This window comes from Physeter macrocephalus, chromosome 20 (assembly GCF_002837175.3).
Source record: "Physeter macrocephalus isolate SW-GA chromosome 20, ASM283717v5, whole genome shotgun sequence".
NCBI lineage: Eukaryota > Metazoa > Chordata > Mammalia > Artiodactyla > Physeteridae > Physeter > Physeter macrocephalus.
In genome coordinates this window covers 109,255,987-109,327,685 of record NC_041233.1, presented here as the reverse complement: position 1 = coordinate 109,327,685, position 71,699 = coordinate 109,255,987, and the positions used below count along the sequence as shown (strand labels likewise).

The 71,699-nt window shown below is 47.8% G+C and overlaps 2 protein-coding genes across 10 annotated transcripts in view; one reads left to right on the top strand and one right to left on the bottom strand.

Annotated features, from left to right (window-relative positions):
* TDRP (testis development related protein) overlaps positions 1-6,607 on the top strand; it is a 57,221-nt gene extending 50,614 nt beyond the window's left edge. Inside the window, exons 2-3 of the mRNA XM_007106094.3 lie at positions 1,942-2,045; positions 3,761-6,607. Of these exons, the coding sequence (XP_007106156.1) occupies positions 1,942-2,045; positions 3,761-4,106 (450 nt within the window). The 3' untranslated portion in view covers positions 4,107-6,607. The remainder of the gene's footprint in view (positions 1-1,941; positions 2,046-3,760) is intronic.
* A 10,526-nt stretch (positions 6,608-17,133) lies between these two features.
* FBXO25 (F-box protein 25) lies at positions 17,134-68,951 on the bottom strand. Of its 9 annotated transcripts, none has more exons than XR_008616052.1 (14): positions 68,865-68,951; positions 61,940-62,080; positions 44,807-44,910; positions 43,812-43,861; positions 43,587-43,721; positions 39,957-40,049; positions 26,208-26,301; positions 24,566-24,772; positions 24,085-24,119; positions 23,338-23,520; positions 21,965-22,108; positions 19,537-19,945; positions 18,528-18,554; positions 17,872-17,932 (listed from the first exon to the last, which is right to left on the bottom strand). XR_008616052.1 is itself a non-coding variant. In XM_028480873.2 (13 exons), exons 2-13 carry the CDS (start codon positions 62,071-62,073, stop codon positions 17,843-17,845), a joined length of 1,296 nt encoding a protein of 431 aa, XP_028336674.1. In that variant the 5' UTR covers positions 62,074-62,080; positions 68,865-68,951; the 3' UTR covers positions 17,134-17,842. The 9 variants fall into 9 exon arrangements, 3 of the variants coding, with proteins under 3 accessions (XP_028336674.1, XP_023971539.1, XP_028336673.1); XR_008616055.1 differs by having other exon boundaries at positions 19,537-19,887; XR_008616053.1 differs by having other exon boundaries at positions 23,338-23,517.
* Between the last annotated feature and the right edge of the window lie 2,748 nt (positions 68,952-71,699).

Genomic DNA, 71,699 nt, shown 5'->3' with positions numbered 1-71,699 from the left:
AGCAGAGAGAGGTTTTCGCACCTGGTCTCTGATTTCTTCCAGGTGCTGTGTCAACTGTGACCTGGGACGTCTGCTTGTTGGGGACGTGGAGCCTCGCTCTTACGTCACCTGGCAGGTATTGCCATCCCTTGAGTGACGTGTGGCAGTGGGACAGGTGTCCTGAGTCCCCACAACCAGAGGCCTGCATTCACATGCCAGGGACAGATGTGGCATCGAGGGGGTGGGGTCACCTACAGGTTCTGAGCCCAGCCCATGGAGGGAGAGGCGGGAAGAAGGCTGCCTTCCTCGAGGGGCAGCGAGGTGGAGGCAAGCCTGGTGGGCAGTGTCCAGTGGGAGCTGTGGGTGAGGTTTGTTAGAGCTCAGGGTCTGACACGGGCCCTTATGCTCTCCACGGAAAGGTGGTGGGTGACACCCAGAGAGCTCTTCGCCTCACGTGCATCCGTGCACCTGCCGAGGGCGAGTGCAACTGTGTTTCCCAATTACAGGTGAGAAGAAGCTGGGAGGGGAGGGTTTAGAGGCAAAGGAGAGGGGAGAAGGGGGAGAATGCCCTAAGCCGGTGATACGTTCCCGCAGTGTGGGCCTCCCGGACTGAAGGGCACAGGTGGTTTGTGTTGGTTTTTATTATTTTAAACGTTTTTAGATGCTTCTATTGGTGGTGGTTTTACCTCTAGTTTCCCCCAAGCTCTGGGGCCCACATCTAAGACTTACCATCTCATTTAGATCATCTCAGCGATTTGTAGTAAGTTTCTCCTGTAGGCTACAGAGTGGTTGCCCTAGAACTCTTTTTTTTCCCCCAGTTTTATTGAGAAGTAACTGACACGCCTCACTGTATAAATTCCACACATGTAGTATGATGCTGTGGCTGACATACGTCAGGAAGTGATGACCACGCTAGGGTTAGTTACCACCCATCGTCTTGTGTAGATACAGGAAAAAGAAGGAAATAGGTTTTTCTCCTGTGATGACAACGTAGGATGTACTCTCTTAACAACCTTGCTGCACAGGCAGAGAGTGGGTTCCGTCCAGATCACTGCAATAAAGCAAGTCATGCCAAGTTTTTTATTTCCCGGCGTGTATAAAAGTTGTGTTTACGCTAGATCGTAGTCTGTTAAATGTGCAGTAGTATTATGTCTTTAAAAACATAGACACCTTAATTAAAAAATGCTTAATTGCTAAAAACCATGCCAGCCATCATCTGCGCCCTCAGCGAGACATAATCAGCCCTGGAGGGGCGAGCGCGGCAGGGCCACAAGCTGTTTGTTTCCTGTTCTGCAGACGGTCTCACACCAGTGCTCGCTCGCGGCCTCCTGGTTCAGGTTTCAGTGCTGCTGCATGTGTAATACTTCAGAGCATTTAAAGCCAGGTCTTCCCTATGGGAGATGCCCTCCTCCATGCCCTTCAAAGAAAACCAGCTGCAGTTGGTGTGATTTGGGGCTCCAGGGACATCAGAGTGGCTCACGGTAAAGGCCCTTGACACGAGACTTCTGGAGATGTACTTCCTTTTCTCCATTCCTCCCTTATTACTGTATCTCTTTGAATCTAATAAGATGCCAGGCGTTCATTACATCCTGATTTCAGAAATGAAAAAGTACAAAATCATTTGTCTTAGAATAAACAGAAATGCGTGGTTTCCTCTCAAAGTCTACCTGGAGGTTGGTGCAGCCCCCCACCTCGTGTCAGGAGCCCCACCATCCCGACCTGGTTTGGCTGAAGTGTGGTCACTGGTCATCCGTTATTAAACGTGGGTGGGTTTACCCACTGTCCTCACTGGGTGACGGAGATTACCTGCAACTGATGGGAAAAGTCGCTGTGCGGATACGGCAGGTAAGGAAATCGGTGCCAGCTTCTGTGCTGAATGTCAGCCCCGCAGCTACTGCATAATACAGTTGTGACCTGTTTATTTACTATGTCAGATGTGATCTTTTCTTAACCTTTTATTAGGTTCAGGGAGCGAGTTTCCGAGGCTGGAAAGAAGTGACTTCTCTGTTTAACAAGGATGACGAGCAGCACCTGCTGGAAAGATGTAAATCCCCCAAGTCCAGAGGGTGAGTAGCTGCTGTCTGGATGGCGGCCGTTCCAGAGGCGGTGGAGAGCAGGGCCATGTGCGGGGACGCTGAGGGCTTCCTTCCCCGTGTGAGGAGACAGAAATGAGTTGTATTAATGTTGACAGTAAGCACTTAGATTATGGAAAAGTGGAAAAAAAGCTTCTCTGACCAGCTCTCAAACTTAACAGTAAATAGAACTTACGAGCCTTAAAGCAGCTTGTAGCCATGCTTCAGGTGTGTAGTAGTTTCAGAAAATCAAGAAAAAAACCCAGTTAAAAATGCAAAGATTGATTGTAAACTGTAAAAGATTTTAGAAAATTGGGGCTTCCCTGGTGGCGCAGTGGTTAAGAATCCGCCTGCCAAGGTAGGGGACACGGGTTCAAGCCCTGGTCCGGTAAGATCCCACATGGTGCAGAGCAACTAAGCCCGTGCACCACAACTACTGAGCCTGCGCTCTAGAGCCCGCGAGCCACAACTACTGAGCCCATGTGCCACAACTACTGAAGCCCGCGCACCTAGAGCCCGTGCTCTGCAACAAGAGAAGCCACCATAATGAGAAGACTGCGCGCCACAACGAGAGAAAGCCTGCGCACGGCAACAAAAACCCAACACGGCCAAAAATAAATTAAAAAAAAAAAGATTTTAGAAAATTGAATATATTTAAGCTGACAGTGCTGCTAGTTTATTATAAATATTTTGAAAGTTTAAAAAACGCATTTAGGGAGTTCCCTGGCGGTCCACTGGTTAGGACTCTGTGCTTTCACTGCCGTGGGCCCGGGTTCGATCCCTGGTTGGGTAACTAAGATCCCACAAGCCATGCGGCATGGCCAACAAGAACAAAAACATGTTTTTAAAGATGAAAATATAAATTCAGTGACGACCTGGTGGAATTGCCAGCGGCAGGTGACTCCTGGTGAGCCTGACCGTAGAGAGGCTTCTCCTCCGAGGACCGGGTCCCTCGGCAGCACTCATGACCCGCCAGCGCTGTCTGGCCCTCCCCTGCCTCTGACCCCGTGGTCGTGACCTCATGCGCCCTCTCTGCAGGGACTGTGTAAGTCGGTCCTCTTGGATGTCAGGGTGGCAGCTCACGGGGGGGCCTGAAAACACGCCTGTGTCCTGGCCCCTCGGTCCAATTAAATGAGACTCTGAAGGGGTCAGGCCTGGATGCCGGCATTTTTACCCGTGTCCTGGGGATGCTCCCGGCAGCCAGGCTGGGGGACCGCGGCCAGAGCCCTGAGTCATGTGTGAGCATCCGCCTCCACAGTCGGCCGTGTTTTCCTCAGAGCACACAGCGCCCTGAGCTCTGAACGTCTGAGGCTGCAGCTCCGAATAAACCTGTGGAAAACTGACGTGGCAAATGGAGTAACCCCCCGTTTCTGAATCTGGACCTGGGGCTTCTTTTCTCAGGCTGGTTCAGAGACGAGCTCCGCCTTCCGTGTGGCCTTGAGACAGTCCGCTTTTTTCTCTTCTGTCTGAGAGTGACTTTGCATTTTGCCAAGTGTGGTACCTTAAATACAGCATTCACAAGTTTTCCTAATCATGTGTAGTGACTGATTTTTCCTTATTAATATAAATATTTCAAGTTTTACATCAAATCTGTGTCAGTTTTCCAAACAAAACTTTTTTTTAAAAGAACCTTTTATTTGATAAAATAAACTCGACTTGAGGCTCTGAGATGATTGATCACCAACACTTGACTCTTTCGTCTCCTGTAGAACTAACTTACGATTAAAAGAAGACTTGAAGACGGAGAAGAAGTCTGGATTTTGGGACAATTTGGTTTTGAAACAGAATACACAGTCTAAGAAACCAGATGAGATCGAAGGTTGGGAACCTCCAAAACTTGCTTTTGAAGACGTGGCAGCCGACTCAGGCGACCCCATGAGTGACCGTCTGTCCGGGCCGGGCTGGGAGGAGGACGCCAGGGGCTCCACCAAGTACACCAGCCTGGCCGGCGCCGGGAACAGCTCGCGCTGGAGCCTCAGGTCAGCGGGGAAGCTGGTCAGCATCCGTCGGCAGAGCAGAGGCCACCTGACGGACGACTGGGAGGAGCTGGAGTGACAGACCCACTCCTGCGAGTTCACAAACCAAGATCTGCCTGATTTTGCACCTTTGTATCTCATTTCATTCAGATGCCTAGAGTTTGCTGTATCATGGTGTTTTTTCAGTAGAGTACCAAGTTTGGTCTTTCCCAGATGAAAAGTGCAGAGAATCTGCCCTGTGCCGTTTTATTTGGACTCTCCTCTTCAAATGCTTACTTAGGAAATTCCTTGGTGGACACGAACAGGGACCGCACATCGACTGCCTTCTGTGGAAACGTCTTCCTGTCGTCCACGTGTTGCTGAGGCTGGAGACGTGAGGTTTGCTGCTGTCCGGGAGGAGCGCGGTGGTAACCTGCTTTTTGCCACAAAACCGTCTTCCTGTATATCCTCCGTTGCAGTTCTTTGTTCCGTGACTTGATCCCTTTCTCTGCATGTAGCACATACGTGTAGTCTATGACACAAGAATGTAGCAGCTGCGCAGTTCTCTTCTGTTGCCAGAAACCTGCAATCCAGGTGTAAAATGAACCTTCCAAAGGTCGTGTTACATTGTGTTAACTCTTCTTTTGTACTAAATTTTTAAATATGCAAGCAGAATAAACCCTGGAGAAGCGAAGGCTGTATCTGATCAGCGTGAATGCACTGTCTGCAAACGCGTCTTCATCTCCAGCCTCCCGTAAGCGCATTAGATGGTGACAGTGGTTCTTACCTTGAGGTTTTGTTTTTACTTCTCCTGAACTTTTAAATATTGATCTTATTTTCTTCTAAAACTTTGTTGTTTTTGATTGCAGATTAAAGAATGCTATAAAGCATGGATCAGTTTTAGTAACGACAGTTTTGTTTGGAAACTAATAACTCGCTCGTTAAGAGTTAAAACTGTATGTAAAATGATGAAAGTGCCTCTCTTCTCTAACACCCAGGGTTTTGTTTTTCCAAACGAGAGACTGGCTGGTTTGGGCACGTCACTGAGGCGTCTCGTGTGTCTCCAGACTTGCTTTCTGCCTCCCTGATAGACTGGCCCCTTGGTCGGGTACCCGTGCACGTGTGTCCTCAGCAGGACAGCTCTGATCCACAGGAGTACGTGTCTATCTCAGGTCACGGTGGCTTCACAGAGAAGGTATAGGGGTTTTTTGGTTAAAAACAAAAACCTCCAGTTACACTGTGCATTCCTCTCTTTAAAAGCCACTGTCCTCAGTGTTCAGTTCTGTGCTGTTCCACGTAAGGGGGTGTCATTTAGCATTTCTGTGGACTCTGGGGGGTGACAGTGTCTGCCTGTCATCTGTCATTTCTCAGTCATCTGTCTACACTCTTGTCATCTCCAGCCATCTATGTACAATGTATACCTGTCCTCTAACCCTCTCTCTCTATCTACGTAGCATCCACCAGTCATCTATGTCCATCTTTTTCTAAGAGACAAGAAGTTTACTTCACTGAGCCTTGAAAGGGGGACGTGTAAGTGGTGGTAAAATCCAGTTTGCGTTAGAACCTTGAAGTGGTTAATACCAGAACTGAAAACCGTGTTTCCTCAGGTAAACAGTTCAGTACATAGACTGTAGTCCTTCTCCCTAAAGAGACGCTTGCTGGGGCTGCAGACGAGCTCCAGACCGTCATTTACGCGAGGATTTTAAAGCAGGGGCCGCGGGCTTGTCTTGGGCTAATCCTGTGTTGAGGTGCAGGGACACAGACCTCGTGTCCAAGGCTCTAGGCAGGGAGCTCAGCGCGGGGGTGGGGACAGCGTCCTCACCGTGGGGAGCCTGTGCCCGTGTGCTGTGACACTCAGTGCCTGTGACACACCCGTGGTGCACAGCCGGCAGAACAGCTCTTCATACCGTTGTCCCCCAAAACCAGACTGGGGTTGGAATACGCACATAAATCACACTTACCTACAAAGATTAACGTAAAAATGAATTTTTCTTCTGCTGTATCTGATTAAACGAAAGTATATGTGGGTTTTAATATAAATATTTATTGGTATGCTTTGGGGGAAAGATATTTTTTTCTTGATAGAATTTACCGAAGCATCTTTGTTTTTTTCACTGGCTGATGAGAGAACAGGTTTGTTTGAATTCTGTAAAAACATGGCTTCTCTGTGTGAAGAGTGAAGTGTCTGCTCTTTCGACTGTCGTTTTTAACAGGAAAGTGATTGGCTTCAAAGAAGGTTGAATTCTTAATGCTGAGGTTTTTAAAAATAAAACATGCTTTATATACTCTGACTGTTAGTTTGCACGGTTACTGGCATCTGCTTCTGGTGACTCAGTCACTCAGAGCTGATGGTACCTGTCTCAACACCTTCAACCTCATTTAAGATGCCAACAAAATATGTACACTCATAAATAAACGACCAACTTCAACCTCAGCTGTCGGGATGTATCTTTTGTGCATTTTGAACGGACGCTGTTTGGGAACAGCAGGCGCTGCGCCTGCCCTGGGCCCCGCTTCCGATTTTACCGCAGTGACTTCACGAGTTAGAGCCTGAAGCAAGCCTCCCCTCAGCACCCAGCTGATAGGAGTACATTCTTTACTTAATCATCTTCATCTTGTAAAAAGGTTTCCATCTGTTTTTCCCAAACAGTGGCCTCTTTTGGAGAGGAACCCTGACCTCCCTTAGGGACTGGATGACCGGGATACCGTCTCAAGCCAGGTGACACGTCCGAGTCCCACCACCTTCCTTTCCCCTGGTGTGCGTTTCTGCCTTTCCCCGGCTGGTCTCCTGGCCTGTCCGTGCCCTCATCCCCTCTTCCTCCCCTCCCCGCCCCACCTCACCCACTCCTGCTCCCGTCCTGCTCTACACCTGCCTCTGGGGGCGTGTGGTTCCACCGGTGGTTTCAGACGCTGAACCTCAGCTGCTCACTCACGGATGTACGTCACCAGATATTTTCCGACTGTTGTCACAGGCCGGTGGACTTTCTCTTCTTTCTCCCCATTTACTTCTAGCCGTTTATCTACTTTCTAGTTTTTATGGTTCTCAGTTGATATTTGATTGAACCAAAGAAGGGCAGAACACTATTTAATAAGCTTTAAAGAAATGAACTGGCTAAACATTTTTTAACTTTGTGATCAAATAGTCCAAAGGGGGTACAGATGGTGCTGAACGACTAACCAAGGGGCCTGCTGCGGCCACGGCTGTCTTTCGGCAGAAGAGCGGTTCTGGGTGAGGGATGCGGGGCAGGAGCGCCCTCCGAGGGGGTTTCCCAGCGCCTGTGCCCTGAGGACGGGCACCGTCCCTTCCTCGTGGTTGCCGCTTTACCACAAGGGTCTGAGGGGCTGTGACCCGCACGTGACGCTGTCGTGGTGAGCGCGTGTCCTCACGGCTGTGTTCTGTAGTTTGTAATCGTGGATACAGGGCCCAGCCTGGTCCAGAACTGTCTGCAGGGCACCTCCTGGGTCGCCGGGTCCCTCGGGGCTCCTGGGGCAGGGGGTGGGGTAGGGTGGTGGACGGCCACATCCTGTCCCAGCCTGGTCCGCTCGGTGCCGGCCAGCTGTTACGTTCAGCCAGCTGAATGCACCTGTTTTCAGAAAAAGCACTACTTTGTAACCTAAATGGCTTTCGATTCATGTTGTGAAGTCACGGTGCAATGAAAAATTACCAATCTTCACTAATAGCAGAACAAAGTGATGAACTATTGATAGATTTTGCCCGCTGTTGAAAAATGTAAAATTTCTACTGAAAGAAGCCGTCTCGGGATTTGGAAAATATTTGAGCTGTGTCTTTTAGTAACAGGGTGACGAACGCAAAGGTGACCCCCAGGGTGTGAGATGTCGCAGTGGGTCTCGAAGGAAAGCCCCGCATAGCTGGGTAGCACCCCGGATTTGGTGCCCCTGACGAGGTCATCGTGTTACCCCGGAGACAGTGGCCCAGCACCCGACTTTCCTCAAACCCACGGGGAGAATGATGTGGCAGATGAGACCTTTTAACGGTTGCGTTCGGATGAGGGATTACAGGTGACTTTCACCTCTATGTTTTTCACGCCTTCTGGGGTATTTTGAAAAATCAGTTAGACAAGCATACAGACCATATTAACAAGCAAACCAGCTCCGCCCTGGGTTTTTCTAACCATGTCGTCTCCCCGCTGTGTTCGCACAAGGACAGGTCAGGGCGCTGCGGCTGGTCCTGAGGCCGTGGGAAGGTGAGGTGTGGCCGGGCCAGCCCCGCGGGGGGCCCTGACCCGCTCGGTTGTTGGGGCCGCACCCAAGGTTACCATGACCCGGGCACGGCTCCCAAGTCCTCCCGAGAGTGGGGATGTGGCCTGGAGGGACGCCCGCCCGAGTCCCCTCACCTGCACAGATGAGACGGGGACTTGGCAGTGAAGCCATGGGGGGAATAAACCGAAAATCGGCTTCTTCCCCGTGAGGAAGAGGCCGTCTTTTCTGACCGAGTGCCTGTGTTCCAGTTCCCAAGTGGCGACTCCAGCCTTCAGGCAGAAATTCTGAATTTAGAAATGGTGGCTTTAAACAGAACAGCAAGGGAGAGACGGCACGTGGCTGTGGTGCGTGCGTCTGCCTCGCAGAGGGAGGACAGGGAGGAGACCTCAGACCCTGGCGTCGGGCAGGGGTCTCGGGCGCCGTCCACTCCACTCCCTGTTGCCGCCCAGCCGCCTGCAGGGCACCTGGCCCATCGGGGCTCCCGGAGGCGGTGCCGCTGCGCCCGTTTCGCAGATGATCAGTGAGGCTCCGAGGCTGTTTGTGCCCAGGCGCTCGTTGGACCAGGAGCTGAGATCCAGGTGGGGAAGCCGGAGGCACCTGCTGTTCCTAGGAGTCTGACGTGTCCCCAGGACTGGTTGGGGGTGCGGGGCCTGGCTTCAGACTCACAGGGACGGGGTCTAAATGCTGGCTTAGATCCCGGGAGGCCACAGTTTGTCCCTCGTCGCAGAAGGCGTGGCTGGACAGGGCGTGGCTGGCGTGGGATGCGGTGGTGAGGGCCAGGCGAGGCCGCGGGGTGTCTGGGCAGGTGTCCCCCCCACCTGGCAGTCCCTCCCGGACGGGTGAAGCCCCCTGCCCGTATGCACAGGGCAAACGTTTTCATGAAGCAGACGGAAAATGGGATTCAGTGGGGTGAGGAGGCCGTGTTGCTGGCGGACGGGAAGCTGAGAGGCTGGCGGAGTTTGGGAGACGTTCCTGGGGCAGCAGGGGAGCCAGGGCCTCGGAGCGGGAAGTTACTCCAGATCTACAGGCTCTGCGAGGCTGGTTCAAGGAAAGGGGCTCCTCCTGGACTATGCTTTTCGCACCTGTCAGCCACCCAGGGTCCCGAGGAAGCCAGCGCCCAGCTTCCGTGCATTCACAGCTCATCCAGGAGAAGAACCGTCCCCAGTGAAACAGTCGTTCTCCTTTTAACAAGAGGAAAGGCCATGCTCGGCTGTGAACAAGAGTCCCCACACCTCGGTCACTCTGTGGGTCCTGAGGAGTTGGGGGCCCCCGGGTCTCAGTATGTGGGGGAGTGTTAAGAGTTGTGCTTTTTCTGTACAGCATGTGCCACTCCTGAGCCCGGTAGCAGCAGGCATGTGCAAGGGAGGCCAGATTACACCTAAACCTGTAAGTGGTGGTTATTTTTCATAATTAACCCGGCACATTTCAATTTGGAAGTGACGAGCATTTCAGTTTTTAAAAACTGTTATTATGGAAAATATCTACGCAAAAGTAAAAACAGTGCAGTGGGCAACTCAGCCACTGAGATTCCACAGTTGCTGAACGTGTCATATTTGCTTCACATGTCTGTTTACCTAATAAACGATTTCAAGGCTGAGATATATATTTACCATTTAAAAGTAAATTACAGACATCATGACGTTTCACTCCTGAACGTGTACAGCATGCATTTCTAAAAACGAAGCTATTCCCCCAGCATAACTAACTACTACGTCAATGGCACACCTCACAAAATGAACCATTCCCTAACATCGTCCAATACCCACAGATACAGTCAGGTTTTCCCAATTGTCTGGAAAATGTCTTTTCAGCTGCTTTTAATTTTGTCCTCAAGACCACAACATGGTGTATGGATTGTGCCTGGCCTGCTGCAGGGGCTCAGCCGAAACTGAGGTAGGTGTGAAACGGCGTGGGGATGACGCGTTCCCTCCCTCCTCACCTGCCTGCAGCTGCCTCTCCCCTCCTGTGGGAGTGAATGTCTGGGGACTTGCTTCTGTACAAATCCACCGCTTTGGGCTGGCTTCCGATACTCAGAGCCCTTCCTCTGGGTATCGGCCAAGGTTCTGATTCTGTCCCAGGCCTCTGTCATCTGTCTTCTGGTCGCCCGTCTCCCTCCAGGGTCTTTGGCCTCAGTGAAGTGGTGGACAAGTTTTATGTAATTAGAAGTTGATGTCTCAGCACGACTTTTCAGAATTGTAGAATTTTAGCTTTCAAGAGAGTCGAATAAATCTGGAAGGGGGTGGTGATGGGAAAAATATCATTTGCTTTGAGTGTTCTTTTTGAGAAGTATTTTTTTTCTTTAGAGGCTAGGGTTTCAAAATTCTCTTCTCCCTAGAAACTCAGAACTGGCTCAGTAAGCTAGCAGGAGGATGCCAAGAATTTTTGTTCTGTGAGAAATCTCCAAAGCTCAACATGCAGAAGCACCTGAAAGACCAGTTTCCCTTGGGAACCAGTGAGCAGGACCCAGATGAGGGCATTGCTCTCCCCCAGGAGATACACAGCTCTATTCTAGTACTTCGCTGTTTCTCTCACTTCATAATTTGGGTGCTTACAGGTCTTCAAAAGGCAATGTGAGATAAAATATTGGAAAGATATCAAAATTTAAGTAATTACCTTGAAGTAGAATTATGGGTAGCATTTTCCTTTTTTTTGTATATTGGCTTTTTAACAAAACTTTAAATTTACAGTGAATATACATTACTTTTGTGATCAAAAAACGGCGATAAATATGTTGAAAAAGTAACATCTCATTTTTTAAATGGAAAATATCAAACATATCCAAAAGCAGAAACAAAATTATATAAATCATGGGTTGGGACACTACAGCCTGTTGGACAAATGTGGCCGTCACCCTGTACTTACTTTTATGGCGTACAGGTTAAGAATGTTTGTATTTTCAAATGGTAGAACAACTTAAAAGAATAATATACTTAACACCTGCCTCCTCACAGAAAATCTGCTGAACACTGGTGAAAACTCCTTCATGTACACATCCTTCCCCTCTACAGTTTTCAGCTCCTGGCCAATCTTGTTTTATCTTTAGTCACCCCCTAGCCTCAACCAAGAGAATTATGTTAAAGTAAATCCCATAATCCTGTAATTTCATCATCTTCATGTTGTTTAAATTAAAAAGTTGAGAATTTACCAAGAAGATGTAATAATCATAAACATACGTGAACAAACATTAGAGCTTCTAAACATATGAAGCAAACACTGAGGAAAGAAGAGCCAGCTCTATATTATAGTAGGAGACCCCAATACCCCACTTTCAAGAAGAGACAATATCCACCATTAGATCAATCAATTTAATACACGTTATTATACACAGAACAAAGGAAAAACATGATCATTTCAATTGATGCAGAAAAAGCAGTTGACAAAATTCAACACCCTTTCACGAAGGAAATAACTAATTCTGAACAGAAGAAAACTGCCCCAACATTATACAGCCATATAAAAAGTCCCAGCTGACATCCTCTCAATGCTGAAAGACTGAAAGCCTTTCCTCTAAGATCAGGAACAAGACAAAATGCCCACTCTCACTACTTCTGTTCCACACACATTGGAAGTCTGCACCAGACAGAGCCATCTGGGCAAGAAAAAAAAGAAAGAAATCATCCAAATTGGAAAGGAAGTATTAAAATTTTCTGTTTGCAGGTGGCATGATCTTGCATGTAGAAAATCCTAAAGACAACAACAAAAAAATCAACATACAAACATCAGTTGCATTTCTATACAATACCAATGAAAAAATCCAAAGAGGAAATTAAGAAAATTCCATTTGTAATGGCAACAAAAAGAATAAAACACTTAGGAGTGAACTGAGTGAAAAAGGCTGAAAGAAAAGGACACAAATAAATGGAAGACATCCCATGCTCATGGATTGGAAAACTTCCACCCAAAGCAATCTATAGAGTCAGTACAATCCCCACCCAAGTCATAATGGCATATTTGGTCAAATGATTTTCAACAAGGGTGCCAAAACCGTTCAGTAGGGAAAGGACAGTCAACACATGTTGCTGGGAAAACCACATATCCACATGCAAACGAATGAAGTTGGATCCTTACCTTATTATGCCACGTGCAAAAATTAAAACTATAAAACTCTTAGAAGAAAACATAGGGAGAAAGCTTCATGACATTGGATTTGGCAATGAATTCCTGGATATGACACAAAATGTGCAGGCACCAAAAAAAAGAATAGAGAAATTGGACATCAAAATTAAAAACCTCTGTGCATCCAAGGACACAATCAACAGAGTGAAAAGGCAACCTAGGGAATCGGAGAGAACATTTTCAAGTCGTCTAGCTGATAAGGACTTAGTGTCCAGAGTTGTAGTAGTTCTTTCTATATTCAACAACAAAGCCACATACAACTCAATTAAAAAGAGGGCAAAGGACCTGAATAGACATTTCCCCAAGTAAGACATATAAACGGCCAACAAGCACAAGAGAAGATGCTCAACATCACTTCTCATCAGGGAAATGAAAATCAAAGCCATAATGAGATATCACCTCCCAACCATGTGGACAACTACTATAAGAAGCAAACAAAAAAAGCCCAACCCCACAAGATCACAAGTGTTGGTGAGGATGTAGAGAAATTGGAGCCCCTGGGCACTGTTAGAGGCTGCACCATTTTACATTCCCACCATGGAAAATAGTATGGTGGGTCCTCAAAATATTAACTATATAATTACCACATGATCCAGCAATTCCACTTCTGGGTATACATTCAAAAGGAACGAAACCTTTATCTAGAAGAGAGATTTGTACACCATGTTCGCAGCAGCCCAAAGGTGGAAGCAACCCAAGTGCCCATCAACAGACGGAGAAACAGAATGTGGTCCAACCACACAGTGGAACACTATTCAGCTCACAAGTGAAGGAAATCCTGAGCGATGGCTACAACACGGATGAAAAGACAACTACTTTACGATTCCAGTTACATGGTGTGTCTACAGTAGTCAGATCCATAGAGACAAAAGTAGATGGTGGGGGCCAGGGGCTGGAGGATGGGGAAGGGGAATTAGCGTTTAATGGGGACAATTTCTGTTTGCGGAGATAAAAAGTGTTCTGCAGATGATGGTGGTGGTGTTTGCACAACAATGTGAATGTACCCAATGCCACTGGACTGTACACTGAAAAATGGTTAAGATGGCAAATTTTATGTGTATTTTACTGCAATTAAAAATTTTTAATGACATTTGAATTTTCTATGTAGATTAAATAGTAAAAAGCTACTTGCATTCGTCTGTGCAAATTTCTCAAATGACTATCAAAGAAAAGTGAAAATTTTATCCAAATAATAAAAACAACACAGTTGAGGTGTCTCTCGTGTCTGACACAGAAGAACAGCGTGTGTGGAGAATCTCGCCATCCTGAGCGAGAGGCACATGAAAAGCCCTCTCGCGTCCTCAGGTGGCTGTGCTCTGAGCACCTCTGTTCTCCATGTGGGCCTGAGTCGGTGCTGGGGGCGGGGAGGGCAACAGGCCCCCCCAGGAATACGCCTGAGAGACGCGTGTGCCGATGACACCCAGAAGGTGCTGGCGAGGGGGCGCTGCAGTCACACCTGTGCGGTGGGAAGGAGCAGGCCGCACCAGCCATAGCAGGGGTCGGGAAGGTGCGCGTGGCATGTCCCTGCTGGGATTCTGGGGGGCGCCCAGGGGACACTGTTCTCCAAAAGTGAGGGTCTGCTCCCTCTGCAAAAAGGGACAAAAAGCAGAGCTCGTCTGGAGTGAGGTCAGAAGACGTGACCACACCCAGATAGGAGCCGGGGAGTGCGAGCTGAGAAGCAAGTGGATGTCGGGGCTTTCAGCCAAGCAGGTGTTGGCAGCAGGAAATCACTGGCTCCCTCAGGGTTTTCCCTCCCAGGTTTGCGGATCCTTGGGCATCTCACCGGGTGGGGGTGATGCTGCGTTTGGTGGGGAACACAGGAAAGGGAGAGGAGTGAAGCATATGCATTTGCTCACACCGTTGTTAATGAAAGAAATAAATGTCATAAGCCAAGACAGCTTCTGCCTTTTCATCTATGGTTTTCAGCACACTTCCTTCTGTAACTATGGAGGAAAGCAGCAGATTAAGTTTACAGCCCGTTTATTGCTAGGTTAGGCCCCATGATGAAGAAAATGAGCTCTAACCAAGATACGTCTCACCTAAGACAAAACTACCCTGTCCCGTTAAAGGCAAAGGATTTTCCCAAAGGGAGGAGGTCACTAAACTGAAAACAGACGCTTCTCCTCAGAACTTCAGTTTCCAAGGAATTATCCTAATGCTTAAAGAAGGACTCACACCAATTCTTCACAAACCCTTCCCAGAAAATGGGAGGGGATGCTCCCAAGGCAAGCCCCTTCTAGGAGGCTGTTTTCACCCTGATACCAAAACCAGACAAAGACTCACCAGAAAAGCAAAGCTAATCTCTCTTGTGAAAATGCTCAGTAAAACCAGCAAACTAAACTCGCCAAGCGTGTATGGAAACCACATGGGACGTTGGCCTGAAAATGCAAGGTTGGTTCAACCTACAAAAGTCAACACACGACCACCTCTGTAGACACAGAAAGAGCACTCGACAAAATCTAACACCCTTTCATGACTAAAAAAAAAAACCAAACACGTCAACAAAGCAAGGCTGGAAGGGAGCACTTCACCCTGAAACAGGGTCCACAGAGATGCCCAGCATGCACCACACCCACAGGCGAAGGGCGGAGAGCCTCCCGGGAGCACGCTGGGGGGGTGGGGGTGTGCACTGCCGCCCACGCGCACGGGGCTGGGGCTGAACGCTGGGAAGGAGAGGAGGGAGGGAGGGAGGGAGGGAGGGAGGGAAGAAGAAAAGGTGAAAAGCCACCTCTGCAGAGGACACGATGTACACCCACGTCCTAAAGAATCTACAAAAAATACCACTAGGTTTAATTAGTGATTTCAGCAAAGTTACAGGATACAAAATCAGTATACAAACACCTCACGTGGGCATTTTGTTTGATTCTGTATGTTTGTTAGAATCTATATGATTCTAAAAGCAGCATTTACAGCAGAAATAACATCAAATCCTTCAATACTGTCCCTAAAGGAGACATGGTTCTCCATGGACAGCCCTGAGCAAACGCACAACAGATGCCATGAAACTCCCAGGCTAGCACCTGGACCTGCTGCAGAACCTACTGTGGCTCCTCCTGACCCATGAGTCATAACCCGGGTGAGAAAATGTACCTCAAGGCAAAGGAAGACGCCACAGACTTCCAGACGCCACTTCCTGGGGGTGGCAGTTCCCGCAGGGGCGGCTCTGGGCCCACTCCTGGCCGTCCTGAGGGGTGGAGGAACATCGCGGGGAGTGAGGCCGTGCAGCCCGAGTCTGGTGAGCCCTCTGATGGAACCACACTCAGAAATGCCACACGAACCTGCAGCTCAGGACGATCCCTCTCTTCCTGTTCACGTCATCTGATCTTCCGTAAATGAGTGATCAGGGCCCAGGAACTGTGTGCCTGGAACTCTCTGCCTGCCCCCAGTGTATCTGCCCACGGCCCCTCCCAGCGCTGCGGGCCTCAGGCACACCTGCTACAGGTTTTGCCAATGCCTGTGTGCGGTTTTGGGTCCAAGCACATCTGCTGCCTCTGGAAACGGGCTAATTAATAGGGGGGGAACAGCTGGACTCTTCTCCCAAGACTTTTAATGTTATCTGGGGAAAAGAACTCACTTCAAGAGGTTAATGTCCTCCTAAGAAGAAACTAATACAAAAAAGACCAACACCCCAAAAGTAAAACAGGCAAAGAACACAATTAGGTAATTTGCCAAAGCAAAACAAAATACAGGGCTTCCCTAGTGGCGCAGTGGTTAAGAACCCGCCTGCCAACGCAGGGGACACGGGTTCGAGCTCTGGTCGGGGAAGATCCCACATGCCGCGGAGCAGCTAAGCCCGTGCGCCACAACTACTGCGCCCGCGCTCTAGAGCCTGTGAGCCACAACTACTGAGCCTGCGTGCTGCAAACACTGAAGCCTGTGTGCCTAGAGCCCGTGCTCTGCAACGAGAAGCCACCAGAATGAGAAGCACGTGCACCGCAACAAAGAGTAGCCGCCGCTCGCCTCAACTAGAGAAAGCCCGTGCACAGCAACGAAGACCCAGCTCAGCCAAAAATAAATAAATTTATATATTAAAAAAAAATACAGAAACAACTCGCCCGTAAGCTTTCAGAAGACATGTCCTACCTCACAGCCTCTTCACGTCCATCTTCGGGGGAGAAAGATGCCACCTTCCATCCTCGCCAGTGCTCTGGAAACATCCTTACAAACAACTGACTCGTTTCCCTGGTTCTGCTTCTCGTTTATCGTAGGAGATCATCAGATGCACAAAAGTGCACATGTGGTGATGCTGATCACGAAGTGATCTGTTCCAGCTGTGTGGTACCATGTCGCCAGTAAAAACCATATTTGCACAAACACTTTTGAAAAAATGGCTGGTTATAAAATGAAAACAGTATATGTGATGTTTACGGTTTTATGAAAAGCTTTCACCCAATACACACAGAGGGAAACTATCATTTGACAATTAAGCATAGTCTTGGCTGTGTCAGTTCAGCACAGAATGTAGTGAAAATACAGACTCTTTATTTACAAATATGCAAAACAGCAAATTTCCATGTGCTAAGAAGGAAGTAGAAATGACTTTGCTTGGGTCCTTGACCCTGTTCAGTCTCCCCTACACCCACCGGGGCCATTCCTGCATTCCTTCTGGCAAGCACAGCTATCTCTGGGTGGCAGGGTTATACGCAAGTTTCATTCTTTTATAAACCTTTATTTTCAAAATTTTCTAAAATGTACATGCAATATTTTTAAAATAAAACAATCTTTGAAAGGTTTCAATAAATGATATCAAAATCATTGATACTACTTCCTTCAGTAAGATGCAAAACTGATGAAGTTAAAATCGGTAGATAATCACGATTTATTACTTTGCCTGCAAAAGGGGATTCAGAGCAGTACAGTGCAGGTCACACTGGGCTGGCCCCCAGGTCAGGGCGCCTGCCTGCCAGCATCGGGCCATGAGCCCAGGACCACAGCCCCAGACTCACGCCTTTGTGGGTCTCGGATGTCTGCACAATTCACAACCCAGCGCTGAGCACCCAGATGACATGCACATACTTCCCTGGGTTCCTTCTGTATCCAAGAGGATTCATATGGACACGACCAATACAGTTAAAATACAGCTCAAGAAAAATAAATATTCTGCACAATGTCCTTACCAGGATCAATGACCTATCCCCGCCCCCAATCACTACAAAATCAGGAAACTATCATTTGACAATTAAGAAGCGTATGCTTGGCTGTTAGTGTCAGTTCAGCACAGAATGTGGTGCTGAAAATACAGACTCTCTTTGAACCACATTCACAAACATGCAGTTGCCCATTTTAATGCGCGGAGAAGAAAAGAATTTTTTTAAAGAAGGAAGTAGAAATGATTCTCCTTGGGTTCCCCGACCCCGCTTCAAAGGTGGAAACAACAGGTGTTCCTGCCCACAGGCGCCAGGGCAGTTCTCCACGCCCTCCAGCCTGGGCACCAGGTCACGGCTCAGTCACGGAGGACACGTCCTACCACGCTGCCCAGGCCACAGCGCAGCGGGGCCCTTAGAACTTGAAGAGGTCGATGAAGTGCTGCGGGGACACGGGCGTGAAGCAGCTGTCGGGGTCAGCGGCCGTGCAGGGGTGGCCCGAGTCCTGCGGGAGGAGTGGGTCGTTACCATACGGGGCGTGTTTCTGGAGGGAACGCAGCTCAGAAGTCGCCAGCTGCCTGTTTAAACGCGCCCCGGACCCCACCACAAAGGTGCGTGGACAGCAAGCGATGAGAACTACGAAAATGAAGGCAGCCACGCGGCTCCCCGGGGGAGAGACCTCCCGAAGGAATTCCTGCTCCAGTGGATGGGGAGACGGGCCACCCTGAGTTAGGGCCCCAGAGGGAGCCCTGGGCTCTGCGCCCCCGTCCTGGCCGCGCTCCTCCCCTCCCGCCGTGGGTCAGGGTCCACCCCGGGACCTGCTCTCGGCACCGCCCGCCCCACTCACCCAAGGGCCCAGCACCGCGTCCCGCAGCAGAAACGGGGCTCAGGTCAGGAGACAAAGCAGCCTTGGGACGGGGGGCCAGTTAGGCCGGGGACCTGGCGGCCAAGTCTACACCCTCCCTCTGGTCTACAGGGCAGCTCATGGGAGCCCCGGTCGTGGCGAAGCAAGCAGGCCAGTCGCACATCAGCAGAGGGTGCGGCCTGAGGGGCACCGGCCTCCTGGGGACGCGCGCAGATGCGGGCAGAGCAGGAGGTACCTCGAGTAATAAAGCAAGGCGGCAGTCCTTGGAGACGGCGGAGAAAGGGTCAGGAAGGAGTGCAGAGAAGGGAGGAAAAAAGGGAAAACAGGGTTATTAGGAAAAGCCAGACTGTACTTAGCATTTAGGCTGGAGGTGTATTATTTACGAAAATGGCTAAAATCATCGGGTAGCTGAATCGGAGGCACCATCCAGCACTGAAGGGCCACAGCCCCCGCAGGCCATCTGGGACACTGCCATAGTTTCCACTTCCTCGAGTCTCGGGCTGACAACTGATGAGGCTGCAGAGCTAAATAATCGTCGGAGCTGTTCACTGCAAGTACGCAGAGCGGCCCTGACACATACGGTGGTTTACACTGCAAAGACTTAGGGCAGGTTTCTCGGAAGCTCCCTCGTTCCCTCTGTACTGTCGGAGAGTCAACTCCGCGGAATTAAGTGCACGAGCCAGATTCCACGTGAGCCCAGGCGCCCCAGAGCCCGGCTCCCGCGCAGACTCCTGCTCATCCACGGTTTTCAGCTCGAGGTCAGCACCAACCTGCCGCTCTCGCCTCTTGCCGGCCCGGCTTCCTCACCCTTGCTGGAGACGGGGGCTGGCCATCAGTGTGGGCTGGGGCCAGCAGCCTCCCTGCTCCAGCCACAGACCCACAGTGTGGACCTGGCAGTGGACACGCCGAGACAAAAAAGGACACGGGGTCCTGATTCCCAGCCTTTAACCGGACTCATTCGGTCCGGCTTCCAACTCACCCAACCCCCAGTGTTGACCGAAGTTCCATGAAGTCGAGAAACTCAGCTGGAAGACGGTCAGGTGGAAGGAACACAGCGGTCTCGAGTCACTACTCAGCGATCTGGGAGGGTTGCCCCACGGAAGCCAGACCCCGAGCCGGGCACCTGCGCTCACCTGGGTGACTCGGCTCAGTGACTCCAAGACCGTGGTGCACAGTTCTTAAGCCCAGTATTTCCCCTCCTTTCACTTTGGAGGAGTTCCCACAAAGGCAGGTAGAAAACTAACCCCCAGACTCCAGAGAGTGAAGCCAGAAGAGACAGGACGGCTGGGGCAGCTGAGAGGTCCGAGCCCAGGCCCACGTGGGCAGAAGAGGACGAGTCCGGCAGCGTGCAGGAGCCGGACCATGGCGGGCCCCGTCAGCACCCGGCGGCATCTGACGGTGTCACGCTGCTGTCTCCACATCAGCAGAAAGTGCTGGCGAAGGTGAGTCAAAGCGCAGGGGCCACTTCCGAGCACCAGCCCTGCGCAGGGCAGGGCGCTGAGTAACCTTCACCACTCCACGCGGCACGTCTGCCCTGACAGGAGGCTCCGTGAGGCTGGGAACTGGGGTGAGGCCGTGGGATGGTGCGGGACGAGCTGCGGGGAGAGTCCGGTCAGCCGGGGCAACGCAGGGGGCCTTCCTCGGGAGCTGACACTGCAAGCAGTTTCCACCAGAAATTCCAGAGACTCACCTTTTTTTTTTTTTTTTTTAATTTCCACCCACAGATTCAGAATAAAGTTGGAATGGCCTCTAGGAGAAAAAGCTGCAATGTGACTCCATGGGTGGACCGAGCCAGGCCCTGAGGCCTGAGGCCGCATGGACATCGAGGTGCTCAGCCTTGAAGGCAAGACTGAACATTGCAGAGCCAAAAGACCAGCAGGAGACACTTGTTCTGAATTTTCATAAACAAAAGAATCTGCAGGCCAATTCTTCTGGAGACCTAAAAAAATCACCTCTCAATTTTAAAAAATCCAGAACTTCCGTGCTTCTCCATGCCTCAGCAGCACGTTCTTACACCAACAACAGGGAGACTAAGGAGGGTGCTTCTCTGTTCACTACTTCAGAGACAGGGCTCCCACACTCTGCAACGGCATTCTTAGAGAAACGCCCGTCACGTGCAAGGGCAGAGACTTCCGCCCCAGGAGGAAACGCCACCGCTCCCAGTCTCTCTCTGGAATAAAGTGGTCTGCTCAGGAGAACAGAAAACCCTGGGGAGGAGCGTCAGTTCAGAGCAGCAACCAGACGGTCTCATCTGCTCTGACTCAGCCGTGAAGACGCCTCCTCACGTGTTTTCCACGGGCACCTGCCCGGGTGTGCGTTTCTATCCCTGTGACTGGGACCAAGGGCGCACAATAAGGGCTCCGCTCCATGTACTGTCATCCCGCTGACTGATTCGCCCGCGTACCCGCGGAATGCAGCCAGCGCACCGGCGAGAATGAGCGCGAGGTGCCCCTGCCCCAGAGGAACAAGGTTCCACAGAACAGCCACTGCAGCCACGTTAACACGTTGCTTCTTTTTAATCGTGTGGGAAAAGCTACACTAGAATACAAAACAACAAATTACCAATAACGTGACCTCCTGCTGGTCATGAGTGGGGACAGCAGGACCTGCTCGCCTGCAGCACAGGAGGTAAAGCTCTGTTGACACAGGGACTCTCACCCCACAACCACGGGTTATAGTTAAAAAAGAGCCACATTACCACGGATATAATCTGAAATGAAAACAATTTAAAGTAGTCATTTCTCTTCCAACAGTTTAGAGTCTGCCATGTAATCCATGCAACAAATTACAGATAAACGAAGAGCAAAAGAAATACACAAACAGCCAAGGTGTTGACCAGGTGGAAGGCCTGTGGCCCTACAGCCACACCCGAGGACACGGAGGGGCAGGCGCAGAGCGCCTGCCAGTTTCGCCACTTTTCTCCCTAGTGAAATTTCACAACGTTAATAAGCAAATTCAACTCAAGGCAAACTATGGAAATGATTTTACTGAGAGGAGGTGCGCAGAAGCACCCCACTCCCCCGCCCTGGAAACTTGTTTTTATCAGAACCTGGACAGGAGAGTAAGGGAGCCAGAGAGGGAGGGGATGGGCCCAGACAACTGCGGACATGGCTCAGTCTCCACCGAGGACCAGACTTGCTAAGTGTGGCTCAAACACCTGAGAAACCCGGGCACCTTTGTGGGCCTCGCCTCTGCTCCAGGCACAGGGCTGTGAGGAGAAGCCCCCTGGAGGCACCGTCCTCGGGGGTCCCGAGAGTGGAGGCTAAGGCCGAGTGTGGAGGACAGGTGAGGGGCCCCCCTCGGCTTCCAGAAGAGGGTGGGGGATCCTGAGCCTCATCTCAGGCTGAGCCTCAACAACAGCAGAAAGCAGCCCCGCCAGGACTCGGGCCGAGGCGCCAGCCAGCGCGCTCACCGCCCTCGGGGACAGGCCCCCACCTGCTACCACAGTGCAGTGGGGCGGGGTGGGTGGCCCGAAGTTCAGGTCCAACCGCAAGTTGTTCTACTTTTGTGAACCTGTTCCCCTGCCCCAGTCCCTGGTGATACATCATTATCTTATCACAGATACAAGTTGCCTTTTTTTTTTTTTTTTTTTTTAACCATCACCGTTAGGCGAATAGTTTGTTTCTCCAAATTTTAATCCTCAAACTCCAAGAGTACATCTGAAATTTTTACCTTCCAAAAGAGGATGCTGCAGTGCCGACAAAAGTGCAGCGTGTCTCCGTACTGTTCCTTAGTGGGGTAATGCTTCTGAAGCGCAAAATACATCAACTTCCATTCGATATGACCTTTTTCTGAAAGGATCAAGTGTCTACAAAACTAGACAAACAAAATTGTGTTCAGAATCAGATGGTTTTCATAGCATAACAATTTTAAAAGCAATATACTGCATGAAACATTCAATTATTTGAAATTAAATTTCAAATATAATTCAATCTATACAATGGAATGCCATGGAGCTGTTAAACAGACTTAAAGGTTCTGATCTGGAATGATGTCCACGACATACTATTAAGCTAAAAATAAGTTACATACATCGTGTATCTGCCAGGGACTTGTAACTAGAACACAAAAAGAAAACAACTCAGTAACAGAAAAGACAATCCAAATACAAAATGGGCAGAGGACTTGAAAAGACATACAAATGGGCAACAAGCACATGAAAAGATGCTCAGCACCTCAGGCATCAGGGATGGGAGGAGGCAGCACCTCACACCCCCCGTGAGGCTGTGACCAAACACTCAGAGTAACAGGTGGGGACGAGGACGTGGGGCAGTCGGGGGCTGCCCGATGGGGCGGCGACTTTGAGAAACAGCTTCTCGGTTCCTCAGAACATCAGACTCCACTCCAGGGCGCCGCCACCCACCCCGCCCGGAGAAGGGGGACCACGGCGGCCCCGTGGCCTGGCCGCGCCCAGCCTCACCCCCGCCAGCACGCACTTCTCCATTTCAGGGCCTGAACCTGCTCGTCGCCAGGACACCCCTGCCCGCCACGCCCTCCGGAGTGGCCATGTCCGCCTGGGGGACGGGCACGTGACCCCACACGCGCCCCGAGCCCGTGTCTGAAGAGACACGTGATGTCCGTCCCCTTGGCAAGGACCCCCTGGGGCAGGATCGCATCCTGCCTCGTCTGAGACTGTCCCCTGCCCTTCACGCTGCCGTGCGTGTCGTGGATGCCCAGCTGTCGGTGCTTCACTCCAGAAAGAACACGGGTCAGGGGCGAGGAGGGGGCAACGATGAGGGGGACACACAGGAGTCCGCCGGTCCCCGTGGCTAGGCCCGGTCCTGGGAGGGCAGGGGTGCCGGGAGCGGATGGCCACCCATGATCTCAAAGGTGACACACCACCCGGAGAGAGGCCTCAAGTTATGGGAAAGACGAGGGGCCCGTCCTCGACAGGAAGAACCCGCTCTTGTTCTGCTTCTCTGTTCTGGGCTGTGTTTAGAGTCACAGCTCTTTCTCAACATGAAGAACAAGCTTTCCCGTAAGTGATTCTAGTCCATTCCCCGAAGTGGCCAGGCCTGGCCGCGGGGGCCGGAGCCCATGCTCACCTGCTTCTCGCCGAAGTGGTACTGGCAGAGCTTCTTCCACAGCCGCCGGTCCTCGCTAAGCGCGGACAGCGTCGGGGTCACCTGACCCAGAGTGACGATGTCCCACCCATCCGAGAACCTGTACAGGATGTTGCTGAGCATGTGCACAGGAAGGTCGCTGAGCGTCAGGCCGCTGTCCACCTGCTGGGAGGACCCGCGCACTTACTCCAGTGAGAAGGCGCGGGAGCGCGGCGCTCACGCTGACGTCTGAGGCCCGGGCAACGGGAAGGCCGCCTGCCCCTCCTTCCTCCCCACTTCTCTCCAGGTAACGCCCAGCAGCGGCCCTGCCTGGACCTGCGCGACAAGCATTCCCTTCCCTGGGGATCCCGACCACTGACACCCATGCTCCCCGAGTTCGCCAGCTGACGAGGCGTCACCACGCATCAGCTACTAGGGGACGTGGCACCTGGCCACATCTATCAAGGCCTGGATAGCAGACACGCCCCAGGTGCATGTGTCTTCAGGCAGGTGGCCCTCACAGCACAAGCCCCTGTCCATGGGAACGAGGTGGGGTCTATGCGGCGCTCACATCAAGGCCGCCTGGACACTGGATGTTAGATCGTCCCTTGTAACTGCAGGGCCTTAACTAGGGAATCATTGCTCTTTGTAAATCCCACGTTTAGATAGCAAATAAATGGCCCAAAGTTACGGTGTTCCAAGGCCACCTTTGAAAGCAACCAGAGATAAAACACAACCTAAAACACTTACTTTAGTCAACAGGGTCAACATTTTTCTTGATGAAACTAGTTACCAGAATAAACAAAAAACATCAGAACAATTGGAGTGATCTGCATGCTCCTTTTGAACTATAAACACATGTACACACCATGCAACGTACAACACATCAACCCTAGAGAAGCAACAGCAGATAAACAGAGTCACTACTATACAATTTAGCCTTAATTCATTGAACGTTATTTTAGCCTGAAATACCTGATCTCCTATAAAGGTAAATTAATTCACCACCTCATCATCCACAGGATCAGCTCTTTTTAATAATTACCGTCCCCACCATCTTTCCAATGACACCTATAACCCATTAAAGGGTCTTCTGGTCTTAGTCCATCTTACAACAGTTTAATATTTATGAAATGTAAAGGAAAAAAACCTTTGGAAAAGCTGTAACAGTCTTTCACGTACGCTTAGAAGTAACAACAGTGTTTGTAATAGAAAAACAGAGCGTACTCACTTGTAGGCGAAGAAATGCATACCTCAGTCATCTGAAGATTCTGTAGCTGCTGTTGCCAGTTGAGAATAGTTTCTAACCGGCAAACCCAAATGTTGATATTTCCCACCAGAACGGACTTCCCCACTCCTCTAATCAGAATGCAAAGGGTAGAGCTTAGGTCTTGGAGAAGATCTTTGATTAGGCGAGGGTTTTGGTGGTCATCGAGAACTGGAACAAACAAAAACAAAAACAATGCACTGATAGAGTCAACCCCCGCTGTTAAGAATGACCTGCTTTCACAGCCCAAGGGCCCATTAACAGATAACACAGATATACAGAGTGTGATATATACACACGATGGAATATTACTCAGCCTTAAACAGGAAGGAAATTCTGACGTGCTACAACGTGGATGAAACTTGAAGACCTTATGATAAGAACCAGCCACAGGGCTTCCCTGGTGGCGCAGTGGTTGAGAGTCCGCCTGCCGATGCAGGGGACGCGGGTTCGCGCCCCGGTCCGGGAAGATCCCACAAGCCGCAGAGCGGCTGGGCCCGTGAGCCGTGGCCGCTGAGCCTGCGCTCCGCAACGGGAGAGGCCACAACGGTGAGAGGCCCGCGTAACACCAAAAAAAAAAAAAAAGAACCAGCCACAAACGAACAAGTATTGTGTGATTCTCCTTACATGAGGTCCTTAGAATAGTCAAATTCACAGAGACAGGAAGTAGATGGTGGGCCCCAGGGGCTGGGCAGTGGGGGGAGGGTCGTGCTGGTTGGTGTTTATGGTGACAGAGTGTCAGCTCTGCAAGGTGAGCTCTGCAGATGATGGTGGCAATCGTTGCACAATGATGTCAATGTACCTAACGCCACTGAGCTGTGCACTTAAGAGTGGTTAAGATGGTAAATTTTATGTATATGTAACCACAATAAAAAATTATGGTCTAATTTCACTGCAACTCCAAAGTGGCATTTCTGAGATATCACAAGTATGATGAGATTTTAAAACTTCAAAATATTGTCTGATAATGTATTTTTGGTTGAGTCTACAGTTTTGCCTTTAAACCTGTCAGTCTCTGTTTTCTTTTATACTTAATCATGAGAATGGATATTTAAAATGGCATATATATGCATAAACTCAAAGTTCTGTGTATTACTGGCCACTAACTAATCAGGACAAACATTAAATTAAAATTACAGGCTTATCTGATGCCTAAGAACTAAGTCACAACCTTGCTAATTATAGAAACACTATACAGCTAAGGTGAGCTGTGACTAGTTACCCATGAAACAGTAAGTGTCTTTTTAAAACTCAGGGATTAATTACCTTTCTCTGGGACTTCCCTGGTGGTCCAGCAGTTAAGACGCTGCGCTTGCACTGCAGGGGGCACGGGTCTGATCCCTAATTGGGGAACTAAGATCCCACATGCCACGCAGTGTGGCCCCAAAACAAAAAAAATTATCTTTCTCATTACAGTATGTTCTTCTGTATGCAAAAGCACCTTTTAAAGAACAATAACAACATCAAGAACTGAGCAGCCAACCCGAGCCCTTGCCCTTGCCCTGACACCATTAACACTGGGGGGAAATAAAAGAAAAATCCAATCTCCTTGCACCGAATTTCTAATTAAGGTTTAGATTATTAAAAATATCAGTCATCACCTTACCTTTCTGAACGATTTTATCCAGAACGTTGAAGTAGTTCTTCTGGGCCACACCGCTCAGCGAGGTCAGCTGGGACTTTGCGATCAGCTGCAACAGCTGTGGGGGGGAGGGTGGGGGGGAGTTACAGGTGAGCATCACCTCTGAAGGGAAACGCCCCCAAGGGACAGGGAAGGAGAGCGGAGAGCGCAGGCCGTTGACACCCTCCCCACGACGGCACATCTTTGGGGGTCCACCCAGCGCCCTGCTGTGCCCTCTCCTCTGAACGTCCCAGCCTCACACGAGCCGAGCCGGACCTTCCCCGACGGCCTCACATCACGTCTGCCCCTCCCACAGCTGCTGCCCGTCGTGCCTCCCAGGCTCCTGCTCTGTCAGGGGCTCGCCTGCTCTCAGCACCCGATGCCGGCCGCCGTGCCGGCATCCGGCGGGGAAGGCCTGGGAAGGACGGGACAGCCTTCCCGCCTCTCTGTCCCAGTGCTGTCCCCTCCCCTCTGCTGCTCTGGGAAAAGCTGGTTGTCACAAACATGGCTCATCCGCATCGCCCTTCGGTGAACCCACGGCCCACCCCTCTGTATAAACTGGGTCTCAGGAGTCCTGTGTCAGCCGCTTCCCCGCGTCCCCTCACGTCCTGTAACTTCCGCCGCCCGCGCCGGGCCTCGCCCTGGACCACGCGTGTCTGTGGTGTGGTCCAGACCTGCCTCTGCCAAGTCCTCGCCACCTGGACACATCCATTCACTTCTTCCCACCCTGTTTCTGCCCAATCTGAGCCACTTTGGGTAAAAGCCTTAAACAGATTTTAGAATCTGTGAATTACATCTGCCTATTTCTCTGAAAAAGGAATTTTCCATCCCTCCTTTCCAATCCTCCTAGCTGCCTCTGTGAGTTTCCAGAGGGAGAAAAGGAAGTGCTAACTCACATACTCACATTGCCATGTTGACCGTGGAAGTTAAAAAAAAATTACAAATATGACAATCACATGATGATTGTTGGGAAAAAAAAATCATTCTGCAACTTCTAGTATATTTACATAAAAGTCTCCTATACTGCAGTGAATACAGAAATAACACTCCAGGGCCCTGGCCAGAGAACACCTGAGAAGCCCAAGGCTACAAGGTCAGTCCCGCTCCTCAATCTTTTTTTTTTTTTAACATCTTCATTGGAGTATAATTGCTTTACAATGGTGTGTCAGTTTCTGCTGTATAACAAAGTGAATCAGCTATACATATACATATGTCCCCATATCTCTTCCCTCTTGCGTCTCCCTCCCACCCTCCAGGTGGTCACAAAGCAAAATGTTAGCGTCTTCCGTCTTCCTTGTTCCACCAGCATCACAATCAGCACCACTTTAACGCTGACTCAGATCCTTTCCCCTGCCTGCACTTACAACCAAATTAGAGACCTGAGGCCAGCTTCACCGCTAACGACAGCCGGAAGGGGTGGGGCTCCCAGCGCTGACCCAACAGACCGAGCCACCGGCCCTGGGCAGCGAGTAACAACCAACCTTCCCTGACAGGCTCCCTGCTCTCAAGACCCTCAGGACCTGAGAGAAACAGACCAGAATATGCAAATACATGCCTCTCCTGCTCCGCAAAGAAAAATGAGCACGCAGCCCGTGGGCCGTGGCCGTCAGAGAGCCGTCCAGGGAGCCCCCGGGACCCCCAGATCTAAGCTACTTCCCTGGCACCACTGCCGCCTCGCTTGTGTGCAGTGCAGGGTCCCGGGGCCCCACGAGGATGCTGCACACGCTGAATCCAGCCCTGAGAACGTGCCATCTTCCACCGTCGCAGATGCTGCGAAGATGGGCACGGGAGGACACAGGCACTCTTTATTTTTAAATAGAGAAATTTTTTAAAAACTTATTTAACTTCCATATGGTAAATATTAATAGACAAAACCCATATAAGCAAATCTCTTTGGGGTCCTCAGTAGTTTCAAAGTGAGGAGGAACCCTGACACCAGGTCTTAGTCTAAGAATGGATATTCTGTCACAAAAGGGAATAAGATTCCAACGACCCCCTCCTATCATCAACAAAAACTACAGTTTTCTAACACCACGTAAAAAAATCCTTTAGAAAAAGGCTGAACTCACTAGCAGAAGGCGTGGGGTTGGCACGGTGGGTTAGCTAGTTATTCACAGGGCACCCACCAGAAAAACCACCACAGTGGGATGTGCAAACACAAGAGTGACCATGTTAACAGATGACAGTGAAATTTTAGGTTAAAATGGTAATTAACATAAAAGTGCAGAAGACAATTTTTCTTTTAAATTTATTTTTTGGCTGCTTTGGGTCTTCATTGCTGTGTGCGGGCCTTCTCTAGTTGTGGTGAGCGGGGGCTCCTCTTCATTGCAGTACGCGGGCTTCTCACTGCGGTGCGGTGGCTTCTCTTTGTTGCAGAGCATGGGCTCTAGGTGCATGGGTTTCAGTAGTTGTGGCACATGGGCTCAGCAGTTGTAGTCACGGGCTTTAGAGCGCAGGCTCAGTAGTTGTGGCGCACGGGCTTAGTTGCTCCGCGGCATGTGGGATCTTCCCGGACCAGGGCTTGAACCCGTGTCCGCTGCATTGGCAGGTGGGTTCTTAACCACTGCACCACCAACCAGGGAAGCCCCCAGAAGACAACTTACAAAGAAAATATAACCACGCATTAGCCTCTATTCAGCTAGATATATAAGACAAAATCTGCTGGAAACTTAAAAGAGAATTTGTCAAAAATACAAATATTGTGGGAGATTTTTATAAGTCTCTTCGAATTTAACAATTCTAAACAAGTAAGGATGTGGAAGAATTCAATAATATAACCGCCAAACCTTGTTTAATAAATAAGCAGAAAAACTTACATCCTTCAAATAGAGAATCTGCATTTTTCTTATGTGTCAATAGAATATTTACAAAAATCAACTACGAAAATGGCCACAAAGGAAAATTTAACGCATTTCAAAAAAGCAGAGATCGTACAGGCTGAACTCTCTGATGATAATACACTAAAGCTAGAATTAAATAAAAGTACAGAAAACCTCAGCTATCTGAGCTCCCAGGCACGGCCGGAATGCCCGAGCGCACGCGTTACGTGGTCAGGATGACAGCGTGGGCGTGTGGGAAGGACAGAGGGTGACGGTTTCGTGTTCAGGTCGCTCTCTCGTGCAGCACAGGGCACCCTCAATGGGCAGAGGCCGGGGGCCGTGCCGTCTTCACTCCTGGCTTCACGCGGATTTCCACACTGACTCATTATTACCAAGGCGCTACTGGAAGGGCTGGACGTGACTGCCTAATTCTTACAACACCCCTAGGAGACGTACTGTATTATCACGCTGCACAGCGAGAACTGAGGCCCAGAGATGAGGAAAATGACCCCAAAGTCACACAGTAACAGGGACCGGATTCAGGACTGAAACACTGCAAACTCTTGCCACGCTGCGTCCCGTGCACCTCACGCGTGTCAGGACGCAGCAAACAGCTTCCACAGCCTTCAGCGATGTGCAAGCTGATTACCTGATTTTAAAAGGTCTTCTCTGTTTTACTGTATTTAATGAAAAGGGAATGAGACCTACACTCTGCAACAGCAGAGTCTCACCTAGAAGTTCACAAAGCCGGAGCAGTGCCAGCACCCAGGCTTGTTCGCAGACTGCGTCCATGTTGTTATAACTCTGGGAAGTGTCAGGAGCTTCCATCAGGTTCTCCCAAGGTCCGTGGCCCCCTTCCTCCCCCAGGGATGAGGGTATCTCACGCAGAGCGAATGCAGGCTGCGTCGAGAACAAGGGTCCCATCTGGGGGACCAGCTCGGGCAGATGGCCTGTGAGAAGTGACCTCTTTTCGGATTGTCCCTCTTGTCCACCCTCCGTGGGAGTTAACACCTCATTTGACTCTCATCCTAGTCACTGACTTCTAATACTGGCAGAAGGAAAAACTTATCTTCTATGAATTGAATTGTTACACAATCTATAATTTCAGTTTTGTTAAAAGAATTCTTAGTTCTTGCGTTTGGTCACATTCTACAAGTTACATTGTTGGCAGCATAAATATGCAGCAAGTTAAAGAAAAATGAAGATGGTACTGGACACTTGCAGACTCTGTGCTAGTGACATTTCAAATTTCCAGAGGACATGCCACCTAATCAGCGCACTCCTGCTGGCTGGACACACACATCCCATAAAACGTCAGAGCTACAACATCTAATTTAATTCTCTTGAGGTCAAACTGTCCAGTTAGTGTCCAGTAGTGTTTCCTTCGACTGGAAGCAGGCATCCCTGGGAGGTCCCACATGGTCTCTTCTTCATGAATCTTGTTCTTAGGAGCAGTTACATATTTTGCTAGCTCACTTTAATCCAACACTTTTTAAGGGGAAAAACTAGAGGAAACTCCTGGAGTAAGTAGCCTACAGCCAATTCTTGAATCAACAAGAAGGACGTTGTTAAAAAAATAAAATGTAAACATATCTTTTTGTGCTAAGGAACTCAGAGGGCATTCCTTTTGTGAAGAATTTGTTTTCTAATAAGGAACTTCCTCAATTTCTAAATACCAGTTTTCTTGAAAAGAGGAGGTGCCTGTAGGTTCAGTAAAATGACTGGCAAATTAATTATTTTATAGTCTCTTACGAGCCAGTTCAGATTCAGGTAGAATTTGTGCAGAATGTTTACCATGGAAAAACTAACCAGAACAACTCACAGAACCACCTGCTCATCGTCCCCTCACTGCGAGTGGAGCAGCTCCAGGTCTGTTCCGGGTGCTGGGGGCATGTGGCGGGGGGGGTGCCCAGGGAGTGGGCACGTGACAGGGACCAAGCTGGGCTGTGACCCAAGACACTGCAACGTGGCACACAAAGGCTCAGGTCAGAGATTCTACGGACGGTCCCTCTCAACAGTCGCCCTGAACTCAAAAGGCCACTGTTTCAAAATGTCTCCACACATGTCAGGAAGTCACTGCTTTCCACAAGAGGAGAAGGCTATAGGATCAAGACAAAGAAGACCTTTAATACACGCATCTCTGCTGTCAGGACCGCCTGTGACCGGAGGCACATCTCTCCCGCTTCTCCTCCCTAAATCTGGGGACGGAGCTGGACCTGCATGGCTGCTGCCCCTCCATCTAAGCCACCTTCAAAAGATCAGCCAAGCGTAGCAAGCGCTCCTGAGCTGAGGACGTTCAAGAGCTTGTTATGATCCCACCACGAACTCTCGTCATGGCAGCCTCGGGGCAGATACAAATCCCGTTAGGTGTCGTGGAAGAGGAGATCCCTGGTCAGTAAACTGAGAAAACAAGACAGAACCCGACACAGAGGTCTGGCCCCTCCACCCCCCGGCCCTGCTGCTGCCTCGCGGGTCCCTGGAAGCTCGTCCACGACCATGGTCTCCCCCACTCCTGTCTCCTCCTGAACTGTTCACGCCACGTGGTCCTTGGCAGAGATCAGGAAGAAGCTAAACATCTTCACATAACCAGACGGTCCAGCCAGAGACATCCTTTCCCCTGTTTTCCACTATTTAAAGGACCCAGGAAGCACTTGGGAAACAGGCGTTCACGTCCAAACACTGAGGAGTGTTGGGAAACAAACTCCTGGGGCCAAAGTCCCAGGACCTAAGAAGGCGCGTAAAGATGTGCAGACCAGCTCCCCAGCTCAAGGGCAGAGGTCACGTGAATATCTGACTGGCCCCAGCCCCGCACGCACTGCACCTGGTGCCCCGCGGTGAGGAGGCCCAACCTCCCAGAGGGGCTGACGGACAGGGAAGGGGCCCAAATGACACCCCACCACCACCAATCCCTTACCTCGAACAGAAGGAAAGGGTGTCACTAACATGGAGGAGGTGCATCAGGTACATCTTTCACCCGGAGTCGCTATGACGGGCACCTCCTGGGGGACCTCAGTGGCACAGGGACAGCCCTCCCCGTGGAGCCTTCCGACGCTGCCTGGGTTCCGGGCGTGCAGGCCAGCGGCAAGTCTGCAGGAGACCCACGTGCGCGACAACCGTCTGCTCTGAGGCCCCCTGCTCTTTTCACCGTCAGTGAGTTTCAACGATTCATCAGCAAAATGTGTTCTCATACGCACTCCGGGGGCAGCAGGGTCTCCTTCCAACCTGTGCCAGAAAGCCGAAGGCCTCCCGGGTTCTGCTGCTTGTAATTTTTTCCACTGACTAGTCTGCAATCATGTCATCTAACCCACCGTTAACACAGGCTCATTTTCCGCACGTTCAAAGTGAGACGGTATGAGAATCTCTGATTATCGTGTAAAGAAGTATGCTTGGTCCTTCGCAGAAGACAAAACCCGAACAAGCATGACCACTCCTCTCAAGGAGAAAAGCACACGGCGCCCAGGGGAGAAGTCACGGCCCTTCTGCACGGTTTCCGCGGCTGCCGTGAGGCAGCCCCACGCCACGTGGGGTACGTCAGCGGCCACCACTCTCAGGGTTCTGAGGTCGCAGGTCCAGACCCCGGTGTCGGCAGGGCCCTGTTATGTTCTGGCCCAGGAGGGGACCTCCTTGCCTCACTCACCTCCTAGTGCTGTGGAGTCCCCGGGCCAGTCTCTTCACATGGCTCCTCCCTGTGACTGTGTCTCTGTTTCCTCTTCTCTTAAGGACACAGTCATCGGTTTAGGGCCCTTCCCACTCCAGCAGGACCTCATCCTAACTGATTACACGTGCAAAGACCCCGCTTCCAAATAAGGTCACGTTCTGAGGCTCCAGGTGGACGTGAACCTTGGGGGACACTGTTCAGGCCCGCAGACTCGCTAATTAGAAGTAACTCCTCAAAAACACGAGAATTCCTCTAATATAGGAATGTGGAACAGTGAAAGGACTTAAGCAAAACTCTACAACTAAACTTTTCATGCAGGCAACCCATGTGCAAGACGTGAACCCCTCTGCGGCTCAGGCCAACACCTGCCACGCACGGTGACCCAGCCCATCGAGCTGGCAGAGGATCAGAAGTCAAGAAGCAGGGAGGGTGCTCTGTGAGCCGTCGAGTCTCCCGGGATGGCCTGTGTGCACCCGGAGCAGGGCCGGGCCCACCGCTCAGCTGCCCGACTCCTCGGCCCGAGGCCGGGTCCCATTCTGAGCACCACCTCCCGCAGTCAATCCCGACGCAGGACAAAAACGGAAAGAAAGTCATGAGAGGTGTGCCATCTCGAAGGACAGTGAGAGCCCAGGGTCTGTCCACCAGATCAAGTCGCGCATCCGCACTCGTCCCCTTTGCCTCCTGTCACCAGGCCTTTTCACTGCCCCTCTTCCGGCTCACACCAACACCCTCGTCTCTGGCTCTTCGGGGTGGGATCCTGCACGTACACGGCTGTGACACAACGCGGGCAGTCCCCGGGGGCCGGGCTGAGCTGCAGAGGGGCTGCACTCGCTGTGGCCTTTCAGAGCTCCCCTGGCGTCCATGGGGCCTCCAGGCCTGACCGTTGGTCCCTGGCGCCCTTCACTTCAAGAGCCACGGTGCAAAACTAGGAAATCGGCCCTGCTGCACCCTCCTGGCCAAGTCACTCAACAATTCTTTTATTCATTTGTATAAGTTTCAGGTGCACAACACAGTGACTGGCAATTTTAAAGCTTATACTCCATTTACAGTTATTATAAACTATTGGCTGCATTCCCTGTGCTGCACAATATATCCTCGTATCCTGTTTATTTTATACATAGTAGTTTGTTCCTCTTAATCCCCTAACCCCACCCAACAATCCCTCTTAGAAATCCGGTTTCCACTGCCAAACTTCCTTCTAAGTCATAAAGTTGTTGAAATCTCCTTTCAGAATATCGTATGCGCTTCCCCTTTAGTGAAATGTTCTGAATGGAGAAATACTATTCTGCGTGATCCCACCGTGTATAAACATGAATCTTCCATGACCGACTTCTCGTAAGCACCCTAATAAGTGCATCTGTTACATCCTAAGTACACCCTGTATTTATTAGTATTTCCTGATCCCCTACTGTGACTAGGGGGTTAGTAGATTCCTTCTGTACGACCCCGAGTACAAGAAGGGACTTAAATACGTCACAGACGACAGGCTCACCAGCACCGCTGGAGAGGCCTGATCAATTATTAAACCTCACAGATCCGGCCCTGCCAGGCAGCACCTATTGTATAAACAGGCCGTGAATGTAGCAGTGAGTAGTAACGTCTGTTAAAATGTTTCTCGACAAATATTTTAATAACTAAGCTACAGAGTTCAACTCTCCTAACGCTACGAATACGACGGTGCAGCACACACAGCCTGCATCCGACGCGGCGCTGCTCCCTGGGCGACGCGCAGGACGGCCCGCCGCCGGGTGCGGCTTCCCCGAGCTCAGGGAGGAGACTCGGGAGAGCTGGAAGGGCCGTCAAGAGGCCGAGTTACTGTCACAGATAAAACCTGATGCCCCTGTGACGAGGCTTCAAATAAAGCTCAGAGAAACCAAACTGTCAGTGAGTAACACATTCCAATTATAGGGAAGTTAATGTGAGGAAGTTAAGGTAACCAAGGTAAAAAAAAAAGTCACTATTTACAAGCCAAATAAAGTGAATAACGTGTCACAGACGGCAGCAAAGCTCACTGACCACAGGCAGGGAATGAAGTATAAACTCATTTTCCAAATAACCCAAATAAAGGTACATAAACCTAACGATTCTGAGAGTTTTTCCCCTAAGGGGAACCTACTTCAGGAAGCACAGCACACCTGGCATTTTTATACATTTCAGCTGCTACCCTGTGCTGCTCTCAGGGAGTTTCCTGACAACCTCTCTGGCCGCCGCCCCCAGATGCCGACCCTTCCAGTCCATGCCCTCCTTGCGCCCGCCCTGTCTCTGCCAGGGGACCCGCAGCTGCTGTCCCCACAGTGCTGGGGGGCCTCGGACTCCAGGGAGCCACCATGCATGAGCGACACGCCCCACAGAGAGACACAACCCAACTCTCCCCCAGGAAGGGCTGGCACTGACACTACAGACAGACGCCACCTCTCTGCACTGCTGAAACGTCAGTGTGTATCGCTGACAGACGGGACGAGGTCTATGGCTGGAATGTGAATTAGAAGATTCCCTGACACGGTTAGTTTGGAAAGACAGGTCAACCTCACAGGATGTGACCGTGCACCTCTCCTAAGGGTGCTCAGCACTATGGCAGCAACATTCTCATCCCTCCCACCTCACACCAGGGGACACCAACTACCAGACAGACAGGAGGTAAAGATGCGGACACTCGGTCTCCAATCATGACACCGAGCTAAAAGCCCACTTCAAAGGCCTCTTAAAATACCAACTCTGACTGCTATAAATCTCCCCCTCTGCGGCGAAATAACTACATATGTGCTAATAATTCCACGTCTTTGGTTAATCTTTCTACTTAAAATTTTCAGAATTCCACCAAATTTAAGTCTTTGATTTATCTTAATGAACGTAAGGTCCTAAAACTGACCAAAAATGCTTTTAATTTACTTATACATTACATATAAATGGGATGAGAAGTAAGCTCAATTACGGACCGGATACTAAGAACTGTCCACTGACCAGGGCCAAGTCTAAACTGCATCTTGACTGTCATTTTTTTTCCCCCAGTAAGGAAGTTTCTCAGCACATATTGTAAAATAATAACTGCAAATAATCAGTTAAGGAGAGAAACATTACTAGTAAGTAAAGACCAGTTTTTATTGATTTTCTGGAAATAAATTTAATAGTTCAATAAATTATGCTAAGGACTTTTCAGTAACCGGCCAAGACAACATTCTCAATCTATAAATAAGCATTTTTTTGTGAATTACAAGATAGTTTTAACAGCAGTTTAACATAATAGCCATATCACTGACAACCAACTAGTCTGAAACTAAATATACAGCATTACATTTGTAACACAAACTCTGCTGAATGGTGGTGCAGAACACGATTGTTCACAAGCGTGCGAGGAAGCTCAGCAGCGGAGGCGGTGTGTGTGTGTGTGTTTACGCACGTGTTAGCCCAGAGCAGGAAGTGCTGTTTGGACTTATCCGTGGCCAGATGGACAAAATGTAACGTGAATGAGGTTTAAGAACAGGCGGAATGCACGAGAAGCGTGTGGGAGACCACCACAGCGCTGAGGGGGCAGCTCACAAGCCCACGTTTACAGGTTTCCTTACGATTCCCACCAGCGCCGGCAGGCACCGCCTCTGTGATTCGACAGTGACTCTAAATTAGGCGCCATGTTCTGAGGAACATGGCCCATGAAATTAGTTCTCTATTCTCCTTTAAAAAGTTGAGTGAATGCAGCTTGGAAAAACAACGTTTATTCCTCAAAATCAGACTAAAATTTTGAAAAATTATAAAAGTAACCTAGGTATGAAGATGTTTCAAATATTTTTTAACAGACTATACCAAAAGTGGCTTATTTCATATACAGGATGTGGAAGAGAGAATTTAATTTGGATTTGTGTAATTAGAAGATGTCAAATTTCCATTCCTGCCAAAGTATAGGAGAATAAAGACTAAACTTCCATTCCAAACTACTTATTTTTATTTTGACAACTAAAACAATTTATAATGAACACTAAACTCTAATACTAATTTTTATTCCGAAACTATGTAGTAATTATAGATTAGCTTCAGTTTAAAATGCTAATTTTAGATAAACAAAGGGATTTCATATAAAATGTTAATTAAAAGATGCATGCTACTAATTTTTTTCATATAAATTCTTAGAGGAAATATAACTGCATGCCACCCGAAATGTAAGGAAACTCTTTCATCAGTCATTTCAAAACCACTGCGTGGGGGCTTCCCTGGTGGCGCAGTGGTTGAGGGTCCGCCTGCCGATGCAGGGGACGCGGGTTCGTGCCCCGGTCTGGGAGGATCCCACATGCCGCGGAGCGGCTGGGCCCGTGAGCCATGGCCGCTGGGCCTGCGCGTCCGGAGCCTGTGCTCCGCAACGGGAGAGGCCATGACAGTGAGAGGCCCGCGTGCCGCAAAAAAAATAAATAAATAAAAAATACCACTGAGTGTACATCTACAGCTCTTCTAATATTAAGGAGTGGCCATCTGGACAACACAGCACAAGTTATGGGAAATTGTCTTGTTGAGAAGAACTGCAAGAGACGCTCACCGTTCTGGTAAGTGTGGTGTAAACATGAAAGCAGCAGAGAGGTGCCAAGGACACCGCTCCAGCCACCGAGGCCAACCGCGATTCAGTGCGATTCAGGGGTACTGACCGCACGATGACGCACTAACAGAAAAAAGCAGTGCTTCCGCCCCAGTGGCGGGGTGCCAAGGGAGAGGGGATCCCACCCCCACAGACAAGGCGGCAGCAAGTGCAGGGGGACATGTCACCCAGAGGTGAGGCACAGAGCACAATCAAAAGAAAGCAAGTGAGGGCATCAGGCCTGCTGGGGAGGCAACAGGAGGAAAGAGAAGGGAGAGGAGACAGTACAGCACGTGGACCCAATCACAGTCACTAGGGCAAGGGGACAGCACGCCATGGCCACGGCACGTGGACCCGATCACAGAGTCACTAGGGCAGGGGACAGCACGCCATGGCCACGGCACGTGGACCCGATCACAGAGTCACTAGGGCCAGGGGACAGCACGCCATGGTCATGGCACGTGGACCCGATCACAGAGTCACTAGGGCCAGGGGACAGCGCACCATGGCCACGGCACGTGGACCCGATCAGAGTCACTAGGGCCAGGGGACAGCAGGCCATGGCCATGGCACGTGGACCCGATCACAGAGTCACTAGGGCAGGGGACAGCACGCCATGGCCATGGCACGTGGACCCGATCAGACAGAGTCACTAGGGCCAGGGGACAGCGCACCATGGCCACGGCACGTGGACCCGATCAGAGTCACTAGGGCCAGGGGACAGCACGCCATGGCCATGGCACGTGGACCCGATCAGACAGAGTCACTAGGGCCAGGGGACAGCACGCCATGGTCATGGCACGTGGACCCGATCACAGAGTCACTAGGGCCAGGGGACAGCGCACCATGGCCACGGCACGTGGACCCGATCAGAGTCACTAGGGCCAGGGGACAGCATGCCATGGCCACGGCACGTGGACCCGATCAGAGTCACTGACAGCTGGCTTCATTTGTCTGTCTTTCGGAGAAGGTACACATAAACAGATCAGTTTGGGAAGGTAACTGGCCTCGGGAAGGGTTTGAAGGAGCAGGAAGCAGGGGCAGGAGGAGGGTGAGGAGGTGAGGATCCCTGATGGGGAGGTCCCACCTGGCGGGAGCACTCAGCCATCATGGAAGTGCCACAGAGAGAGAGGCCAGCCGTGTGGGAGGGCCCAGTGGTGCTGGCAGGCCTCGCATAGTGGCCTCAGCAGCTGCCAAAGCCACCAGCCCCGGCGGCCGTTTCTAGAGGCGATGCAGAGAAATGCCACTTCTCGCATTTTACTTTTTAGTACGTATTTTTTTACACGTACTACAAAAGAACCAGCAGAGAAAGTCTACGATCTGCCAGGTACTACTGTCTAGGATGAGGACAACGTCTGAAGAAAGGCTCCTCAGTGAAAAAGAGATCGGCATGCGGACAAAACAAAGATCCCAAAGCTGTTCAGGTGACCAGGTTCAGTAGGACACAGAGCACAGAACGCTCAGACCTTCTCTGGTCAGCAAACCAAGGGCCTGGACCAGCAAGATGAGCAGAAAGCCCGGCACTGAAACCAGGAGGCTCGGTTCTCCCTCCCGCGTCTCCGTCCTCCCTCCTGCGTCTCCGTCCTCCCTCTCGTGTCTCCGTTCTCCCTCCCGCCCCAGAGTCTCTCTCACGCCCCGACGAGTAAAATCCCTTGTGTGGATCGCGGTCCAGAGCCGCTGGTATTAGACAACCAAGCATGATCTGAACTATCAAAAAGCATGTGGGTAAACGCTTACTGCATAACAGACCTCTCCGCTGACACACATTTTCCCGGATCCTCAAATCTTGGCATGTCTACAAAGTGGAGTCAAATCCTGGTTCAGTCACCTGGAGGGAAGAGGTAGCTGGTAGAGGCCCCTGTCTGGTGCGCAGGCACCTGGGAGAACTCGAACCCTCAGAGGGACTACGGCCTCCACACAGCCCCCACCTGGCGAGGCTGCAGGGAGCACGTGGCTAGGAACCCCAGGTGCTGGTCACATGGATCCCCGGCAAACTCTGACCGGGATGAAACCAAACCCTCAGCATTAAAATCATTTAACCACCCAGTTTTCTGTCCTTCTGGTAGCACTTCCAAATGCCTAGCAGCCATTACAAGGAATATCTTTCCAGAGTCCCACAGCACCATTAAAAATCCAAAATTAACAGCTTTGTGACCCATCACTTACTCTTTGCCTATAACAGTAAGAAGGTGAATAAATTTGTTAGGCAAATAAAAGCAGACAGTAAATGGAATATATGGCAAGATCCTTTCCTTCCTGAATGTAGGCCAAGATAAAAATTTCCTCTAAAAACATGTTATTAACACAATAAGGCTTCTGTGGAGTTCCATTCGGTATAAATTTCCTTCTTTCTGTTAGCCCACCGTCCCTCTATTAAGCAGGGATCATACTCCGTGAAAAACACAAAGTAGAAAATGCATGTGAAACCACTGGGTAAGGACTCCCAGCGTAACTTCTGCCTCCTCTGCATCTCCGACAGCGCGACGGGTGGGGAGCGTGCTCCTGCCCCCGCGGGAGCCTGCAGAAGCCCCAGCGCCAGCCCGGAGCCTCGCCCACCCGCCCGCCCCCGGGGGTTCTCTACCAGCGAACAAGCACAACTGTACGCAACTGTCAAAAGCATCTTAAATATTTCACGTGATAACCCTCAAAACACAGTCGCTCCAAAGTGTCATCAAGTGTCTCTGAAGTAAAATACTCACTCTGGCCACGTAAGTGAACCTCCGGGCGTCCTGGACCGCACTGAAGAAGTCTAAGCGGTTAAAAGCTTCTCCCAAAGTGCAGTAGCCGTGCCTCTGGAAAAACAGACACAAGTGAAAATCTCTCAAATGAGTCATGAGTCAAAATGAGCTCACAGTTAACGTGCATTAGTCTGCACAATTTCTTTTTTAATTTTGGCAAAGGATATCGTTTTTATTATGATCTATTCCATCTTTAGCTGAAAGTAGAGTAAAATTAAAACAATGCTAAATTTAAGTCATTTATGTATAATCAAGACACTATGCATTGACATTTCTACACCACTTAATGACAAGGATAAATATTGATTAAATATTTGTCAATTTCCTTTGTTGGCATGCATTTGGGGGAGGACAAAATTAAGTCTAAAATCATAAAATAACTGGATGTATTCTAGGCTGTGCAACTACAAATACATTAAGTCATGCTTGGCCACTATGAAGAAGCATCTGCTATAAACTACACGTTGGAATTTGATTCCTCTGAGGGGAGTCCTATGTGCCTGCAGGCCTGGACGTATGCCCAGCCGCTCAGGATCAAGGCCGAGAGGCACCTGAGTGGGGTGGGGCTCTGAATACCAGCGTGTGGGTGCAAAGGGCTAGAGGTGACGGGACGTGACCGTGGGCAGTGATAAGCCCTATATTCCAGACTGGTTCATACAGATCTCTACCCTAGGTTTCAGAAGACATTTTAAACTCCATCTTCTGTATTGGAATACTTAGAACATAAAGAGATCTTCAATGCGGAGTCGTGGTTATAGATAAAGTGGGGAATAATCACAGAAAACATGAGGTGACAAATATGCCTCACATTTCAAACAGAGGACAGGAGAAGGGCCAGAGGGGGAGCTGGAGGGGAAATCCTTAGTCTCTGACAGAAGACGCACTGCGAGGGCTGATTTGGCTTTACACCCAATCCCAACAACGCTCTCAGTGTGTGCACAAGCCACCAAGATACACTTATTTAAAACATTCATTATGTATTTTTACTGAATATCCACCAAGTACAAAATATTTTCCTGGGAGCTGTGGAGGAAGCCAAGATTAACTGGATATCGATCATAACCTGAAATCAATCACAGCTGGTAACTATTCTCTTTCTCAGTGAACAGAATTCCAAACACTGGTGTTCCTTCCAGGCAGCCACCCATCTCACAACAGCCTCGTCTTTGGGGGGAAATAAAATCACACGTTTGAAGCACACGAGCAGCAAACACCTGGTGGGCCCCAGGTGAGAAGACCAAAGGCGTGATGTGATGCGGGGAGAGATGGGACCCGCTCCGAGTCCTGGCCCCTTCCTGTGCCCACCAGTGCCGGTTCCCAGGACCCATGCAACACCCCGCAGACTCATAGCAAGTTCCCCCTCTGCCATGTGTGCAGCCGAAGCTGGACCTCTGTTCTGTAATCGGTGTGGTGACACCCAGCAAATGAAATGTCTAACAGTCTTTTTTTTTTTTTAATAAATTTATTTATTTTATTTATTTATTTTTGGCTGTATTGGGTCTTCATTGCTGCATGCATTTGGGGGAGGACAAAATTAAGTCTAAAATCATAAAATAACTGGATGTATTCTAGGCTGTGCAACTACAAATACATTAAGTCATGCTTGGCCACTATGAAGAAGCATCTGCTATAAACTACACGTTGGAATTTGATTCCTCTGAGGGGAGTCCTATGTGCCTGCAGGCCTGGACGTATGCCCAGCCGCTCAGGATCAAGGCCGAGAGGCACCTGAGTGGGGTGGGGCTCTGAATACCAGCGTGTGGGTGCAAAGGGCTAGAGGTGACGGGACGTGACCGTGGGCAGTGATAAGCCCTATATTCCAGACTGGTTCATACAGATCTCTACCCTAGGTTTCAGAAGACATTTTAAACTCCATCTTCTGTATTGGAATACTTAGAACATAAAGAGATCTTCAATGCGGAGTCGTGGTTATAGATAAAGTGGGGAATAATCACAGAAAACATGAGGTGACAAATATGCCTCACATTTCAAACAGAGGACAGGAGAAGGGCCAGAGGGGGAGCTGGAGGGGAAATCCTTAGTCTCTGACAGAAGACGCACTGCGAGGGCTGATTTGGCTTTACACCCAATCCCAACAACGCTCTCAGTGTGTGCACAAGCCACCAAGATACACTTATTTAAAACATTCATTATGTATTTTTACTGAATATCCACCAAGTACAAAATATTTTCCTGGGAGCTGTGGAGGAAGCCAAGATTAACTGGATATCGATCATAACCTGAAATCAATCACAGCTGGTAACTATTCTCTTTCTCAGTGAACAGAATTCCAAACACTGGTGTTCCTTCCAGGCAGCCACCCATCTCACAACAGCCTCGTCTTTGGGGGGAAATAAAATCACACGTTTGAAGCACACGAGCAGCAAACACCTGGTGGGCCCCAGGTGAGAAGACCAAAGGCGTGATGTGATGCGGGGAGAGATGGGACCCGCTCCGAGTCCTGGCCCCTTCCTGTGCCCACCAGTGCCGGTTCCCAGGACCCATGCAACACTCCGCAGACTCATAGCAAGTTCCCCCTCTGCCATGTGTGCAGCCGAAGCTGGACCTCTGTTCTGTAATCGGTGTGGTGACACCCAGCAAATGAAATGTCTAACAGTCTTTTTTTTTTTTTAATAAATTTATTTATTTTATTTATTTATTTTTGGCTGTATTGGGTCTTCATTGCTGCGCGCGGGCTCTCTCTAGTTGCGGCGAGCGGGGGCTACTCTTTGTTGCAGTGCAAGGGCTTCTCATTGCAGTGGCTTCTCTCGATGCAGAGCACAGGCTCTAGGCGCACAGGCTTCAGTAGTTGTGGCACACAGGCTCAGTAGTTGTGGCTCGCAGGCTCTAGAGTACAGGCTCAGTAGCTGTGGCGCACGGGCTTAGTTGCTCCCCGGCATGTGGGATCTTCCCGGACCAGGGCTCGAACCCGTGTCCCCTGCATTGGCAGGTGGATTCTTAACCACTGCACCACCAGGGAAGTCCAAATGTCTAACAGTCTTTCATAAGCTCAAAATAGGTCAGATTCGCCAAACACCTTCCAATGGTGTACTGGAGTGTATGTTACGGGTTAGAGTGGTTTCATACCCATTTAACAATGTTATCCATCGCCAAATAGGTCGGATAAATTTTCTATCTCAGAATCTAATCCTTAGGTTTCTAGGAAGCTGGGCTGGTTTCAGAACACCCACTATTAACACTTCTGGAACCTTTAACTTATGCTAACATAATACCTGCTAAACAACTGCTCCCTGAATATTATCCCCCATTGCTGCAAAATAAGGCAAATGCAGTTTCTCAGACAACAGATGGAAGCAAGCTTCCCCAGATACCAAGAGAAAAAGGAAACACGCAGAGCTGAGGTGAACAGACCTTTTGCAAAAGAAAGGCGGGCAGGGCTCGATCTGCTCTTTGCAGATTCCAGCTTAACTACCAACATCACCTTAGCTACTACTCTACAAAATAAATGAGGGGTTTACAAACTGTTCTCACCAACCCAAAACACAGGAGGGCCAAGACACAGCCCTACTAGTACCAGAGGCTCATTATGAACAGCTTTTGGGGAGGGCGGGGGAGAAAATATCAAAGTACCTGGGGGTCCACACTTCTTCTGAAACAGCCCTCTGCTGATTCAGATTCGTACGGGGCATTGACATACACCACACACACGAAACACTGTCTCAACGACCCTCTTATGCTTTCACCTCTTAGAATGTGGACACAGGTCTGATATTGCAAAAGAAACAATTTAATGTAACAGCACATATTCAACAGTAACAATACAAAATATACTCTTATTTATAATAGAATACTTACTTCTCTTGTGCTTTCTTTATGGACATAGATCCATTTTTCACGATAAAAACCTAGAATAAAAATTAACTTTGTTTTTAAAAGCTGGTGAATCATTACAAAATGAAGATTTTAAGGAACTTCAACAGTGGCACATGCTAACAAAATTATCTGACATCATATAGATAGGAGATGCTTTGACTTGGCTAAATGCAACCAGAACTGCTTCGTTTCCTAATATCAATTTAAGAGGTACTGAAACATCTTTACATGAAAGATGATTTATGACAGTACCACATCTAGGTAACTTGGAAGACAATAGTGTCACCAAGTGACTGCAGTCATATCCAAACATAAATGGCTATAAAAGTACATTTGGTATACACCCTAATAAAAAGTTCTCTTCCTCTTTCACTGCCCCATATGGTGTTCCACTTAAATACACTTTCCAAGTAACTCGTATCCCAAAGCTTCGAGGATCACGACTACATTGTCCATGGGCGCCTCCAGAGGGCGCACGACTGAATTCACTAACAGGGTCTCAGTGACTCAAGTCGGGGCATCTGCACAGGGGCCCTTTCAGAGCCTCCCCATCCCCGTCCCCATCCCCATCCCCATCTGCCTGCATGGCTACAGCTCTGACCATGTCTACCTTCTGCTCCGAACCAGCAGCATCTCCTGCACCAAAGCCCAATGTCAAGATCCCTAAGGTTTGGCCTCACTGCTTGGGAGTGAATGGACCTGAATTCAGGACTGCTATTCAACATTCAGACACAGAGGCTGTTTTGTAGGTTTTCCTGTCTTTGATTTCATTGTAGCAAATCTTACTAATGACTTACTCAACTAAATGGTTGAGCTGCAAATATCTGACCACTAAGTCAGTGGGCAACTCTGGATACAGTGCTGCTACTTATATAACTGTATCAGCACTTACGTCATAAGACAGCACTGTCAATGCAATTCAATTTATCAACATATTCAACAAGTAAATATGAAATTATTAATGAAAATGATCTTACACTGAGTATTTCTGTCATTTCTAAAATGGTCCTTTTTCCTTTTTTTGGATGCATATTCATGCTCTTCATTATTGAATATTTCTTCATCTTCACTATTTAAGATACTGAAATAAAGATACATTTTATTAAAATATTTTTACAGGGGTTTCTTCATCTGGATTTTCTTTTGTTAAAAAGAAAAAAGAAATATTTGGTTTGCAATTCAGGAGCCCAAAATAAAAATCATGTTAACTTCTGAAAGCAATCCTTAATTTTCAAAGCAACAAATCACAGGTTTGAAAATACAAGACTAATGTCTACGTTTTTTGCTTGTTTTGAGAAACCTGAGATTTATCCTGGTTCTTATCAGAATGCTGTATCAGGAAGTGATGCACAAGTTTTAGAATCGCCTAAGGATTTTGAAATGCTCAACCAAGGTCGCTTCAGACTTTAAAACTTATAGTTTTATAGTTTATACTCTGGAAAAAAGTTAATGTGACAACATGATACCTAATACTAATGATCTGCCATATCCCTGACCCAATGCTGAGTAAACTCAACATTTCTCTTTGTCCCCATACCTCCAAAGACTTAACTGGAACTACTACTGTATGTCCTTACTAAGCATCAACCAAATAATGCTACCTGTTAAGGCGCTTAACTGAAGCCAGATGAAGTAAAACATTTTTTTCCACTTAAATACATCTAATTAAAAGCTTTCCCATTTTTTTCTTTTTTTTTCTTTTGGATGAAATAAGAAAATAAAATCATAAGGTCATAACTAAACAACTTGAACACACTTTCTTTTTTAAAAAATTTCTTCCTTGTAGTAAAAAAATAAATAAATAAGACTATGCAAAAAGCAGTCCACCCCCTCAAAACTAAAGATGCACACAATTTTTATTTTCAGCACCCTGACAGCTGGATTGTTTTCAGTCTGACAGCAAGGAGGGGCTCTGTGGAGATGAGCTGGCTAGCGGAGGGCCAGGGACTGATACTCAAAGCCGAGGGAGTAACCCTGCTTGCTGCCTCGTCGCCACTCTTTGACAAGAAAATTGTACACAAGTTCCTTCCACTAACCTGTATTCACTTTTAATCAAAACAGCTGATTTTCCCAAATGAATTCATTTATCACCATCAGAATAGACTTAAAGAACACTGGCAATAGTTGTAAATCATGAAGACAAGCACAAGTGCATTTAGAAGAAACAAACAACATTCAGTGGCAGGCGTTAAATAATACCAATTCATAGAAATGGGTTGATCCTGGCTGTATCTCACAATGGTTTGTTGTCATTGATTCAAATACTGAAGGTAGAAGATTTCAAATGTGAACAGCTTTTCCAACTACAATCACAAAGGCATCAAGGGAAAGCAGAAGTACACTGCTCTCCAGAAACAGCATCAAAGAAAGGAAACCAGGCACCACGAGAGGAGGGAGCTGCCTGTTATCTCCTGGGAGAGGGAGCCGTGCCCGGCTAGGCACAGGCAAGCGAGGGGCACTGGGCAAGCGCGCACGTGTGCTCTGCCCTGACTCTGCCCTGGGAGGGCTGGGCCGTCTGAAGGGAGGCAACAGGCCCAGGGGACAGACGTACAGGAAGGAAGCACAGACATCTATACGTTTCAACCGTGCTGACTTACGAAGGCGACACTCTCAGCCCTCCACGCCCACCGCTCAGCACTCCACCAGCACCCCGTCACCCTCTTTCTCGGGAATGTTTTTCTGATAAACCCACCAAAGGTGCATGGCTTCCCCACACCCCACGTCCATTTCCAACCAAGACAAGGATGTGTGTGAAGAAGAACCATCAAAAACATCTCCTGACATACAGGTAAACAGCAAGGACCTACTGTATAGCACAGGGAACTGTATTCACTATCTTGTAATAACATATAGTGGAAAATAATTAGAAAAAGAATAGATACATATGTATATATGTGTAACTGAATCACTGCTGTACACCTGAAACTAACACAATATTGTAAATCAACTATACTTCAATTAAAAAAAAAAAATCTCCTGAAATAACCAAGGGCCAAGGAAAGAAGTTACGCTCTTCTCCTAACTCACTCCTTGAAGTCAGCCTGCAGCTTTTAACATTGTCCAAGTGTGACCTGACCTTTTCCCACCTTATGACCCTCACCCTAGTGATGACCCATTAGACAACTGGTGACATTTTCCTCAAGAGTCACATAACATGGTCTTAAGCTTCATCCCCAGACCTTTCTCAGGTCAGCACAGCCTTGAATGCAATACTCTGTGATGGGCTATCACCTTCCAATCATTTCCACCCAATTCTAGGAAATAAGACAAGGGAGGGTAAACCTCCGGTTTTGAAAATGGTTAATTGGCAGTTCGTAACTGTAATGTTGTAAGACAAGTCACAAAAGTTTTGTAATTAGTAAGAAAAATTACCAACATTTGTGAATGATTTACATTTTAATATTTATAAAGGTAATTTGTGCTAATAAAAAAAAAACAACCAAGTATAAAATGAAAAGTCTCCCTTGCCAATCTCACGCCTGAGAATTGGGTAAATTTTCATTATTTCTATCTTCATTTGTTCTGGTTCCTAATTTTATAATTCAAAACAAAACGAAACAAAAAACCCAGGCACATACCTCTGTTTTGAGTTGCCTGTAAGAGACAAGGAATTAACCTCATTACTACCCTTCTCTCCATTCTGGTTGGCAATGCATCATTCAACGATCATCGACTCATGACCCATCTTACCTCATCTCTCTCTCCACCCATTTCTTGGCTGGGGACCCACTTCAATTATTTTGACATAAATCCCAGACAGGCTATCATTTCAGGTGTAAACGTCTCAGGATGATACTTAGTCCTGCTGTGATTTGTGTAATTAGTGTTTCTTCAGGGATGAGTTCTTCGGGGCATTCCCATCAGCATCCGATGTCTCTTAAAGGTGCCCAGAAGGCAGGGACTCCTGCTGGACTACTCCCTGGCTGGGGGATGGGCAGGCACTGCTGCCTGGGTGCCCCTGCCTGGCCCTCAGTGAGAGATGGGGAATAGGTGGGCTGTGTTGTTGGCCCGTGTGTATACCAGGTCTGGAACTGCGGGCACTCTGGCCACCTATGGTGTTGCCCTGACCACATCACTGCTCAGTGCTGGCGTCAGATACCTCCAACGGCCTGGGGGAGGGAGGGATGCCCAGCATGTGTTCTGTTGGTCGCTCCTACTGCATTTCTCAAGTAAATACCCCGAGGCTGTCCCTGGGAGGAGCCCCCCCGCTGCAGCCACCTCCTTGGCGATTCCACCCCACACTCTCCCCACCGGGAAGCCCCTCAGCTACAGACCATGCAAGCATGTCTCACAGACGCCTTATCCTTTCGGGTGCACCAAGACACTGAGAGTTGCGCCCCCCCATTTTTTCTCAAGTACAATATATATTTACAGTATTTAAGATAATATATACCTTTTTCATCATTTCTAGGATTTTGCACAGGAGGGGAAACTGCAGCATCCATCCCCACCCAACTGCTTGAAATCAGAATCTTAAAAACTGTACTAAACCAGAAATATTTATTACTGCCTTGGGTTAAATAGTGGCCCCTCAAATACATCTAAGTCCTAACCCCTGGAACTTGTGAATATGAGGGTCTTTGCAGACATAATTACGTGAAGGATCTCAAGACAAAATCATCCTGGATTAACCAGATGGGCCCTAAACCTTATATGGGGAGAGGCCACACAGGACAGACATGGGGGGATGGCGGGTGACAGCAGCCAAGGGACAACAGCCGAGTGACAGCAGAGGCAGAGACTGGAGCTGAAGGACGGCAAGCATTGCTGGCAACCCCGGAAGCTAGACATTCTCCCAAAGAGCCTCCAGAAGGGACCACCCCTGCGGACACCTGCATTTCGGACTTCTGGCCTCCACACTGCAAGGAAAAAATTTCTGTTGTCTTATACCACTGGGTTTTTAGTATGGCAACACTACAAAACTAATACAATTCTCTATCTTCTTAAATTACTTCAGTTGGTATTGCTCTTGAAAGCACATATGGGCTTTCAATTCTACCATTCAAATAGAGGAAACTCTGGGAAGAAAAACTCAGCGAAATGAAATATTTAACATACCGAAGTAAACATGACAAACAAAATGTGATCATTTTACCAAAAAACAAAACAGAGGAAACCCTCAGATACAGTCACCAGTAACTGACTGCCAAGCTGACTTGCACGGGCATTTCTCTCAGTGAAAGAAACTTCTCTCCCAGCGGGGCCACAGCCTCTGCTCTAACAGTCCCAGGTTACTGTTTTCAGTTGTATGTCGGTCACCTATTAAACTTAGCTTTTTATCCTCACATTACCCACAAAGGGTCAGGGTTATATTACTTTCTCCTGCTGGCCAAATGTTCATGTTTGTTTTCCTGATATAAAGTCACTTTTGCATCAGTGTATTATTAGCCTCTCTTGCAAAAAAGATATTTAAAAAAGGTCCAATTTTTTTAAGTTAAAAAAAAAAAAGCAAATCCTGTTTGTTTTTAGCATTAGCACTTCTGTCCTAAACATCTCACGTGACATGCTTAAGGAATCGGATGCAGACATGATGCAGCAGGCAGATGGCAGGATGGGATACTGAAGACCAAGTGGACAGCGGCCCAGGCAGCCCCACGGCTCCGCCAGCGGGAGGAGCAGCGGACACCCCCATGCAACTTGGCAAGGGGAACACCGTCTTTCAGAGGTTCCAGAGGGAGCTCTCTTGGAGAAGGGCCGTGTAAGAAGTCCAACCACAGCAGCTGCAGACTCCACGAGAGAGAGCCGGGAAGGCACGAGGGCACAGCGGCCACCCTCTGCATTCCACCGACGCCCCGCAGGTGTGCTCTGACGGCTTGCCTCCAACCTGCTGCCTCACCTGAATGACAGACCCACCGAGCACCTCACGATGGTCACACTCCCACTTACTCTGAGAGTGCACGTCCATAACGTGAGAAAGACACAAAGACCTGACAGCAGCTCTGTAGGGGGAATCACAGGCCAGGAATGGAATGGGTTCAGGTGACATATTTAACATACTCAAGTGAGCCAAGGATTTATCATTTAGATAAACCCAGTCTTAAAGGTAAAGGTCACAACAAACGTTATGAATGTGCATGAACAGAGAAGTACTGCAACCAGGAAATTAGTGGAGAATCCACTACAGAATGAGCTCAGGAAGCCACCAGGACTAGAGAGGCAGAGGCAAGAAGGCTGGTGTTAAACAAGTAACGTGTATGTACTTGTAGAATTACATGTTTCTACACGTACACGAAGGGTCCATGATGACAGAAAAGACACAGCAAGTGATGGCTGTAAGACATATAGCAGAGAACAATGACTAACAAGGTAGGGGAGGGCAGGGGAGACAGGTCAGCAGCTAACTGCAATATCACACACTGTACGGAGCCAACAGTCAGTGTTCAAAAAGAAGAAACCAAGGATACTACACAAAGGTATTAGCATAAAGGTGAAAATAAGAGGTAAAAAACTTCCTAAATATCGAAAGAGTAAAAGCAAATAAAACAAAACACAAGGGGCCAGACTCTCTATTGTGTGTATGAGAGAGGTGAACATAAATAAAGACAGACAGTTACAGACGCAAACGTGTACTGTACATCCAAAACATTAAATTCGGGGAACTGAGGCCAAATGGAGCAGTAAGTGTGAAGGGGCTTGGCTCACTTTTAAAGGAAAAGTGTTTGGGGTTGGCTCACAAAGCAAAACAAACACCATACCAAATACGCACACGTATAAAAGGATGGGGAAGTACGCATCAGAATTTACAGGACCCAAGAAAGACAACTGTGACAGGAAACTTTATAGCATTAAATACATATATCGATAAAAAAGTAAATAATATAAACATACAACTTGAAAGCTAGAAAAAGAGTAAGTGAACAAAACGACAGAATTGTTAAAGATAAAAACAGGTGGGGCCTTCCCTGGTGGTCCAGTGTCTAAGACTCCACGCTCCCAGTGCAGGGGGCCCGGGTTCAATCCCTGCTCAGGGAACTAGATCCCACATGCTGTAACTAAAAGATCCTGTGGGCCGTAACTAAAAGATCCTGTGTTCTGCAACTAAGACCCAGCGCAGCCAAATTTAAAAAAAATAAAAAAAATAAAAAGACAAAACAGGTATTAATAAATAGTAAAAGAATAGAACTGAAAAATAAGCCCCAAAGCTGGTTCACTGGACAAAACAAACCAGCAAGATAAACCACTAGACATCTTATCAGACAAAATAGAGAAAGTACACTATATAAAATTAATGGCAAGAAGAAAATTACACAGACAGGAAATTTCAAAAATCGTAAAAGGCTACTTTGTAAAACTCTTTGTAAATAAATGGGAAGAAATGAAACTAAGTTTTTAAAAAATATAAATTTAACCAATAAAAAAATATCCGGTTTTTCCCTTAGAGCTAGTGAAATACAAAGTTCATTTAAGAAGAAAGCGAGGAAGAATTAGGAGGCAATTCAGAACAAGAACAGCAGCGGGAGAAGTCTAGTCCTACCTGATATTAAAACAAATTATAAAGTCTCACGAAAGCTGCCTCTGGTCCAGTTCGAGATGGTGACAAAGGAGGACCCCAAACTCACCTCCTCACAGACACACGGAATTGACAGCTACATATGGAACAATTTTCCCTGGGGAAAAACCCCAAACCAGCAGAGCACCCCTACACATCAGCTGAACAAGAAAACAACACATTTCAGTGGGTAGGAGAGGCCCTGACACATCTCACCACAAACCTCAGCCCCGAGGGGCTGCCCACAGTCGGGAGGGAACTCCCAGCCTGGAGCTTCTCTCTGAGGAGTGAGGGATGTGAACCCACATCAGCACCCCAACTTTTAAGACCTGCACCTGAGAGACAAGCCCCCAGACGTCCAGAGAGAGCTCTCCACCAGCTGCCTCCAGAACACAGTACAGAGACCTCAGCCCCAAACACACCAGCCTCCCTGTGAAAGAGGCCTGTCAGTTTACCTTCAGCTATGGCCGGAGGGGCAGGGTGCTAATGAAATACTCGTCTGGGGCTGACTGCAACCCTCTCTAGAGACAGAAGCCTGGCAGGCACCACATTCACACTCTCTCCCTGCCCCACTGCGAGTCATCAGCATCTCTGAGTGAGGAGCAATGCACACATCTGGTGCGCAGACTGTCATGGCTGCTGCCCGGAGAACCCAACCCTCGAGAGCCTGGCTCTGGTGGCCAGTGGCACTGTGTTCATGGGTTCAACAGGACAGTAGCAGAGAAGGAAACCATTCTGAACTGGCTACCCCAGGGCTCAACTCAGAGGAAACAGACAGAAAAGCCCACCTCCCAGTCTTCCCCTGAGAGGTTTATGGGCATACTTCAAAAGCTGCTGCCTCAGGGTCTGGCTTCCAATCAGCTTGAATCTAGGTAACAACCGATATACTCCCCTTTGCGACACTGACAGGTCTTGGCACACCCTCAACTACTGAGAAAGACTAAAAATAAAGTAGGCTGATTGGACAATCACAGAGGTTTGAGAGACAACCAAGAGCTGGGGCAGGGTTGAACTGTAAGGTTTATCTCCTACATCAGGCCACTCCTTCAAGACTGGAGGAGGTGGCTGTTTTATCTAATGCACAGAAACCAACACAGAGAGTCAAGGAAAATTAAGAAACAGAGGACTATGTTCCAAATGAAAGAACGAGATAAAACCTCAGGGAAAAAAACCTTAATAAAATGGAAATAAGTAATTTACCTGATAAAGGGTTCAAAATAATGGTCATGAAGATGCTCACTGAGCTCTGGAGAAGGATAAATGATGAACAAAATAAGAATTTCAACGAAGAGATAGAAAACATGAGAGTACCTAATAGATGTCACAAAGCAGAAGAATACAATAACTGAACTGAAAAATACAACAGAGGGGTTTCAAAGCAGACTAAATGAAGCAGAAGAAAGTATCAGTGACTCAAAGGCAGGGAGTGGAACTCACCCAATCAGAGCAGTCAAAAGAAAAAAGAATGAAAAAGAATGAAGATACCTTAAGGCATTATGGGACAACATCAAGCAGACCAACATTCACATTATAGGGGTCCCAGAGGAGAAGAGAGAGAGAAAGAGGCAGAAAACTTACTTGAAGAAATAATGGCTGAAAACTTCCCTAACCTGGAGAAAGAAACACACATTCAGATCCAGGAAGCTCAGAGAGTTCTGTATAAGATGAACCCAAAGAAAGCCACACCAAGATACATTATAATTAAAGTGTCAAAAGTTAAAAACAAGAGAAGAATCTTAAAAGCAGCGAGAGAAAAACAATTCCTTACATACAAGGGACTCTCCATAAGAATATCAGCAGATTTTTCAGTAGCAACTCTGTAGGCCAGAAGGGAGTGGAACAATATATTCAAAATGCTGACAAAAAAACACAAAACACAACTGCCAACCAAGAATACTCTATTCAGTAAGTTGTCCTTCAGAATTGAGAAGAAATAAAGAATTTTCCAGAGAAGCAAAAGTTAAAGGAGTTCAACATGACTAGAACAGCCCTACAAGAAAAATTAAAGGGATGCCTTTAAGCCAAAATGAAAGGGTGCTAAATACAAAGAGGGAAACATGAAAGTATAAATCTCACTTGTAAAGGTAAACATGTAGTAAAATTAAGAATAATCTAATGTAAAGGCAGTGGGTTAATCACTCATAAAGACAGTATGCAGGTTAAAAAACAAAAATAGTTGTAGTAAAAATAACTAAAACTACAACAATTTGTTAATGGATACACAACATAAAAAGATGTAAATCGGGCTTCCCTGGTGGCGCAGTGTTTGAGAATCTGCCTGCCAATGCAGGGGACACGAGTTCGTGCCCCGGTCCGGGAAGATCCCTCATCCCGCAGAGCGGCTGGGCCAGTGAGCCATGGCCACTGAGCCTGTGCGTCCGGAGCCTGTGCTCCGCAACGGGAGAGGCCACAACAGTGAGAGGCCCGCATACCACACACACACACAAAAAAGATGTAAATCGACACCAAAAATATAAAACGTGGAGGAAGAGTAAAAATGTAGCTTTAGAATGCATTCAAAACTAAGATGTTATCAACTTAAAACAGACTATTACAAATACAAGTTGTTTTATGTAAGGCTTGTGGTAACCACGAAACAAAAATCTATAGTAGATACACAAAAGATAAAGAGACAGGGAACTAAGCATACCACTAAAGAAAGCCATCAAACCACAAAGGAAGTAAACAAGAGAAGAAGAAAGGAACAAAGGAATTACAAAACAGCCAGAAATTAACAAAATGGCAATAAGTACATACCAATCAATAATTACATTAAATGTAAATGGACTAAATTCTCCAATTGAAAGACACAGAGTGGCTGCATGGATTAAAAAAACAAGACCAATATACATGCTGCCTACAAGACACTTCAGATGCAAGGACACACTAAGACTGAAAGTGAAGGAATGGAAAAAGATAGTCCAGGCAAATGAAAACCAAAAGAAAGCTGGCATAGCTAAACTTCCAACAGAAATAGACAAAATAGACTTTAAGACAAAGACTAGAATAAGAGACAAAGGAGATCATTATATAATGATAAGCAGATCAACCCAACAAGAGGATATAACATTTGTAAACACAGGAGCACCTAAATAAAGCACACATTAACAGACCTAAAAGGAGAAATAGACAGCAATACAACAATTGGAGGCGACTTAAATGACATATTAGACCAGCTGGACTTAACAGACATATACAGAACATTCCATCCAAAAACAAGAGAATACACATTCTTCTCAAGAGCACAGGAAACATTCTCCAGGATGGATCATATTATAAGGCCACAAAACAAGTCTCAATAAATTAAAAAAAGACTGAAATCATATCAAGCATATTTCTAACCTTGATGATATGAAACAAGAAAACAATTACAAGACAAAGACTGGAAAATGCACAAATATGTGTAGACTAAACACATGCTACTGAACAACCAATGGGCCAAAGAAGAATTCAAAGGAGAAATCAAAAAAATACCTGAGACAAATGAAAATGGAAATACAACATACCAAAACTTAGGGTATACAGCAAAAGCAATTCTCAGAGGAAAGTTCACAGTGATAAGTGCCTACACCAAGAAACAAGAGAAATCTTAAATAATGTAACTTTATATTTCAAGGAACTAGAAAAGAAGAACAAAGCCTAAAAACAATGGAAAAAGTAGTAGGAAGACAATGGAAAAGATCAATAAAACTAAGAGCTGGTTCTTTGAAAAGATCGTAGAAAAACAATGGAAAAGATCAATGAAACTAAGAGCTGGTTCTCTGAAAAGATAAACAAAATTGACAAACATTTAGCAAGACTCACCAAGGAAAAAAGAGAGAGGACTCCGTCAGAAATGAAAGAGGAGACATCACAGCTCATACCACTGAAATAAAGGATCTTAAGAGACTACTATGAACAATTATATGCCAACACATTGGACAACCCTGAAGAAATGGTTAAGTTCCCAGAAACTCACAACCAACCAAGACTAAATAATGAGGAAAGAGAAAACCTGAACAGACTGATTAAGAGTAAGGAGATTGAATCAGTAACCAAAAACCTCCCAACAAACCAAAGTCCAGGACCAGAGAGCTTCACTGGTGAATTCTAACAAACATTTAAAGAAGAATTAATACCAATCCTTTTCAAAGTCTTTCAAAAAAATCAAAGAGGAGGGAACACTTCCCAAAGTCATTTTGTGAGGCCAGCATTACCCTGATACCAAAACCACACAAGAAAACTACAGGCCAATATCAATGATGAACACAGATGCAAAAATCCTCAACAAAACACTAGCAAACTGAATTCAACAACACATTAAAAGGGTCATATACCATAATCAAGTGAGATTTATTCTAGGTATGCAAGGACGTTTCAACATCTGCAAATTAACCAATGTAATACACCACATTAACAAAATGAAGTAAAAAAAATCATATGATCGCTCAATAGAAGCAAAAAAAGCATTTGTCAAAATTCAACATCCATTTACGATAAAACTCTCAATAAAGAGGGTATAGAGGGAACGTACCTTACCATAATAAAGGCCATATATGATAAGCCCACAGCTATCATCATACTCAATGGTGAAAAGCTGAAAGGGAGAGTTCCGTTTGCTCCATATCTGCATCACCATTTAATGTCAGCCTTTTTAATTTCAGCTGTTCTGGTGGGTGGATAGTTCTACCTCACTGAGGCTTTTTTAAAAGGCTTTATTTTTTAGAGCAGTTTTAGGTTTACAACAAAACCAAGAAGAAGGTGCATATCACTGGGGTTTTAATTTAGTTTCCCTGATAACTAAAGATTTGAACTTTTATCTTACTGGCCATTTGCATGTTTGTCCAAGTCATTCTCCCAGCTGCTAATTGAGTTGCTTGTCTCTTTACTAAGTTGCCAAAATCCTGGAAGAAAAGCCTCTGTCAGTATAACAGCTGGGTTCAATCAGGACACAGAAGCCACATCAATTATTTTAACTGAGAAACTTAAAATGAAAATGTACAAATATGTACAAAACATTGTTAACTAGGTAACCTAAAAGCCAAAAAGAACACTGAAGCATTCCAGAGGTAGTGACTGCAAACAGCCGTCACCACACTGCACTGGGAGAGCGAAGGGCACAGGCTGGAACCAGCAGGAGGAAGTACTGTTGGCTGGTGCTGGAGTCTGAGCTCAGATGAGAAGCCCCGAGGGCCTGGGGTCCACCTGCGGGGTGGGGTGGGGGCACCAGCATCTGGTGTTGAAGGAACACGATGAGCCAGGTCTGCAAATGTCAGAAAAGCTGGGAGGGAGAGTCCAGTGCTGCTGACCAGGGGGGGGACAGGTACAGAAAGGCCCCGGCAGCAGCTGCCCCAGTCCCACCCACAGGCCCCGTGGCACCCTCCCCAGGCAGGGCCTAGCAGGGCCCACCGGCTGCAGCGTCACAGGGAGGTGTGAGCAGGTAGAACGGAGCCCAGAAAACAGCTTAGTGACAGCTTACAAAACACGATACTTTCTCCCAGTCACTGGCTTGCCTGTTGCTGTTCTCAATGGTGACTTTTTAAAGCAACTTTCAAAGATTGGTTTAGACTGCAAGAAGAGGTGCAGCAACAGTACAAAGTACCCTCCCCCAGCTTCCCCACCATCTCACATGAACGCAGGACGGCGACCAAAGCCAGGAGTGGATGCTGGCACAGTACCGCCGACTCGCCCCCAGACCTGTGTCTCGCCAGCCTCCCGCTGGTGCCCGTCGCTGTTCCAGGACCCCATCGGACCTATGCGATCAGGGTACACGCTGCCCCTGTGTCTTGCTCCTGGTCATGTCACCTGGATCACTCGGTTAAGGTGGGATCTGCCAGCGTTCTCAACTGTAAAGCTACCGTTTTCCCTTTGTGAATTCATAGATATTTTGGAGGACTCTTTGCAAATACTGTTTTTCCTTAACATCTCACCCACTAATCTCAGCATCTATCAGTGGACTATGCCTGCAGCCATCATTACTGTGGTGTCCTAATGGTGACACTCTACTTCCCTATTCCTTCCACATTCACTAACTGGAATTATTCTGTCAGGAAGATCTGCCCCTTCTTCCCCACTTATCCATGTATTATATCCCCATGAACTCAGGGATATTTATCTTCTCCTTTGAGTTATAATCCAATACCACCATTATCTGCTTTTTGCTCAAATGGCTCCAGCTTTGGCCACTGGACTGCTTTCAGGCCTCTGCCCTTTCGACATCTGACATATTCCCATCCGTCCCCCGCCCCGCCTTTTTTTTTAAAGTATTTCCTTACTTTTGGACAGCACGAGATGCTCTAGGCTCAGCTTATGTTTCCCTACCCCAGCTCTGGAATCAACCACTTCTCCAGGAACCCTACAAAACCAACATCTTGGTGTTCAGTGCGCTCATTGCTACTGGGGCACCACCGCTCCTGGCCTCCCAGTAGACAGAACTGGGGAACGTGTTATATTAACTCACCTACACACTGATCCCTATCTACCCACCCACCCACCCACCCACAAGAGCAACAACTGCCTGAGTACACACTGACACTTCCACCAACAATCCAGCACCACAAGGTCTAGTCTAGCATGATTTTTGTGACTTCCTTCTCCAAAGTGAGAGATCTGGCTGTCATTATCAGCATTGTATTTACTCACCCCGCTTAACCCTAGTATACATAATAGTTTCAGAATTGCTAACCCACACCCTGAGGCATGAGAAGCACATTTACCACCTAGAGTGTCTGTCTATAGCCTGACAATATCCTGTCAACATGGTTTTCCCAAGTTCCCAGGTCCGCTCCTTTCTTCCACACCCACCTCAGTGTGGTTATGGGGTTCGTCTGTCACACAATCACATCCATCTGTCACAGTTTAGATCATCTGGGTGACCTGCTCCCCATCACACACGTCCTGGTTGGTTTTTTTTTTTAAAGATTTACAGAGAGCAAAATTTGCTTTTCGCGCTGCTCAACTCTATGGGTTTTGACGAATGCAGAGTCAGAAAGGGACCGGCGCCTTCCCTACAAGGCAGCTCCACCACTCCCCAAAACGCCTCCTGCCATCTGTGTAATCAACTCCTTCCCCTACCTCTAGACCCCTCGCATCCACGGGTCTGTTTTTCACCCCTTTGTCCCTATAGTTTTTCTTTTTCCAGAAGGCCATATAAATGGAATCACACAATATGAAGCCTCTTGGGTTTAGTTTTTCTCACTAAGCAAGATGAAATTAAGATTCATCACGTTGCGTCAATCAACGGTTCGTTCCTTTCGCTCCTGAGTGGCCCTCCCCTGGAGAGCTGAAGAGCATGGGTGATGTCCAAGCTTTGGCAATTACTGGAAAAGAGATGCTATTAACGTTCACATACAGGTATTGTGGAAATATAAACTTCCATTTTCCTTGGGTAAATACCTAGGACTGAGATGCCGCATCATAGGGCAGCTGTATGTTTAACTTAATAAGAGAGTACCAAACTAGTCAGCAAAGTGGCTGCGCCATTCTACACTCCCATCAAGCTTACGAGAGGACGTTCTTGCCAGCACTCGGCACTGCCCTCACCAGCACCTGTAACATTCTGTCGTTTGTTAATTGTAGTCGCTGTGGTAGGTGTGTCATGGCACCTTATCTGGAAGGTGAACACATTCCCCACACTTTTGTCTAGGCCACCTCGGCTGTCTCACTCCCCTGGAACTTCCGTGACGTTTCTAGCTGGTCAGCTGACCCCACGTTGCACTGTGATCCCAGGCTCGCTGCGACGTGTGCCTTCCCAGATTGCCTGCGCTTCCCCGCTGACCGATGATGCTGAGCTTATTCTTCTCTGCCCAGATTTACTTCCAAGAAATAAAAAATGGGGAAAAAGTATGAGCAGTGTGGTCAGATGAGCCTGCACTGACAGCAGGAGCAGAAACAGATACCACCTCATTGGAAAACGGAAGGGGGGCCTGCCCGTGACCCAGCAGCTCCACTCCCGGACAGGAGCCCTGAGGATCTCGCGTGTGCACAGGAAGGTACACGGTCAGACTCCACCGTCATCAGACGAACGGCCACCCTCCCAGCTGCGCAGGCCGAACACCTGCCTGCCTTCGCCGACGCCCCCTCCACTGCCCACCCACTCCGCCCCTCAGCAACCTGCCAGCTCCACTTGCAAAACATCTGCATCTGAGTACTTCTCATCACACACCACCTCCATCCTCTCTGAGCCACGGTCATTTCTCACTTGGGTCATTACACAGGCTCTTAGGAATGAGTCTGCCTGCTCTGCCCCACCTCTGTGCAGCCCATTTCCAACACAAAAGCCAGAAGGAGACTGTTAAAACACAAACCTGAACAAAACCCCCCCTCTCTGCTCCAAACCGCTGACTCATGACCGCTCACGGCCACGCTGGCGTCTGGTCCCCTGCTGGCCCTCAGCCCACCCATCTCGCTGTCCCCACTGCTCCCGAGTTCACGACGCCTGCCTCGGGGTCTCTGCTCTCCCCTCCCCACCTGAGCCGCCCTCTCGGTGCCCAAGGTGTCATTCAGCTGACCCTTCTCAGAGGGCCCCCCCCCCCAAACACTTCCACGCACCACCCCCACCCAACGGTTTTCCTTCCCACCCCAGGTTTTTCCTTCACAGAACTTAGGACACGGAACAGACCACACGGAGCTCCTTGTGTCCTTCGTCTGACTGTCCCACCAGAATGCAAGCTCCTCCAGGCATGGGTTTTGTCTCTTTCTGTTTACTGCTGGATCCCAGCACTGGGAATACACAGTAAATGCCTGACACACGGTACAGACCGAGCACATACAACAGCATGTGTAATCACAAAACCAGAGGCTTCTCAGGTCTGGCTCATGGAGGGATTTATCTACACACCAAAGGAGCACAGGCAGGCCTCAGGCCCCTTCTGTTTCCAAGGAGCCCCCTCTGGAGGGGGGGATGGCCGCATCCTTTCTGTGGACAAGAAAAGCAAAGTCACCTTCTCCTGGTCCCTCACTGTGAAGGGTCTGGAGTAAGCACTGGGCTGGGAACACCAACACACCTTCCGTTCACAGAAGGTAATTAATAAAAACATCTCTGCTCCACACATCTTTGTGTGTTCTGGATGAAGCTGATAAAGATTCAGGATGAACTTAATAAAGATGAAAACAAAAAGTCCAACTGCAAGGGTCTGAGAACAATTCATTTACAACGGTCCCACCATGTTCTCTGGCAGGGAGTGAGTGAGCTGCCCACGGTCCCACGCTGTTTGTAAAGTTTATGTAAGGATGGTAATTACATATACCATTAGTATAAAGAGAGGGCACCTAGACTTGCGAGGCACCTGGATGGGAGCAAGGTGTCTTCACTCCACCCGCGGTGGAGAGTCCACGGCTGCTGTGACACAGCCTCTGTCCCTGTGAGGACACCCACACAGAGAGGCCTCTGCCGGCACCACTTATATTTCAAAGGATTTTCAAATGAGTGTGAATAGGAGTGGGTGAGTGGGAGTGTCTGTGGGGAAGGGGGGAAGGGAGACAGGAGAACATGCAGTTTATCATGCAAAGAAAACAGGTCTTGACTGTATTTCTCTAATTCTATGCATATATGAGAAAAAAGTATTCTTTGATATTCACAACATGTTTGGAATGAAGGGAAATAAAGAGTACATGAGGAAAAAAACACATGCAAATTCCTTAGTGTAGAAGTAGCAGTAACATTCTATTTCATGCATTACAGCTTTTTTTAAACTGACATTTTAGAATTCAGAATGGCAGAGAAATGCCACAATATAAATTCAACGAACACTGTGTGTTATCCTTCCTATAATCTTAAATATAAAATTAATTTCTGCTTTAAATACCGCAAACCCCAATCTCCAGTCTAAAGGTACCAAATTCCTATCAGAAAAACAGATGACCTGTCAGTTCGAAATACACAATTGATAGTTACACGCATGTGAGATAAACGTATGCAGTAAAATGGATGACTAGACCTGTGACACTTTGGAGGAAGAGGTCTGCAGACCTCCCCAATCCTCCAAATGCTCAAATACACTTGTGCCGGGGATTGGGGGTGAGCACACCACGGCCACGCGGGCCTGCTCCTGCATCCATGCAATCTCTCACTTTCATCTGGAGAAAGACCACAACCCCCAGCCTGCCCTGCAGCTCCCACTCCAGCCGGTGAGGTTTGGCACAGGTACCCTCCTCCTCTACCCTGCCAAGCGCAACGCGGAGGTGGGGGCAGAACTCCCCCCCGAACCCCGCCGACGAGGCTACCCTCTGGGGATGGCAGAGCTAAAGGCCACCTCACCAACTCAGGCCTCTGACAGAGAAGACTATACTCCTGTCTCGTGCAAGCCACTGTCACCATGGGCCTCTGATGCAGTCCACCAAAACTACACCTTTTAATTCCTTCAGGTTCCTCAGCTGTAACGGGAGGTTAATAAGAATAATACCTATCTCTCGGACTACTGTAAGGGTTAAACATTTCAAATTAAAAAGAAGACGGCAGCATCTGTGCGTGGGCACTAGGAGATCTACCAGGCTCAGACTCTGGCTAGTAACTTGTTTCCTTACACCAGCCTTGCGCAGGTGCGGGGGGGAACTCTCAGCCAAGCGGTAAGTCATGGGCTCCAACAGGTGAAGCCGTAAGAGTCAGGCGGGGACGGTGTGGCTCTGCTGAGCTGCGACTCACGTGCCGTGGCTGGCGCCACACCGGTTATTCTCTCCTTCAAGTCCCTTACTCCAGGGTTCACATCTTTTCCAGCCGTCCTCTGTTTTAATCCAGCTCCATCCAGGAGATCTCCAGTCCTGGCCCAAAAATGGCATAGCTCTCCTATAATATAGGTTAAAAATGTATGTGTAATTGATGTAAGTTTCTTTTCATTTAGAACATTTATTCGTTAACTTTAATGAATACAATTCTTAGTTGATATTTAAATGTCTGCACACGCCTTAAGTGCCAGCTAGACACTGAGATGAAACACTGACGGTAACACAGGACTTCAGTAGTACTAAAATGATAAGACGGATGAGGACTGGTGGATTTATTAGCCCAACCCTGCACGTGTCATGAAAGGTTTCCCAGAGGTGACATCTCAGCTCATGCCTGAAGAACAAGCAGTCAGGGAGTGAGGAAGAAAAGGAATATGACACCGAACAGAAAACTCCTGCAAGAAATTAGAAGCAACAGAACATGAAACACTGATGCTCAGCCCTGTACACAGTCTGGTCTGCCTGAGGCTGACCATGTAAGGGGCGAGTGGGGAGTGGCTGGAAGTGAGAATGGAGAGGCCACTGGGGGCAAACAAAGTCAAAGGAGCTGGACTGCACTCTGAGGACACTGAGGGGCCAAGAAAGGAACCTCCACTCCGCAGGGAGACAATTCAACCAGATCTGAGCTTCACAAAGACCTCAGGGATACTCGGTCTCTGCCAGCGCATAGTATCTTCCTAGTAATAAATGCTGTCTGAAATTACTTACATGGCTACAGTCTGCCTTCCTCAAGAAAACGCGATGTCTTGTTCAACTCTGTATCCCAACACTTGGAACGATGCCCGGAGCACAACGGTAGCTCAACAATCACTGAATGAATGAATGGCTCAGAGGAGAGGGTAAGGCTGGAGAGCAAGGCAGGAAAACCACCAGCATCTAGACTGTACAGACAGAGACCAGACAGCGTGGGGACGGGAGAAAACCAAGGAGCCAGCTCCAAGGGTCGCTGACATTGAAAGGACAAGCAGGTGAAGACAAGCCGAGAAAGGACACCGAACAGGAAGAGCCACGGATGTAGGGGAAGTGGGAAGGCGAGAGAAGAATGGGTTTAAGAAAGAAATGATCAACAGAGAGGAAAGCGTTATAAAGAAGCCAGTACGGTAAGAATTAAAAAGTATACATCGTATTTCGCTACAAAAAGGTAGTTGAGGGCTTCCCTGGTGGCGCAGTGGTTGAGACTCCGCCTGCCGATGCAGGGGACACGGGTTCGTGCCCCGGTCCGGGAAGATCCCACATGCCGCGGAGCGGCTGGGCCCGTGAGCCATGGCCGCTGAGCCTGCGCGTCCGGAGCCTGTGCTCCGCAACAGGAGAGGCCACAGCAGTGAGAGGCCCGCGTACCGCAAAAAAAAAAAAAAAAAGGTAGTTGATAACTCAACAAAAAGTTTCCATAGAGTAATGTGTTATATTAATCTCATGTCCGACGACGTAGATTTGGGATATTTCACTAACGTGGAAGTATCATATCACATCGTATCATAGAGTACACAAGAGATGAAAGTGTTCAAATACCATCTCCCAAATATATTTAATATAACTAACAAAAAATAGGCTATTAAATAGGCATTTATACTGGCTTAGAAAAGACATAAAAATTTCAGAGGGAAATTATAACTCTTCAACAATATTCCTGTGTCGACTACAAGCGCTCAACATGAAACGTATGACCAAGTAATTTTCCTTTGTACCAAGAGGATCTCAAAACCTTGCTAAACTAAGTAATAATCAGAACATATCGTTTTCAGTCATATATTGTTTAACTGATATTCTTTCTTTAGAAGATAATTTAAAATAATTCCTTAAATTTCAAAACTATTTTGATAAGCCTCATCTTACGCTCTTGTTTCACAACTGCTGATCACCCTAAAATGCAAAAGCCACCACCCATGTCTAGTCCATCCGGATAATTTAAGGTTGTCTCCAATAGCAGGTGTCTGATACTTTTCCATGAAGCTTCAGACAGAAGCCAGAGAATACTTTTACAAAAGAAGGCAAGTACCATGATGTAGTAGATGATGCTTAAACGGCAAATTTAGTCTCATAAAACACAAACAAGAGAAGAATGTCTGTGAGGACCACCTCTGACAATTGCCGAAGTATCTCTCAATATCATATTTAAACTGCGTTTAAAAAAAATCAAGTGGCAACTGTGCAGAATATTGCTAATAGGTCAAATACAGTATAACTTCAATGACAAACATATAAACACAGACTAAATGTGTTATTACCTTATGTGTCCCTTCCCTAAGGGTATACCGGTAAACCCTTGAGGAACTAAAAAAACAAATGAAAACCCCCTCCACACACAATATATGTAAGTATATTTAAAACATATTAAAATATATGCATATGTGTAGTCAAAATGTACAAACCAACAGTCATAAAATAAATAAGCACTAAGGATGTAACGTACAACACGATAATTAACACTGCCGCACATTATATTTGAAAGTTATTAAAACAGTAAATCTTAAGAGTTCTCATCATGAGGAAAAATATTTTTTCTTTTTCTTTAATGTTGTATCTATAGGAGATGATAGATGTTCACTAAACCTATTGTGGTCATCATTTCATGACGTATGTAAGTCAAATCATCAAGTTGTGCACCTTAAACTTACATAGTGCTGTATGTCAGTTATATCTCAATAAAACCGGGGCAGGGGGGATGTTATGTAGAAAACTGTCCCCTGAAGAATTCTTTGTAACAGGAACAAACTGTGACGACTATAAACAATTAAAATATCTAAAAGAGGTTTTGTTAAATATATTTGTTATTACACTGGGATTGTAAATGGCTATTAACAATAATTGTGCAAATATCTGTTAACATGAAAAGATATTCACAGTACATTAAGTGAAAGCAAAGCAAGTTTTAGGAAAATATATGTGATACTTCTGTGTATTTCTACATGCAGGCACAAGTTTATACATGAGTGTATAGAAAAAAATCTGAAAGCAGATATAGCAAAATGCAAACAGTGAATATCTCCGCATGTTTGAATTTCAAGTGATTTTACATTATTTTTTATTTGAGGCATTTTTATTTTTAATATTTCTTTTATTAGATGAAAATGTATTACCCATGTGACAATTTTTATAGAACACGACCTGCTGATCTGAAAGGCAGAAATGGTGACATTGTTAACCTATATTATTTGATTCCTGATGCAGTTGAAGAATTGTCCCCAGTATGTTTCCTTTTTTCTTTTGTGATCTGTATGCTCACCGATTTTACAAATTTATTATTTCAGTTTTTTCCTTTCTTGTAGAATTTAGAAGTCTTCATATATTTAAATTAATAAAATTGGTTTCTCAATAAATATATACATATATATAAATGTGCGTACATGCAATCTTGTAATATGAGTACTAAATGAGTGGTAAAGAGAGAATAACTAAAAGAAACTCAGAGTAAAAAGCAAACCACCTGGGAAACCTCTGAAGAGAAACTAGGACATGAGCTTGGCCTTAAAGCATGGTTAGATCTTAAGTGAATGAAGAAAGGAAAAAAATACGAATCACAGAAATGGTGGGTGAAAAAAATGAAGACAGGAATACATGTGACATGTTTGAGAATAAGCAGAATAGGCTGGCTGAAATAGAGAACAGATTGGAAAGGTGACTAGGAGAATGCAGAATATCAAAAGTGTTTGGACTTTATTCTCTAAATAATTAAAAGTTTTTGAGCAATCCAGCAATGTGAGCAGTGCTATTTTCACAATAATTTGCCAGGGCGTGAAGGACAGACTGAAGGGGAAAACAGAGGCAGAAAGAACAACTACTTAAGCAACAGAAACTTCTTACCGACACCTCAGCTAACAAGATATTTTAAGACTCGATGACACACGTTGTACTTGCCTATTTAGACACCATGCCCACTCACCACTTAACGTCAGGCCTCACAAGCAATCCCTATAACATTTACACTAAGTTTCTGCTGTAAAGTTAAGAGTCAGCTTGGGGTTTCCTGTAAGATAATTGATTCCTTTACAACTACCAAAACACTACAGATCATTCATATTGACTTTAACAACTCTGTGAGAAACAAATATAGTTAGCCTGAATTTTTCAGCTGCTAAGTGTTTATATTTCCATGGGTTGGAAGGAGTGAAATGCAGCTAAATGGACCCTGGAAATAAAAATAGTACATTTCCAAGAGTTTTATTTTCAACACAGAGGAAAAGATTTGTTTCAAAATAAATGTGTGTATTCCATTCCATATACGTGTATAATCTTTATACTTTTGATTTACAATGTTGTGTGAGCTTCAGGTGTACAGCAAAGTGATTCAATTATGTACATATTATTTTTCATATTCTTTCCCATCATAGGTTATTACAATATATAACCTTATATAATATATACTTACATAATACTTATATGTAATCTTTATACTTTATGCTTTAGTTCATGAACTAAAGCAGAGATTCTGGAAGCACAGTTATTACAAACAATAACAAAAAAGCCATCAGGGGGGCTTCCCTGGTGGCGCAGTGGTTGCGCGTCCGCCTGCCGATGCAGGGGAACCGGGTTCGCGCCCCTGTCTGGGAAGACCCCACATGCCGCAGAGCGGCTGGGCCCGTGAGCCATGGCCGCTGGGCCTGCGCGTCCGGAGCCTGTGCTCCGCAACGGGAGAGGCCACAGCAGAGGGAGGCCCGCATACCACAAAAAAAAAAAAAAACCCATCAGGGAAAAGGAAAAAACACACGAGTTGCAATGTGAAAGGCTTGGGTCTCAAATTTTCAAAAATACTCCCAGTCTGAAGCATCTAACAAGTTTGCAAATCGAAAAATACTGTTAAACTTTTGGAATGATGACAACCCATCATTTTTTATGGAAATGTATTTATCTGTTCCGCTAAAAGATCTGAATTGCTATCATGTTATAAATTTAATTAAAATCACCTTTGTTTTGATAATTTCCAAATACAAAAATAAGAACTAGAAATTACTCCTGAAAATTATTAAATGTGTAAGAGCAACTACTCAAAAGTGGCTACTCTTGTAAAATAGCTGGTACAATCTGCAATTTTGTGCACATTTCATGCCAACTAATGTCAGAGAGCATATGGGGCCATCTGCTGTAGATCTTCCCTCGATCTCTATTTTGTATGGCAGGACATGGGGGTGAAGCACTGCAGGAGAACAGGGCTTCATGAAGTTCATTTGCCAGTGGAAACTCCTGCACGAGACAAGAAATGTCTTTCCTTCAACAAGCACACTTTCCGTTAATTAACGTTAACAGCAGCAAACATTTACTAGATCTCAGTATGGGTTAGGCATCACCCTAGACAATTTACCTCTATTACCTCATTTAGTCCTCACACTACCGTATAAGGTAGGAAATGTTGCAATCCGCATTTAAAAGTTTTAAATCTCTATTTTATACATGAAGAAACTGAGGCAAAAAGTTTGGTGGAGCTGGGATTTACAGTCATGGAATCTCAATCCACAATCCATGCTCTACCACTATATTTTTAAAACAGCAATTCCTGAACACCCTATTAGAAACAGATGTCATAAAACTGCAGGAGTTTTTTTTTTCTTACATTTTTTAGCTTATATGTCATACATCATCAGATATGATCTAAAGTAATGATTGATCTAAATATAAAAACACTAAGACAAGGAAAACATGACAGGAAACAGCTCTAACAAATCTGAAAAGGTTACATGTATAACAGTACTCTCCTCAGTTACTAAACTGATTTTCAGAACAATAAAGACTATACCTGTAGAGCAAGAGCTATGGCTATACACATTACAAACAGATAAGAAACAAACAAGTTACAGTGAAAATAAAAGGCACTTTCATATTCAGAGAAAAAGCTGGCAAAGGAGTTTCTCTTCCAGTATTTCTTATACAAGTTACACTGAAACAAGTTACAGTGAAAATAAAAGGCACTTTCATATTCAGAGAAAAAAGCTGGCAAAGGAGTTTCTCTTCCAGTATTTCTTACACTGGAAATTTCATCATAAATTTTGAGAAAATAATTTGCATTGTTCTGAGATAAGAATGACTGATCCTCAATTTGATAAGCATTTGGCTTTTTCTATTGCTTTCTCTTCCTTACAAGATTTCCAAATAATTGAGGGTCAAACATGAATATGGCTTATAAATGTGGAAGAATCTGATCCAGAAAGACCACCAAGAAATGGTAAACCGAGGGCTGAGAATCAGAAATGGGTTTACTGCAAGAAGGCCTGGGAGATAATCACAGATGCCTCACGGAAACGGAAAACCTTCCCGTTAAGAGGGGAAAGTGGAACACGAAAGAATAAGAGAAAGCGTGTCTTTTGTGATTAGGGCTGGAGGTAAGGATTTGGAAGAGGTAAGAAAGGAGGGCTCCGCAGGAAAAGGCACGATTCCCCACACTCCTTCAAGATGAGTCTGAGCAGGGCCAGGGCTGGGAGAAGCGGCCAAACGGAGCTTACCGCGAAGAGAAAAACGCAAAATTGAAACGCGTCCGCTCAAGAAAAATAAGAAAGGCAACTGAAGAGGGGCCGGAGCCGGAGCAGAACGGAGGCAGAGGACGGACGCCCGGAGGCCGAGATCAGGCCCGGGCAGAGGCCCGCGCGGGAGGGGCTGGGGAGGACGAGGCCGGAGGGCGGACGCCGGGCCGGGGAGGGGTGGTGCGGGAGGCCCTGGGCCGGGGGAAAAGGGGGCCGACCCGGTGGGAGCGGGTTCAGGCGGGGGCGGGAGGGGAGCTGGGCTGCGGGACACGGAGGGTGGGAGTGGGGTTGAGGACGGGTGGGCCGCGCCGTGTGGCGGGCAGACTGCCTCCGTCCCCACCTGACGCGAGGACGCCCATAGTCCCCACCTAGCGCGCGCGGCGTCCCAGTCCTTACCTGGCGCGCCGACGGTCCGGGCCCCACCTGGCGCACTGACAACCCTCAGCCGGCACCTGACGGCGGCCCGTCGGGATTTATTGCCGGAAATCGCCCACTGCCTACCCTGGAGCGCCGCGGGGAAGCCCCGCCCCCGGCCGCGCTGATTGGCCAGCGCGGCTCCGCGCGGCCGTGTTGCTACGCTGATCCCTGAGTCGGCGGCGCGCGCGTGCGCAGTGGGCGTCGCTCCCGCCCCCCCCACCCCCGTGCCGCTGCCCGCGCGTGCGCAGTGGGTGCGGCCCGTGGGGCTGGGGGGGAGGCGGGGGGGGAGGCTGAGGGGGGCGTCCGAGCGCCGAGAGGTCCCAGGTGCTGAGGGAGCAGAGAAGGCGTGGGTCACCGGATCCCTGACTGCCGGGCCGACTGCAGACAGACACTCCAATCCGCTCACCCCAACCTACTCAGCTTTACAACCCAACCTGAATTTCGGGAATGCAGCTTCGATTTGCCCCCAATCCCCTTGTGCACCTCATTACCTTGTATACTGAATTTTAAGGCCCAAGTACTTTGTATTTATAAACGATTTAGTGGGGTTTTCCCATTTAGGAGACAAGAATGTGGGGTTCCGGAGGGCAGGGTTGGAGCAGGGCCCCCGGTTCTGGCCAGTGCGAGCTCTCGGCCGGGTCGGAGCAGGACCGGCTGCCGAGAGGCGTGAGCATTAACTAAGGCGTGGGCATTAACTAAGGCCTGAACCTCTCTCTGCCTCACTTTTCCCGCAAGTAAAATGGAGCCGGCAGCGGGGCTTACCTCACAGGATCTTTATGAAAATTGAATTAACATGGTCAAACATTCAAAACAGTACCTGGGGTATGGTGAGCAGGACATAAGTATTTGATCTTAGTATTTTTCTTTTTGTAAAATGTGTAAAATATAGTGGGTATTCATATTTTAGAAAAATATTTTTGTAAATCATTCCTCATGTGCTTATTACAATAGTGTTCTTTGACTACATGCTTTTAAAATAATGGGAAAGTGATTATGGACAGAGGTCAGCAGTGTTGCTTGCATATCCCCAATTTAAGAACCGCCCCCTTCTTTTCCTAGCTTTAGGTATCTTCCATGGATGAGCCTTCGGTTCTTTCCAGTATTTTGCCGTTCAAAATAAATGAGTAGCTGTACGCGTGGGCGGTTGTGGTTTCTTTTTTAAATTTGTGAGGTTGTGTGTTTGCGAGTAAATTACTACCATTGGAATTGTTGGGCCAAAGACAAGTGCAAGTGGAGTTGTGGTCGACATTGCCAGGGCGAGAGCCCCGCCGGCACCAACGTCCACATAGCCCCTTGAGAAGAAGTTCCACTGGCTGGATTGAGAGGAAGCAAAGTGACAGCCATCCGCAGAGAAACGCAGGGGCCCCCCAAGTGGTTCAGGTCAATTCCGTCCAGCAAATATCTCTGAGAGCGCACTTAGCTTTCTGCTTGTAAAGAGCATGTTCACGGCCCTCTAGAAACTTCACCAGTGGGGGAGGAGAAAGCAGCAGAGGGGCAGGAAGATGCTCCGCAAAGACAGGGTGTGGCTGGGCGCTGTGGAGCCCCAGGAGTAAGGGGAGAGCCCCTGGGAGGGAGCTTGGAGGCCAGGGAGGAGCCACCGTGGGGCGGGCGCAGCCTCAGGAACAGTGACCCAGAAGGAGGGGCCTACCTACCAGACTGTGCCGGCGTCCCTTCATCTAACAAGTCTATCAACTGGGATGAGGGAGAATTTCGAGTTCTTTATTTTCCTAAAAATAATCCAATTGTAATTCGATCCAAGGATTTGGGGACACTTAAACACATTGTTGCAGCCCCTCCCCAAAGCTGGGGTCCGCGGTAGCAGTGAGCTGGGGCAGTCACTGGTCACAGGTGTGCTGGTGCCTCCATGCCTCACCAGGGGCTTGGGGTGCGGCCAGCACGGGGCCCCCATGCGTCCTGAAGGCCGCTACACCGCTGGGGAGTGTATCCCTGATCCTCTGGAGACAAGCTCAGCTTTGCTCCATCCAGGCTCAGGGAATTGTCTCTTTTTCCATGCTCCACCCTGTCTGGAACACATAAGATGTTTAATGGCATCTTTATACAACACATGAAGACTAATTCTATTTTCTATGCAACGATAATACTGGGGTGCGAAATAAAAACCAAACAAAACCACCCAAACAAAACCCTGTCACCTTGGTGCAGACTTGGTAGAGCAGTAGGTACATTAGGGTGACCACACAGACCACATGCTGGGCACCATGGCAGGCGAGAGGATGTGAAGTTGAAATCCCTGATTTTCAGGAGCTCACTGTTCAAGGCAGATATAGGATGGCAAATACACAGTGAGAAAATGGGGTGATGGCTATAAAGACGTACAAAATATGGAGAGGCCTGGGGCAAAAGCACCTCTCTGACAGATGCCTCCAGGCCAGCAGGCAGCGAGGTCCAGGGCAGAAGAGGAGATAGCTTGTGTTTGCTGGCTTGTTTCAGATCTCCTCTCGGTCTTGGGCCTCCTTATCTTTCAAATAGGAATCGGAATAGAATCTTAGGATCCTGAACTAAGAGGTGGCCAGGAGCATGTGGTAAGCACGGGACAGAGGGATGGGAAGGCTGACTGCACAGCCACCGGCAGGCACCTCATCCCTCCACTTTTGAAACTCTGTACTTGCCGGACAAGACGTGTCGTCGTCAGGCTTCATCCTGAGAGCAGCCAGTTTGCAAGCCCACAGCTCCTCACCCAGCTCCAAACCCTCTCTGTTCACCTGGCGAAGAGCTGAAGCCGAATCCGGCCTCTGTGGGCAGCATGCCATTAACCGTTAACTTCTCCCACGTGGTGGGGGTCTCAGTACCTGC

Bases quoted from the DNA above. Each gene is read 5' to 3' on its own strand.
- FBXO25 (XM_028480872.1), bottom strand. From the start codon at position 62,073: ATGCCATTTTTGGGCCAGGACTGGAGATCTCCTGGATGGAGCTGGATT. The intron at 43,722-43,811 runs GTAAGTATTCTA...TTGCAATATCAG, and splicing joins ATAAAGAAAGCACAAGAGAA to ACCTGTGTCCACATTCTAAG. The intron at 40,050-43,586 runs GTACTTTGATAT...CTGTTTTTCCAG, and splicing joins GAAGAAGTGTGGACCCCCAG to AGGCACGGCTACTGCACTTT.